Below are 60,948 nucleotides of genomic sequence, written 5' to 3'. Positions count from 1 at the left end.
ACCCTGCACTCTTAAAGACAGAGCTAGAGGAAAGTAACAGCTAGGGACACATTAAGGCTCACTAGGGTGAAAGCCTCCCTGGATGGTTCTGAGGATATTGCAACTAGGCAGAGAGATGCACCTGCTGTCAGGCCCTAGGTGCTGAAAAGTAGGACTTGTGTTTTCTTCAAGCCTCATATACAGATCTTACATAGCCAGAGATCCCTCTCCCTCCCCTTCCCCCAATTTAAAAAGGCTTTATTACAAAAAAATCCTACACACTAACTGAAGGGTACAGGTTTACAACCTGAAGCAGCTGGTAATTAACTGATATTATAATTACACCTTTAAATCATTTACTATAACAATGACATGATCATGAAACAGTTTGAGACATTTGAAAAGCATTGAGAAGAGTTATTTAATAAAAATACAGGTGGTCTCAATATAGGAAATTAAAAGGCCATTTCATTACAAACCCTATTGGAGGTTTATTATACTACCATTTTTAAAACATCATTTTTACCTTAAAAGGAAAAACAACTTTTGACACTAATTGGTATTTTATAAATTTTCCCCAGAAGAGGAAGTGAAGCGAGAGGTACACCTTGAATTGGGACAGAGTGTTTCAATTTACACAGAAGATCAAGCATTATTAATCTCCTCAACAGGCATGAATGAAACAAGATGAACATAATTGGACACCTTAAAACACTACAGGCCAAATATTAGTGTGTGAAGGCCAAGTATGGGAGCACAAGTTGAAGCCCCTTGGAATATTTTGCCCTTTAATTCAGTAAGAGAGTTACAGTAAATGTTAAACTATTTACAACCATGGACTTGGTTAAGTAGAAAAATACGAATCTTCTTGCTCTTCTTCATCAGACCGCTCTGCTGCTTCACCTGCGAACAGCTTCCCTATAACAGAGTCATTCACTGCACCTGCAACAAGGAAAGCATTGGGGGGAAAGTTGACTGGAGTAGAAGAGCGCTTATAGAAGTCAGATACAGCAAGTGCAGGCAGGAAGTGAATTGCTGCTGATTTTTGCTCCAACAGAACAACTTTAGGGAGCATGCTGCTGCACTCCTAGCTTGAAGGTAGCAATCACCTTCAACTCAGCATCTCAAAGGATCAGGCCTGAAATGAGGAAAAGCAGCAAGGATAACAAAGCTCACCTTGATCAAAGGCAAATGTGGTGGTTCTTCCAGTGGCTGGAGTGGTAAACACAGTTCGAGCCTGATTTAAATGACAGGGGGGAAAGTTAACACAACTTTGTCCATTTTTGCATCAACTATAATGAAGATACTAGTTCACTATTAGAATGCAATTATGTGTGGTGTAGGGCCCCATTCAGTAGCTGGCCTCAGACCATCCACCAGATGGGGGAACACCTACTTTGTGAATCCCACCAGGGCTTTGGCATGACCTAGGTACCAGGAAGCAGTCGATTTTGCACATGCCCACCGGAGGGAACTTAGGTGCCGTAACTGTGGGGTGAGGCAGCAGCTGAGCTTGGGTGGGGAAATTTTAGGCACTTAGGGGCAGAGTCACAAAGATGCCTCGGCATTGTGATCTGGAGCATTGCTAGGCCTAACTGGATAGGTGCCTAGGAAATCAGGGATTCACAAAGCCTGACTTTTGCACCCAGGCTCCTACATGCTGAATGGAGGAAGCCGCACCGGAGAACAGGATTTACAAAAATCATCCTGCTAGCTGGCTCCTTGCCCAAGCTAGGTCATGGGAAGTGCCAACATGAGGAGGGTATTAGGTGCCCATCGCCAAGAGAGGGGCAGGGTTTAAGTCCAGGCTACAGGGAGGCACTTCCCTCAACTTCAAACACTTTGATGGCATTAGGCACTTTTTAATTTTTAATAGTAAGAGGAGCTCCCTCAACTTTTATCCCAGTGGTTAGGGTACTCATCTGGGTAGTGGGACACCTCTGGTTCAAATTTCTCCCACTCCCTCCACAACAGGGAGCAGGGATTTGAACGGAGATTACCACCTCTCAGGTGAGTGCCCTAACCAGTGGGCGATGGGGGAATCCCGCAGGCGCGCCTGTTGAAGCTGTTCCATGGTGGATACCTGATGATTAAAAAAAATCATTAGACTGGGGGACTGGACCTTCCCGGGTGAGTGCTCTAACCCCCAGACTATCGCATCACTAATGCTCTCTCTCTCTCTCTGGCTACGTGATTCTTTATTTAAACCATAGTACAACAGCTTCAACAGGAGAGACAGAGGGAGCTCCACATCAGAATAGCTCATAGCTCAACAGTTAGAGCAAATGTGAGAGCTGGCAGATCCCAGCTCAAAACCTTCCTTCCCCTCAGCTGGAGGAATCTCCTACATCCCAGCTGAGAACTGTGACCACTGGTCTAAGAGTTTTGAAGGAGGCCTTCTGTTGTGTAAGCTTCCCTAGAGGGGTCTGATTCAGTAAGGGAGCTTATCAGACAGGGCCTTGGAGGCTAATTAGGTATTTATCTGCCTCTCTTTTCCTAGTTTTTGCATTGCTCTGAGCCTTAGGAAGCTGGATGCCTGACCTGGTGATGCAGTGCACATATTCAGAGGTGGATACAGACACTTGAACTTTTACTGCAAAAATTTAAGCACCAAACAAGTTTAGGTGCCTACAGGGTTTGGGGGCATCTGTGAATCCCCATGCAGCCTGATTCTGGTATTTAAGTGCCTAACTAGGCAGTTAGGTGCCCACGCTGCTTCTCGCAGCTCCCATTGGCCAGGAATGGCAAACCACAGCCACTGGGAGCTGCAAACGGTCAATGTAAACAAACTGTCTCGCAGCCTGCCCGCGGATTACCCTGACAGGCCACAGGTTGCCCACCACTGACCTACAGGGCTACGCAGCAGCTGATCACATGTTCTGAGGAGCTACATTTTGGACTTTGGCACCTAAAGTGCTAGTTAGGTTCCTAGATCCCTTTGTGGATCTAGCTCCTAGTGTTTCTGAATTTAGTCGTGACAGAGAATTGCCATTTTCTGGCTAGAAGTTGTTTTCTCTAACATATAGTAAAAGCTCCCCGCCTTCAAAACTGTAACAAATAGGTCTACAATTACAGCTTTGCAATTCTGGGATTTTTCTGATTCCATTCAGCAGGAGGAACAACGCACAGGGACTAGGGCTACATACTCCATGCTAGCATTACTAGTTTTCAGTTCAAATTACAAGAAAAAAATCATTACCGATTTCTTCTTGATGTTGCCCCAGGTACCCTTCTTGCCTTGTGTGTTCTTTTGCATTCTAAACACATACTTATCATAGTCATGCCTGTAAATACAAACAGGTCAGTCAGTATTACTGGTGTATCTACTCTGTAGATTCCAGTTGGTACCATTACAACCATTATAAATAAGTTACCCCTGTAGACAGAAAGGTAACCAAACCATTTTAAAGAAAAACTGATACCATATTTAGTCTTTTTTAAAAAGCCAGCACTATAGTTCTGTGCATGAATTGTATGATAAACTTTATAGTAACACAGTAGTCAGAATGCGCGACAGCTCTCTGAAGTGAGAGACCAGTGAAACAGTCAGCATCCTCCTTTAAAATATAGTGCTTATCCCTTCCATTCACAAGTTAGCACTAGCTAAGCTTAGCATCCCAGAAGCTGTTTCTTCCTCAGTCAACCCCGGAAGTGAAGCCTTTTGTATTGGCCACAGTAGTAGGAATTCTACTTCAGGACTTCTAGGAACTACTGAGGGTTCTCAACCAACTTTGGCCAGGTCTACACTACAAACTTTGCTGGTATAATAATATTGATTAGGGATGCAGTTCTTTAGGACATTTTTATACCAGCAAAAAGCTCTACTGTAGACTGTGTAGATGCGGTTATACTACCAAAAAAGTCTCTTTCATAGATCATAAGGCCAGAAGTGTGACCTTCTCAACTGGTCTCCGTGCATAACACAAGCCATAGAATTTCCCTGCAATAATTCCTGTTCGAACTAAAGCAGATCTTGATTTAAAAATTGCTAGTGATGGAGACTCCACCACAACCTTGAATAAGTTGTTCCAGTGGCTACTTATCCTCACTGTTTTAAAGTCTGAATTGGTTTAGCTTTAACTTCCAGACCATGGAACTTTTCCCAGTATAAGCTGTGTCTCCCCCTAGAGGGGTTTGCCAGTAGAGCTACCCCAGCTAACCTTTTCCTAGTATCCTCTGGGGTGGCGGGTACTGTGCTACCATCTAAGCCTTATCCACAGGTTGTCAGGATTACCATAGACTTGCAGATATGTGTAATGGAGAAAGAGGAAACATCAAATGGCTGATGGCAATTCAAACCCAATTTTTACCTTAAAAAGAAACACACACACACACACACACACACACACTAAACTCCACGCATGAATGAAGTGAAAGGTGCTCAGATACATTGGCAGTGGACCACTAACAAAAAACCCCAAGAAAGATACAACAAATCCTACACCACTGCATATTTCACGACTACCCTATGCTTCACGTTTTCCACACTTAAGATGCTTTTTTGCACTTTTTAATTTCCCGATTGGTATGAAGGAATCTAGTTTGGAACTAAAGCTAAAAATACTTGAAGTGATACAAGTGAAGTGCTGTGTTTGGCTCTTAAATCATCTTTAAATGCTAACATTCTGTTCCTCCTTTTCCTTTTTGCAAATTGCCGGAACACAACACTCATGGCTCCCCCTTCCAAACATTCAATTTGCAAGCAATTGAAAATGACAAGTTCACTTCTGAACCAAATTTCTTCAGATTTTTTGAAGAAATTCCACCGCCAGTAGAAAGACCCTGCTAAATATGAAGCTCAATCACTAATCATAAGAGTGAAAATGGGCAATCAATTCATCAATTTCTTAGATGTTTATTTTCAAATTCACATAGTTCAAATAGCATGAGCAATTTTGTTAAACATCTCTCTGTCCAACCAAAAATTCACAGGAATGCAGGATTTCCTATGCAGGAGCCTAGCCTGCATGCAAAACCAATATCCCAGCTCCAACAATTGCCCGTTACTGATGTTTCAGAGGAAGGCAAAAAAAAAAGCACACAAAACTGGAGAGAAATATAACGTAATGTACCTGAACAACTACAATTAAACACAACAGGAACTTTCTGTTGTGTCCTTACAGAATCTTTCAAATGCTGGGTTTTTATTTAAGATACAAACTTTTGGTATTCACCTCGAACACTTCTTGGACCTCAGCTCTGAAGCATGGAGACAGTTTTGCTAAGTCTTAATTAAATGTTCCAATTCGCATTTCCATAAAGCTGACACATTCTTAATTCCAGGGTGCCATCCAAGCCAGCTTCAAAATATTAAATTTCTTAAAAGTCTACTCTTTGGTTGTAAAGTTTAAACACCTGGCCAGCGACTGCAATTTATATGAAAAAGGTAGAGCCTGAACAGTGCAGTTCCCTAGGGAGCTGGTAGAATCTCCATTCTTAGAGGTTTTTAAGGCCCGGCTTGACAAAGCCCTGGCCGGGATGATTTAGTTGGTGTTGGTCCTGCCTTGAGCAGGGGTTGGACTAGATGACCTCCTGAGGTCCCTTCCACCCCTAATCTTCTATGATTCTGTGATAATGCCCATCAGAACCTGCTCCCCGCCTTTCAAGTAGAAAGACATAACTGAGAAACTCTTTGTGGCATTACACAATGAACAGCAGTTTGTAGCTCTTACCTGTTGATAGATCCCAGCATGCCAGGGCTAATATGATCACACTGAGGGGTTTTTACCAAGGGGAAGACAGCTGAGGAAGGTGTGATTGGATTGCTGTCCATAAGCTGGAAGACATCATCATCTTGGCTTTCCCGAAATGTTGGGAGCTACAAGAAAATCACACCATCGTCGTCATCAATGAACTAGCACTTTTAGAAACCTATTCATCTAGGACAGTGAATTAAAGATGCACCTTACTTATTCTGCTTTCCCCTCTGTAGTCTCTTGTTAAGGAGCACAGACGAAATAGCCTGCAGCCAAATGCTTTTTTATTTGGACAGCAAAAGCCACAGCACTTTTTTTTGTTTTAGCAGACACCAAGAATATTGGACTGGGTTTTGAGAGTGAGATGGGAAGAGATTTAAAAGTTGCCTTAAAATTTTATTTAGCAGCTTTCAAGATATTTCAATCCATATTAAGTTTTCCTTGGCACGAGATGGATTTGGTTTTCAAATAAGCCTCAATTCAGCCTCCTTTTATGCATGCACAGTTTTACATGTGCACTTTTTAAAAACTAATGGCTGCTGTCAGGTTTATGCTTGTAAAGTCTGTCTGTACACACGGGAAAAGGCTTGACAAGCATGCATGCAGGTGTATGTACCCACAAAGGGAATACCCACCTTTAAAAAAAATAATCAGACCACACAACTGTGGAATTTTTCCATCAACTACTAGTCACACAGAAACCTAGCCATCACTTTGATCTCACTTGCAGAATAAAAATTCTAACTGTAATTACAGGAGACAGAACCTCCAGACAGTTTTATTACCTGCCTCATTTTAGATTTATAAGAAACTTCCCTTCGTATTCAACCTGTCTTCAAACAAGCACTAAAACAACATCTTTCAAAATGGTCTCTGAGCCATAGCCAGGTCTGGAAGTGAATTGAAAGGGACATAACATGTCCTGAAAGGGAAAGTATTGCTGGATTTCATGTCACCTCCTCTTCAAATTTGCCCAAGAAAAAGTCAGATTAGAGTAGTAGCTGGGAAAACCATTATCATCAAGGTTCTTGAAGACAGCCCCTCAAATAAATCCTGGTGACAAGAGGAGGCTGGGGAAATAAACCTTGTAACATTGCTATCTGTAGCTTAAAGGAACCTATTCTAGCTATTTCTTAGACTCTTCTTTGGAAGTTCAAGTCTCTGCAGTACTTTTGATTGAAGGCCAGACGCTTGCAGCAGCCAGGCATGTCTAGAAGCACATCTAGGAAACCCAAATTGCCAACACTCAGCCATAAGTGGTCAAAGATATAAGCCCTTTCTCCCAGCACAAGTCACTGACCTATGATCCAAGAAATTGAACGGGCAGATTTTTAAAACAGAAGATTTGATTTAATATATTTTTTAAATTACAGATTTACCTTTACTCTTCTATTCTGTAGCGGTGTTGCAGTGAAAATATCATCGTGGTCATCCTTTGGCAAATGCTCCAGGAAGTCCCTCATCTGTTGTTTCCTTTTAAACGTTCCCACCTTAGCAGTTATCATTACCGGTTGTTTCTTATCTGAATCTGCCAACATATTACATTTGTTCAGAGGTACTGGCTACGTTATTTGGCCTTACAGATTATTAGTTATAGACAATACTGTTGTGATGCATAATCCACAGTCTTACGATCTTTGGAGTTTTCCTGCTCCCTGTACTTCTAGTTTCTATAGAATTTACACACGAAAAGAAAAAAGAAAAGTCTATCCCTTATCTCAATTGGATGTTGACTCTGCACCCTTATGGTAGCATTGTAAACATCAGTTTTTTAGCTATTTTACTGGGCAGTTAAGCAGAAATAGTCTTTGTGTTGGCATATCAGACATTAGGTTTCTGTTGTACAGAATCTGTGAGCTCAGGTGCCTTCGGCTTCATTGCGTCTCAGATCTTCTGTGCAATAGACTGAGCAGACCTGAGATAGATTCAGCAGCTTCTGGAATGCTCATTCCAGAACTAACTTTGTACAGTTCAATGAGGACTCCACCCTCTGCGGATCTGAAGCCACTTAGTTCTCACAGTTGATAAATTACAGTTTGAGTATTTAACATTAAAGCTTCAAAACAGACATGGGGACTAGCAAATGGGAGATGGTGTAATGGGTTGTGAAAGTATGTATGGAACACCACACTGCCACCCAGCAGATGGCCTGCCAGGAGACGTCTGCTAGGGAGGCAGATGTGGTTGCTTGTGCCCACAATGAGTGTGTCATAATGGCGTCAGGTGGCAGGGTGCTGGACTGCCTACAGCACTCTCAGATGCAGCCTGAGACCCATTTTGAAATTCATTGGGAGGAGAGGGTTTGGCCCCTGAAGCAGTCAGCAGTGGCTACGAACAGTCTGGGAGAGGCCTGAAAGAAGCGAGTTCTGAGCAGACAAAGCCAGTGCACGGCGGACATCAAGGGAGTGAAGAGTCCTGTTTGCAGGAGTGGAATGCGGCTAGGATGGAAAACTAGAAGGAGAACAGATCAGTTGAAGTGGAAGAATTCTGACACCACCTTTGGGAGGAACGTGAGATGCAGTCATAAGGAAACCTTGTCCCTATGAAATATAGGGTGCGTGTGTGGGGGTGGGTGGGTGTGCAGTCAGCTATCATGGCTGCAAGTTTAATGACTCTCCTGGCCAAAGTGATACCCATGAGGAAGGTTACCTTCTTGGAGATGAGAGGGAGCACGTTGCCAGAGGTTTTGAAGGGAGGTGGAGAGGCAAAGATTAAAGTCCCATAGATACATAGCTTTAAGTACCTGAGGGAAGCTGTTGAGAAGGCCTCTCGTGAAGTGAACAGTGGTGGGGTCAGTGTAAACAGAGTCTACGTCCACAGGGGGGGAAGAAAGGCATTAAGTGCCTCCAAAGGAACCCCGACAGAGCTGAGGGCAAAGCCCGACATTTTGAGCTCTAGGAGGTAATCCAGGAGAACAGGGATGGATATGGCTGGTATGTGGGCCAGAGGTGTACCAGTACCAAGCCAGCAGCGCCAGGTCATATGCCGGGGGGTGAGATGTGTGGGTACAGGAGTCCGAGCTTTTCCTGGAAGCAGGGGAGAATATCAGGTCCACCTCAGAGAAACTGTTGGAGCCTGACGAAGCCTCCGGGAGTGGTGGAGTCATTGGTACAGGGGGTCTGCAACACACAGTCTGGAAATGCTGCTTCTGGAGCAGGGACGGTTCATCCACCAGAGTGGGTGGTTCGATTGTAACAAGCAGCAGAGAATGCACGTCGGACAGTTTGAGATGCACCAATGGGAGAAAGGGTTCACAATGTCCTGGAGTACAGGGAATGTCCCTGTGAGCACCCGAGGCGGGCGGTGATGTCTGTGGTACCGAGTGGGCTGACAGGTGTGGAGATGCTGGCGGCATGGATGGTGCGCACCCTGGCGAGTGGTTCAGGCGGGCAGCCTTATCTTCACAACAAGGAAATTTAGGCTGCTGCAAATGTTGTGCACCTCTTCAATTCTCACTGGGCTAACAATATTACAGGATTTACAGACTGATATTAGATTCTATTCAGCAGGGGCTGTATTGGATTAAATCCAATGCATCACTATCAATTTACATACTACACATGCAATAATACCACTTCTGTGTAAGTCTACCTGCTTAGTGTGGACTGAATTTAAAAAAAAAACTGCTTGAAAAAAATCAGAAAAATGAAGAAATGGAACAAATGTGATTTGGGCAGAAAGGCCAGTACCTTTTTGTCCTTTTTTATCTAACACAGTCTTTGTAGCATGCTTTTTGGAACCTTTTGTCTGATGCTCTTCCATATATTTCTGCTGGCATTCTTCCGCAGATCGAGTACCCAAAGCCATTGCTACATCCAACCAAAAGCCATTCTTGTGTTTTGGAAAAGAAGCAACAGCCCTGTAAAGAGAGCAAAACATTTAATAATCTATAGCTAGAAGAAATGGGTTGAACTACATGTTCATTCAAAAGTCAAACCTCTGATCTACAAAAGTCATAAGACAGACTGAATCTAACATTTAAATTGTTAGATTTAAAAAAATAAATTCCAATTTTATAAAAGACAAACTCCTTTTCTTAGGAATGTAGAAATTGCTAGACCAGACCAATGGTCCTTCTAATCCAGAATCTCGCGTCCAAAAGCAGGCAGTGCCAGACAATCTGGAGGAAGGTGTAAAACCTTCATCACAGACAATCATGCCGTGACCTGCACATGGGCGGAGGTTCTTCCTAATCTCAGGCAGAGTAGTTTTTTACACCCTGAAACATGAATTTATTTCTGTTTTAAGTGTTTTTTTTTTTATCCTAAAATAACTGTAGTCATTCTTATTATTCACAGAAGTGTCAAATCCTGCTCAGGTTTCAGAGTGGTAGCCATGCTAGTCTGTATCAGCAAAAACAACGAGGAATCCTTGTGGCACCTTAGAAACTAACACAGTTATTTGGGCAGAAGCTTTCGTGGGCTAAAACCCACTTCATCAGATGCATGGAGTGGAAAATACTGTAGAGAGGTATAAATACATAGCATATGAAAAGATGGGAGTTGCCTTACCAAGTCAGGGATCAGTGCTAACGAGCCAATCCAATTAAGGTGGAAATGGGCTATTCTCAACAGTTGACAAGAAGGGAGGAAAAATCACTTTTGTAGTGCTAATGAGTTCCATGTAATCAAGGTAGCCCATTTCAAACAGTTGACAAGAAGGTGCGAGTATCAGCAGGGGGAAAATTAGTTTTTGTAGTGACCCATCCACTCCCGGTCTTTATTCAGGCCTAATTTGATGGTTCTTGGCCTCATCAATGCCTTGTGGCAATGAGTACCACAAGTTAATTTCCCTGTAAATTTTAAGTGTTAGTTTTTATTTTTTTAACATCCCCTTCCTATTGTATTTGGAGGGAGCAAATGGTAGTTCCCACTTACCTTTATCTCATTCATTAGTTTGTGTGCTTCTATTATGTCACCTCTTATTCACCTGCTCCTTCAACTAAACAGTCCTGAGCTCTCTAAATTTCCTCATGTGAAAAATCTTTCACACTTAGAAACATTAGCACATTCAACTGAAGAATTAAAAAATCTCATTTCTGTGGGGTTTTTATACAACATATATGGTTTACTTTTTGCATATCAACTTCCACAACAAAAGTAAGTGAATTTTTATTTTGTTTCTAGTCATTTTAAATTTCTAGCTTTCCGGCACTGGCACAATGCTGTAATATGTTTGAGCTGCAAACCCTGTAAAAAAACAGGAGACTCATGTTCAAGAAAAATTGGTTTAAATCAAAATTTAAAGGTTTTGCATAACTTATTTTACCAAAACCTACATTGTCTGTGTCTTTCATTTCAAATTTTTTTTTATTTTTTTATTTTTTTTAGGTGTACAGGATTGTATTGTCTGGAGAAATACTCAAAAGTTCACGATTTTTTTTTTTTTTAAGTCTGAAAAAGACAAAGTTCCAAATTTAAGAAACAGATAAGGACTGAAAATGAAACATGAAAAACTTGAACAGAATAGTCTAAGCACATATTAAAAGACACACTAGTGTAATTGGTACGTCTTACTCTACCTTGACTGAGAAGTAATCAAAGTGATGCTAAGCTAATCTAAATGCTCAAGTCTAATACATTGCTTAAAAGTCCAGGTAGATTGCTGTTTTTTGTTACCAAGCGTAACTGCTTGCCTGTGTAGTTTCTGTAGTTCTCTCTCAGACCAGTCTTCAGTTGCACCTGGAAAAGACTCCAAGAAATTCTGCACCTCTCTCTTGTCAGATTCCTTTGACTTCACCGCTGAAGACTTTGTACTGTTGGTAATCTTGCAATCAGATTTTTTGGCAGATGCTTTTGATTTCTTTTCTTTTATTTGAAATTCTCTATCCCAGTCTTCTGTCTCGGTTTCTGACTCAAACACATACGTTGGAGGATTAATACTCGCTTTTCTTGTGTTTAGTGTGCTGTCAATCAAAGGGGCACTGCTGGACCCACCAGCAGGAGCCTTCGCTTTAGGTTCCACTTCTGATTGTTTCTTCTGGTCAGACAGCTCTATCCTTAACTGTCTGTTGTGAGAGGAAGTGGCTGCAGAATTTTCTATTTTTCTTTGCTCCGAGGATTTTTTCTTTGTATCGCTCTGTGAACTCTTAGCATCGGAGGAAGATTTATAATTATGAATCTCTCTTTCCAAAGAGGGTTTTGTTTTCCTTTTGATAGACAGAGGGATATCTTCATTGGAGTCTTCCTCATCCTTGCTTGAGGATTCTTCCGTAGACAGTTTGTCTTGGCAAAACTGTTTCAGTGACCTTAGAGAATACTTGCAAGTCTTTAGCTCTCTCCTTGAGTTTGTTTTGCAATTTCTGGTCTCAATTCCATATTTTGAAATATTTTGCTCTGCATTTTTTTCTGCAGTCTGGCTATTATATGTTAGGTTATTTTGATACAACTTTTTATGCTTCAAGGGTGTCAGCACAACAGTCCTTTTATCAATATTATTAAGTTCAGCTTCAGTGTCACTTTCATCAGGATCTGAAATAAAACGTCTAGGGACTCTTTTGTCACTGGACCCAATTTCTTTTTTGAAATTTGCTCTCTTCTCATAGATTTTTCCTAAAAGAAAAAATATTATATACAGGTTTTCACATACACCAAAACACGTTTTACATGTGATGTAGCATTGCACACTGTTAAACAACTATACCTTACGCCCCGTACAGCAGCTACACTGAACCCCTTGTACAATTGTTAAAGCTGGATGCTCCGTTCCACTTCTACTGGCAGAATCCAGTGGAACAGGATTGAGGCAAGCAGCAACTCCCCAGTGTGCAAATCCCCTCACTCCACAGAAGCCTCTCCATCAGACTAACAGGAAATTAGGGTTCCAGAGGTCAGGAGGGTGTCCATCAGTTCATGCTGGGCTAGGAAGTAGCTGCCTTAAGAAGACAGCTTTTCTCCCAAACATACAGAAATAATATTGTAAGACCAGTGGGAATTAGTGCCGCTAAGCAGCGTTAACGCTGACTCTGTACTATCCTGTCCCAAACATGAGAAAGATATGGCACAGGCAAGCTGCAGTCACCTTGCATGGACATCCCTTCCAGGTGGTGGAAGAGTCAGTTGCCCAGCATTTGAAGGCTATGGTGTTACCTCATATTTAACATGAGCATTAATTGAAAATTCCACCAGGTGAATATGGCAAACTTTTCTGGGCTCTCTGGTCCATCTCGGGGGTTATGCCTCGGGAAGGTACAGTGTAGTCCTATGGGCCCAATTATGCAATCTTGCATATACTTCAATTTACTGAGACTCCACTGAGAAGGCTTATATTTTCAAAACACTGCTGGAAAGTCAGATGCTACCTAGTATATGTGTGAGGCAATATGGTCCAGCAGTCAGGACACTTGAATGAGGAAGCAGGAGACCTAGGCTCTTTCTGGTTCTGCCACTGACCTGCTGCAGGACCCTGGTCAAGATACTTAACTTTTCTGTCTTAAATATCATCCCCATTTTAAAGGGGGAAACTGATTTTCCTTTGTGAAATACTCAGATCTATGGATGAAAAGCACTAGATAAGAGTTAAATATATCAGTTATGTTGGAAGACGTTTTCATGCTAATAACTTACTGTGTATTGCACAGATCAAAGAGAAACATGGAATTTTTTCCCCCCAATCTACACCATAAACACATTTTCCCATCTTTATACTTTTCAGTTAGGTACAGTAAGAAATCTATAGAATAGCCTCACTGCACATTTCATGCTCATGGAAGTGAGCAGTAAAAATATATTTCAAGTTTAATTTAAACAACCCAATTATCAGAAAATAGATACAGTTCAATTATTAAGATTTTTATGGTTAAGAGGCTTGGGAAGAGGTGTTAATAAGTAAGGCTTGAGTGGTACCATGTATCAAAGAACATGGAAGTTCCTTTTTTTTCTTGGAAGAAAATGTAACTTCATGCTCAAACAAAAAATTGAAAAAGTACAAATTTCCAGCAGTCATAGTAAATGTAGAAAAAGTCACAGGTTCATTTTTTTTATTTTAAAGAAGACTGACAAGTGAGGAAGAGAGGCCTGGAGCGGGGTGTGTGCCTGAGATTGAGCCCACACCGCACTCACCCTGGGCAGCAGCGGCTCCTGTTCCCCACAGAGCTGGACCCAACTCCCTACTCCAGGTGGTGCAGCCTAGTGCACAGGTCGATAGCACCGCTCAGGTTTCATAGGGACACAGGAGTCACCACTCCCAGGCTTGAATATGGGGAGAACTCACTCTCTCCCCACCAGGCCTTCCCCTCTTCATGGGTGCTTTATTAAAATCACAGACAGAGAAATCATGGTGTCTGTGACTTTTCCACTGCTGTGACAAACTTGCAGCTCTAGTCATAAACAAGTGCAAGATTGTATGTCATCCTGATCCCTGAAAGCCCTTTCAAATCCATCTTGCTTACACAAGTCAACCTACTTGTAACAAGTAAAGCAAGGAGGATTTGAACCCCAAAAATCTCAGCCACCAAATAAGCTGACAGCCTGTTCTAGATCACAGAGGACACGTTGCACTCATTACACCTGTCTCTTCAAGTTCTTGTATCAGGACATGATATTTCAATTGAGAAGAATCCTTCTCCCTCAACTGCTTAGGGACACATTCTGCTCCCTGAAGTCAATGGGAGCCCTCAGGTCATTACAGAAGCAGAACTGGTCCATTAGGAAGTAGTTCCATTTAAAAATGCAAACACCCTTCTGCTCACAACAATGGGGGGGGGGGGGGGCAGGCCTGGCCAGGGACAGGGCTCCTCATACAAAACAAATCTGCTAGGTTTCAGTTAAGTGTACCCAATTAATAGAATCCATCCGAACTGATGAGTAAATTAAGACTATCAAAACCACAAAGAGAATCTTGAAGAGTTAATTCCAACATAAAGGAACTGAACAAACATGGAACATAAAGTCAATAGAAAATGCTACTGTTTTACTCAATCTAAATAATTCAGCTACATGAGTTTTATTTTGGATAAGACCCAGCCAAAATAAAATATTCCCTTCACGGAATAAAGAATTCTATAAGAGAGGCTCTAGTTGTTTCAAAAAGGACACTAACTTTTGTTTTTAACTTAGTTTTATGGGTTTACTGTATATTTCCCAAAAGACTTAAAAGTTGATGATCGAGTGTACTTTTTGCTATTCACGCAGGCTACTTACTTTCTGCACTTCACTCAATTTGAAAAGTGAAGCTAGACTGATGAACTTTTGTTTATTCTTTCCTTTTTCAGTTGTCACACACTGACAACTCCAAGTCTTATGTGTTCAGATTCACAGCATAGTGTAGCAGAAATTTTAATCAACCTGTTTCCATTTCAATTTATGACAGATAACAAATCTGTCTATTCATGAACTTTGTATCCCCTCTCTATTTTCACACCACCTATCTATCTTTTGGGCATAAAACTAGTGGACAGTGTTGCTTTAATTATTAAAAAAAATCAACTGGCAATCAAGATAGATGAAAAAAGTTCTTAGCATCTAGCATCAACACCATCGTAGTGGTTTTGTTATAGGCCCACATTTAATAGACTATCTTCCCCATTTACAATTACTTCGGGGGGGGGAAATGTACTTCGTAGCTTGCAAACACATGGCCATTCTTACCTTTAGATTGGCTTTTAGTTTTTCCTTCACTTGTCTCTGTTGTATCCTCTCCGTTGTTCTTTGGAGAGCTGGAAATGGTTTTCTTTTTGGCTTGTTTACTACTACTACATACCTTGAAAAATAAGAAAATAAATATGTCTGCCAGAGATTCTACACATCAGCTATAGTAAAACCAGTATGGAACAAGCAGCTGTAAATTCTTTGTGTTGCACTCTAAGATGGAGGGGTGGAGGTGTTAGTAATAAACTATATGGCACAGTATTTTGCCATACTGCATCAGTAGTATTTTGTAAATGTTGACGCTCATACAAATTCCACATGGGATATCACAGTGAGACCAAAATAGTAGATGAGGTTTCCTTTAATTTATAGGACCACTGTAACTAAGAAAGTGAGTCTCAAACTGAGGTCCATGGAGCCATTTATATCATGTTGGTAAAGCAGCAATGTATAGTCAAGCAATGGCACCCGCTAGCTATTACAGCAAAGTCCAGTCCTCTTAAGGTTTCCAGAGGCTTTTTAGATCAATTAAGCTTAAAAAAAACCCCAAAAACAAAAAACCATAACAGCAGCCCGATTTAAGCCCATGCACAACTCAGAAATAACAGCATCTTCCTTTCACTTAAATTCAACCATAATCAAATTTGCCCAGTGTGTTAGAATTAGCCCACAGTTCCAAACACAAAAGACTGATCCAAACTGCAAAGTGACCGGGGAAGATCAGACCAGAAAGAGCTACAGGAGAAGAGAGAACATTTGGTCCTAATGAAAGTGAAGTCCTCCACCCACTGAGGAAATTAAATTAAACAGCACAGATAAAAAATGTTGATACCTACTGCACTGGCATGAGTTTATTTTCATCTTCTCTCTTTAGTGCTGTCCTAATATTACATTTTTAATATAATCAATATAGTTGTGGAATGAGCATTTTGAGGTTGCAAAGGAATCTCTCTCAGGTGCTTATATGGCACCCATTACCATAGTATGAGAATGCCTCAGAATCTGATGTATTTGTGACTGGTTCCTTCCAGGGTGCCAGGTGGAACTGAGGTACCACTGAGCCCTGACGCACCAGCCTGGGCTCCCTCTCACACTGTGCTGCTGTGACAAGCTCCAAAGCCCTCCAGCCTGCACTTTCACCAGCATTCACACAGGTAGGTACACACCCAACTGCAGTTACATGCAGACTCTCTAACCACCAGCTTCCCAGCCTAGGATCCAGAGCAGTACCGTCCTGCCCTGCTCAGCTCAAATCTGGCCAGAGTATGGGTTTAATACCTGATCCGCCTCTCCCTCAATGTAAAGAGAGCAATGCACACTTGTGGTAATCAAGCAGAGATTTTCCCCCAAGCACTCCAGTGAAAGCTCACTGGTTTGGATTAAAACATAAAATAAATGTATTAACTACAAAAGATAGGTTTTAATTGATTATAAGTGATAGCAAACAGATCAAAGCAGATTACCTAGCAAATAAACAAAAACTGCAAAGTAAGCTTAATATACTAGATAGATTTGATATGAATAGCAGATTCTCACCCTAACTGATGGTACATGCAGACTTGTAGGTTCTTAAGGCACAAGCTACACTTGCTTTGCAGCTTGGACTCCCCGGATGCTTCATATACAGGCTAGAAATCCCTTTAGCTTGGGTCCAGCACTTCCCCCAGTTCAGTCTTTGTTCCTCAAGTGTTTCCAGGGGTCTTCTTGTGTGGGAAGTGAAGAACCCCAGATGATGTCACTCCCTGTCTTATATAACTCTAGCATATAGCATTGTCTCAAAGCTTTGGCTCCCAGACCAATTTGTGGAAAAATACTGATATCCCAAGATGGAGTCCAGAATCATGTGGCCTGGTCACATATCCTTGTAGAGTCATAGCAGCCATTACTTACATGCTGTCTGGAGAGTTCTCAGGAAGACTCATCCAGTGGGGAATAAGCTTCTCCTAAGGCCTGTTGGTCTTCCTAATGGCCCCTTACCCTGAATAGGCCCTTTACAACCAGCTATTTAGAATAGTGGGTGTTACCCAGGTATAACTACATTTGAAGTACAGATACAGAGTCAATATTTATAACTTCAGATACAAAAGTGATACACGCATGCAAATAGAATAATCATATTCAGCAATTCATAACTTTTCCCATGACACCTCACGACTTATCTTGTACAAAATGCATCGTAATTATGCCATAATCATATCATAATAGAACTATGAAGAATATGGGGTGCAGTGCCACAGTATTTATCCTCACAACACCCTTCTGAGATAGCACAGCCCTTTTATCCCCATTTTACTGATGGAGAACCAAGGCACAGAGGAACCCAGGGCCAGATGTTCAAAAGGGATTTCAGGTGCCTACAGAGGCAGATATCTGGCTCTTTAGGCACTTGAAAATCCAGCCCTAAATAACTTGCCCAGGTAATACAAGGAGTCTGTGGCAGATCAGGAAATTAAACCCACATCTCCCAAGTTCCAAGCTAGAATGCTCACCACTGAACCATCCTTATCCTCAAGAGTATTGGTTGATCATAGGATGACTATGAGCCGCCAATGTGATAAGGCCATGAAAAAAGCTAATGCGGTCTTGGGATGCATCAGGAGAGGTATTTCCAGTAGGGATAAGGAGGTTTTAGTACCATTATACAAGGCACTGGTGAGACCTCACCTGGAATACTGTGTGCAGTTCTGGTCTCCCATGTTTAAGAAGGATGAATTCAAACTGGAACAGGTACAGAGAAGGGCTACTAGGATGATCCGAGGAATGGAAAACTTGTCTTATGAAAGGAGACTCAAGGAGCTTGGCTTGTGTAGCCTAACTAAAAGAAGGTTGAGGGGAGATATGATTGCTCTCTATGAATATACCAGAGGGATAAATACCGGAGAGGGAGAGGAATTATTTAAGCTCAGTACCAATGTGGACACAAGAACAAATGGATATAAACTGACCACCAGGAAATTTAGACTAGAAATTAGATGAAGGTTTCTAACCATCAGAGGAGTGAAGTTTTGGAATAGCCTTCGAAGGGAAGCAGTGGGGGCAAAAGATCTATCTGGCTTTAAGATTAAACTCGATAAGTTTATGGAGGAGATGGTATGATGGGATAACATGGTTTTGGTAATTAAATATTCATGGTAAATAGGCCCAATGGCCTGTGATGGGATATTAGATGGGGTGGGATCTGAGTTACCCAGGAAAGAATTTTCTGTAGTATCTGGCTGATGAATCTTGCCCATATGCTCAGGGTTCAGCTGATCGCCATATTTGGGGTCGGGAAGGAATTTTCCTCCAGGGCAGATTGGAAGAGGCCCTGGAGGTTTTTTGCCTTCCTCTGTAGCATGGGGCACGGGTCACTTGCTGGAGGATTCTCTGCTCCTTGAAGTCTTTAAACTATGATTTGAGGACTTCAATAGCACAGATATAGGTGTGAGGTTTTTTGCAGGAGTGGTGGGTGAGATTCTGTGGCCTGCATTGTGCAGGAAGTCAGAATAATAACAGTCCCTTCTGACCTAAATATCTATGAAAAAAAAAGTGATCCTTACAAAGTAGTCCACACAGAAAAAAGTTCAAAAACTACTGAATTAAAAGGGTGTGGCATACAAAAGTCATCTTAACTTAGATACTTTTTAAACAAGTATAGAACAATAAGGTAATAACATGCAGAAAAGTCTTACAATACTCAAGTAGTTTTTTCCACCTTCTTCTATAGTAACATTTAGTTTACGATCAACAAACTCTCGTTGTCCACACCAGTAATGCAATGGCGGTTTAATGCGCCGACCACTACGGCTGTAACTTGCATCTGGATCTTTTTGCACAGAATTGCGTTTGGGTGTCATATCTACACACACACACAAAAAAAATCTTGTTAGCAGCAGGATAGTTTTGAGTTTTGTTTTTTTTTTAAAAACATCAGAATACTGTATTTTAAAAGTAATCTTTAGTAAGATCTTATGGACATAAACCAACGTTTGCGAGTTCAGAGCGGCCATCCTGGGTCAGACCAAAGGTCCACCTAGCCCAGTATCCTGTCGTCCAACAGTGGACGATGCCAGGTGCGCCAGAGGGAATGAACAGAAAAGGTACTCATCAAGTGATTCATACTGTCTCCCATTCCCTGCTTCTGGCAAACAGAGGCGAGGGACACCGTCCCTGCTCATCCTGGCTAATAACCATTGATGGACCTATCCTCCATGAATTTATCTAATTCTTTTTTTTAACCCTGTTATAGTCTTGGCCTTCACAACATCCTCTTGCAAAGAGTTCTACAGTTTGTCTGTGTGTTGTGTGAAAAAATACTTCCTTTTGTTTGTTTTAAACCTGCTCCCTATTAATTTCATTTGGTGACCCCTAGTTCTTGTGTTATGAGGAGTAAATAACACTTCCTTATGTACTTTCGCCACACGTGTCATGATTTTGTAGACCTCTATCATATCCCCCTGTAGTCATCTCTTTTCCAAGCTGAAAAGTCCCAGTCTTATTAGTCTCTCCTCACATAGAAACTGTTCCATACCCCTAAACTCATTTTTGTTGGCCTTTCTGAACCTTTTCCAATTCCAATATATCTTTTTTGAGATTGGACAACCACATCTGCACGCAGTATTCAAGATGTGAGTGTACCAGGGATTTATATAGAGGCAATATGATATTTTCTGTCTTCTTATCTATCCCTTTCTTAATGATTCACAACATTCTGTTAGTGCAGCAGCAGTCAAAAAAGCTAAGTGGATTTTTCAGAGAACTATCTACGACTCCAAGATCTTTCTTAAGTTGTTACAGCTAATTTAGACCCCATCATTTTATATGTATAGTTGAGATTATGTTTTCCAATGTGCATTTGCATTTATCAACATTGAATTTCATCTGCCATTTTGTTGCCCAGTCACCCAGTTTTGTATTGATTTTCATGAAAATGATGCTCACACAAAACAAAAGTGAATATCTAAATCAAGAAATTACCATTCTTACTTTTAAAAGCAGACAAGTCAAAGACCCACGTAACTTAGTGTGATTAAAGTATTATAGTAATTTTTGCCCCCCACAACAACCAAATTTATGCTCTGAAGTCTTTTGACTTTGTGACATAGTTCAGAGAGTAATGATACACAAAGATCATATAGGAAGGTGGTGATAAGTGGAATTAGCCAAAGAAAAGTTTAGACTCTGAATCTATTCCCAAGTATACAATCAATTGGAAGCACACTGGAAAGAGTACAAATGTGCAGATGATACAAAAATGAAGAAGTCTGGATAAAGAGATAATGAATAATTAAATCTCATGAAAGCCATTTTGGAGCATCGGATCACAAGGATATTCAGAACTGACAGAGGTGCAAAGAGCAATTAAGATATGGTGCCCCTAGAATTAGGAAAACTAGGCTTGTACTAAGAAAGAGAAGTGGATAAGAGGAAACAATGTATAGGGTTATAAAAACGTCAACATTTCAGAGAAAACCTGAATGTCATAACTGTTCATACGGTGTTGTTGTAGCCATGCCAGTCCCAGGTTATTAGGAGACACAAGGTGGGTGAGGTAATATCTTTTACTGGACCAACTAAAAGATATTACCCCACCCACCTCATGTGTCCATGCATTAAGGGAGATAAAGAGAAATAGTTTAAAGGAGAGAATTTGGAATGGCTGTGAGCAACAGGAATTGCAAATATACTCATTTTATAAAAGGGAGTAAAATAAAAACTTACAAGGAAATTACCCCCTCGCAACCTTTCATTCCATATATGTGAATGCATCACATAACCTCTTTGGACCAAATTCAAACTTAGCCTAAGTTATTCTACACAAACCAATGTTGATAGATCATTCCTCACAAACTGTGGGTTAAATTTATCCCTTCATGTTCCAATATTTTAATAGAACATTGAGCTTCACTGTGAGAAAGAAATGCCACTACAAATTGAAAAAAACCAACTTCATGCTGTGGCTATTCTAAAAATGAGAAATGTTAAGAAGCAGTCAGTTATTTAACCATTTAAATTACCATCAATTTTGAACAAAAAAAGGGGGGGGGGTGGAGGTGGGGTAGTACTCACATCTGTTATCATTCGCTACTTCATAAGTGGTGTTTTGTGTTCTAGATTGTTTTTTTAAGTCTCCTGTTACCTCCTCTTCTTCCAACATATCCACTTCCACAGAACTGATTTTTTCACTGCCAGCCTCATCAGTATCTTGTTCTTTCCTAATTTTTTGAAGTTTAAGAAACCAAAATCTGTCACTGCTTAATATTGCTTAGTTGTTATTAAAGAACTTCAGCTGAAATACTAGTGTACACCATTCAAACACAGAAAACTCACAAATGAAAAGCCTTGTACATGGTTCTTCCCCATCCCCACACCAGTGTATTAATGCAGCTGCACTGATTCAAACCCCTAATGTAAATAAACTACGCCAGAAGCCAAGCCAGTGCAAGTCCTCCAGTATTAGTGCAATTGGTATGCTGGTAGCACCACCATAGCTAAATCAGTGTAGCTGCACTAGTTTCTCTCTCACTTACACTCTTGTGTACACACACACACACACACACACAGAGTGGACAAAGCCTGCTAAACTTTATTTTCCAGTTAACACATTGGTTACTAAGAATTTGCTTAGAACTTAGTCTAAATACATATCTACTGAACCTCAGTTGTTTTACATATTTTTTAAAAACAAATATTCACTCTACACTATTAAGTTAGCACTGAACAAAATAAAGGCCTACCAAAAGTTACCTCTTTAGTTCCCCAAGAAAATTCTCAACATATTGTTTCCATTGTTTTGGAAATCCAAATGTAAACTTCTTGATGAATTTGTATGGAAATCCTGTTTGAAACAGAGGAGAGCGTTAATAATGGCTAAAATTTTAACAGCATACTCTACTTTCTACTGCATTTCCTCCCCTTTCACAGTAAGAAAGAATGATATTTGAATAGTGAATTTGGTTCACTGACAGCAGTAGATAAGTTGTAGTACATTACATGTGACAGTAGAACCTCAAAGATAAAAACACCAGAGTTATGGACTTACTGGTCAACCGGACACCCTGTGAAACCACAAGTCCTCAGTCAGGCAGCAGCACAGACCAAAACAGCCCCCACAAATACTGTACTGACTTGGGGTTTTATTCACTGGAGGGTTGGGTCTGCAGCCATGGGCGGGGGGGAGGTTCAGGGCGGACTTGGGGCTTCTGACCCTCAGGAGCACCAGGGCTCAGGGCTTAAACCCTGCAGTTCTGTACCGAGCTTCAGCCCTGAGGGGGGTGCTGTGGCTCTAGCTACAAAGGGAGCGCCGGTTTCGGCCTCAGCGCTCCCCCTGTAGCTAAAGCCCTGATCCCTGACACCCACCCCCGGAGCCTTGGCCCCCTCTCCCACCACCCTGCGGCTGTAGCCCTGAGTGCCCCCCACTGCCCAGAGCCCAAGTGCCCCCTCCCCCCATCCTGTGGCTGCATCTCTGAGCACCCCTTCACTGCCCAGGCACCCCCTCCCCACCCCCTGCGACTGCAGCCCCGAGGCCCCCCACCACCACCCAACCCAGAGCCCTAGCCGCCCTCCCTCCCATCCTGCAGCTGCAGCCCCAAGCCACCCCCCCACTCCAGAGCCCTTTCACCCCCATTTCAGAGTTACGGACAACTTCCATTCCCAAGGTATCTGTAACTATGAGGTTCTACTGTATATAGAAAAAAGAACAGTAGTCAATTCCGTGCCCCCCCCGGCCCCAAAGAAAAAGAAATAGACATGTAGTCAATTATGTCTGTGACTTTTAATTAATTCCCTGAAGGGCAAACTGCTAAGCTGAATACTGAAAATACTGCCGTAGGAATGGGGGAACGTCCATTTAATTTAAAGCTACTTTGCATGCAGCTGGCGGCACGCTGGATTTAGTGTTTGGAAATGGGTTGGAGGTTAGGGACGTAATCACTGCATCCATGACACAGGATAACCATTACACTTCTTCAGTTGTCCATGACGGTTCATGCAGTGGCTAGTAAATGCTGTCTTCCCTCAAGTCACCCTAACAGGCCACTGGCATACAGAAGACTTGTGATGGATGAAGTGAACAGAAGAATGACTAGAGCACTAGGGGCCGAGATCCCCACCTGAGTTCAATCAACTGGAATATAAAGACATTTAAAGACAATTGTTGGGGCTCTTTCATAGCATTTGCATAGCTATGTATAGTTGAACCATTTCTGATAGTGTGGCTAATCTGAGCTGTCTCCATTTGGACATGGAGTAGAGCTTCTCTCACTGCACTTCCAAAGAATGTCAGATTTTTAAGGCCAGAAGGGGCCATTAGATCTCCTAGTATGGCCTACTGTATATATCACAGGCCAAAGAATTTCACCCAGTTACCCCCTTATGGAGCCTGATAACTTCTGTCTGACTGAAGCTTATCTTCCAGAAAGCGATCCAGTCTTGATTTGAAAACATCCTTATGGTCAATTCCACTGATGCTGTAGAAGTTACCAGTGTCAATAAGAGAGTGGGTTTGATTTGGGGTTAGCTGGCTGAGGTTTTACGTGGACAAGGCAGAGATTACACCATTGGGTAGGAGTAGCATTAGATAAAGTGATGTATGCTCCACTAATTGAAAGTGCGTGGCCACTATTTGTGAATCAGGTTTACAATTCAGGGGGTTTATTAGGCCATGGCTGCTATTAGATTCTCAGAAAGAAACTGTAGATCAAGGAGTGCATTTTTCCTCATCTGTACTCAGTGAGGGAAACTTTTTTTTTTTTTAAATAAAGGATTTGGACCTTTTCATGCTTATCTGAGCCTTTGTCACCTCTGTAATATTCTCTGCTTGGGGCCTCAAGAACATTCTGAGAAGCTGAAGCTAGTACAGCAACTTGCTTATTAAGTGGAACTTTATTCTACTGAAACACATTGCAGCTGTGGGCTTCTGAGTGGAATTCAAAGTGCTGGCATAGACCTTTAAAGCCGTAAATGGCTTAGGTCCAGGTTACCTAACAGGCTACGTTTCTCCCCAAGCCATACTGCCATCTTGATATACGAAGAAGAAGGGGCTTTTGGCAAGACACTCTCAATGAGGTGTCTAACTTCAGAATTCACTCCTCACCGAAGCCTGCCACTGCCCACATTTCTTAGCCTCCTGCACATGCTGAAATTTCAAATGAGTTTCCTTACCTTCTTTTCTCATGGAAACAGAGTTTATATTTCCTTGTAACAAGTAGATACGGCCAGATATTGTTTTAACTTGATTCGATGCCATGCGTTCCACAATTGCATTACTATGCCAGTACAGTTCTTTCATATCTCTGAAGAGACAGATAAATAGAAATAAGTTGTTCATTTTCTTTAGGGAAAATTATTAACACTGGAGTTTCAAGTTCCAACGATGAGAATACCAAGATTCTGTATCAGACTGGTGTTTAAATATTTTCATTAATGATCTGGAAAAGGGAATGAACAGAGAAGCATCAAGATCTGCAGTAATACAAAATTATGGCCCAATCCAACTCCCACTGAAGTCAACAGAAGCCTTTCCATTGACTTGAATGGGTACTGTATTCAGGCCCTTATTTAGCACAGTCAAGATTCTGAAAGACTGAGGAACTCCAGAGGGATCTAACAAAGTTAAGTGAATTGGGAGTGCAATGGAAGAAATTTAATATTGATATCACGGAATATAAGAGCACAGTTAACTGGAGTAAAAAATAGATTAGGTGTTTACCAGGTATGGGTAATGAAGACATCCACAGTTATGTAAGACAGAATAAAAGATAAGGAACATAAACTGTCACACATAGAACCAGATCCTGGACAGGTTGTAGGTATTAAGGGCACAGGAGAGGGCTGCTGGTTATTGTTTTCATAGTCACACCTGAATCAAGATATTGATGCACAGTCGTGCTGGAAGGGCATATCAAGTCCAGTTCTGCTCAATATCTTTATCAGTGATTTAGATAATGGCATAGAGAGTACACTTATAAAGTTTGCAGACCATACCAAGCTGGGAGGGGTTGCAAGTGCTTTGGAGGATAGGATTAAAATTCAAAATGATCTGAAGAAACTGGAGAAATGGTCTGAAGTAAATAGGATGAAATTCAATAAGGACAAATGCAAAGTACTCCACTTAGGAAGGAACAATCACAGTTGTACATATACAAAATGGGAAATGACTGCCTAGGAAGGAGTACTGTGGAAAGGGATCTCGAGGTCACAGTGGATCACAAGCTAAATGAGTCAACAGTGTAACGCTGTTGCAAAAAACGCAAACATCATTCTGGGCTGTATTAGCAGGAGTATTGTAAGCAAGACGCAAGTAGTAATTCTTCTGCTCTACTCAACTGGCCTCAACTGGAGCATTGCAGTTCAGAGCCCTACATTTCAGAAAAGATGTGGACAAATTGGAGAAAGTCCAGAGAAGAGCAACAAAAACGACTAAAGGTCTGGAAAACATGACCTATGAGGGAAGGTTGGAAAAAAAATTGGGTTTGTTTAGGGTGGAGAAGAGAAGATAGAGGGGATATAACAGTTTTCAAGTACATAATAAGTTGTTACAAGAAGGAGGCAGAAAATTGTTCTCCTTAACCTCTAAGGATAGGACAAGAAGCAATGGGCTTAAATTGCAGCAAGGGAGGTTTAGGTTGGACATTAGGAAAAACTTCGTAACTGTCAGGGTAGTTAAGCACTGGAATAACTCGCCTAGGGAGGTTCTGGAATCTCCATCACTGTTTAATCTGCTCTTAAAAAAATCTCCAAACGCCTGTCAGGGATGGCCGAGATCAGAGGTGGGCAAACTACGGCCCGGGGGGGCGCTTCCGGCCCTCCACATGTTTTAATCCGGCCCTCAAGCTCCTGCCAGGGAGTAGCGTCAGGGGCTTGCCACACTCCGCGTGGCTTCCAGAAGCAGCAGCACGTCCCCCCTCCAGCTCCTATGCGTAGGGGTAGTCAGGAGGCTCTGCACACTGCCCCTGCAACTCCCATTGGCCAGGAACCGTGGCCAATGGGAGCTGCTGGGTGACGCCTGCGGACAGGGCTTCCGTGTAGGAGCTGGAGCGGGGACATGCCGCTGCTTCCGGGAGCTGCTTGAGGTAAGCGCTGCCTGGAGCCTGCACCCCGCTCCCGTGCCCCAACCCCCTGCCACAGCCCTGATTCTGCTCCAACCCACCAAACCCCTCAGTCCCAGCCCGAAGCACCCTCCTGCACTCCCAGCCCCTCATCCCAAACCCCACCCCAGAGCCAGCACCCCCAGCCAGAGCCCTCACCCCATCCCAACCCCCAATTTCATGAGCATTCATGGCCCACCATACAATTTCCAAACCCAGATGTGGCCCTCAGGCCAAAAAGTTTGCACACCCCTGGTCTAGATAATACTTAGTCCTGCCTTGAGTGCAGGGGACTGGACTTGACCTTTTGAGGGCCCTTCCAGTCCTACAATTCTATGATAGACTGGACAGCTAGTCCTTGAAATCTTTAAGTTACTTAGCTGAAGAGCTCCCTTCCCTCAACACAGCAGAACAGGAGAGTGTACTTGGTATTTGCTGAATGAAGCTCCAGGCTATCTTCTCACCAGCTGTGCACGTGGCTCTCTTAGACTTAACAGCACTAGGTCCATCCCCCAAACTCTCTCTGGTAAGTGGAGGGAGGCAGAAGTTGGTGGGGGCCATTGTCAGCAGCAGTGGTAGCCCTATGTAATGGTTAAACTGAGGCAGACTAGTCTTTGGTGCACATGATTCTTTCCAGATCCACTCAATAGTCCTAAGCGAAGATGCCAGGATGGTGCATATTTGTGAAGTTGAGATACAGAAATGAGAATAAAAAAACTATGTTTTATGCCACAGAAATGTGCAACTTTGATGAAGGAAAAAAAATCACTTACCTCCGTTTTCCTTCTACACACACAGCAGTATTGTTGTTGATAACCTTAATCTTCCACTCCCTTAGACAGATTTTTGACTAAGTTAAAGAAAAACAGCATTATAGGTACACTTAATATGCCAATTATACAGCCATTAAAATAAAAAGCAAACTAACTATCCTTTAACCAGTAACTTTTAAGAAAACAAAAGCTTTATAATGTTTGTTTTAAACAAAGAATTCTACATATGTTAACAGTAAATCAACAAACTGAATACTCAGGAGATGAAAAAGTGACCAAATGATACATAAACTCCACTGAATGCATCCGATGAAGTGAGCTGTAGCTCACGAAAGCTTATGCTCAAATAAATTTGTTAGTCTCTAAGGTGCCACAAGTACTCCTTTTCTTTTTACATTAATTTGCTATTTCCAGTGCGGGTGGAATTTGCTATTTCCAGGTAAAGTTGAAAACAGATGCCTCAAAATATTAAGCAACTGAAAAATATGCACATGTTTGACAGTAATTTAAAAATGAAAGTTAAAAAACCCAAATATTTAAAAAAGTTAGGGGAGTTAGATTCCAAAACTTCTAGACAATTAAAATCTGGAAACTCTTAAAGGTTCCAACACCAACTCTTCCCCCACACCTGTAATCCCTTATTGTTGGGAGAAATCCAATAGTTGACACATGGAAGAGTTAAAGTGATTCCAGTTGTATTTACTGATTATAGTCAAAACACACAGCACAGGGAGTATCAGTAAACTCTCAGTGCATGCCTCAGGTGCAGACAATGGACCTGACAGCCTACTAAAGACAGACCTTCAAGTGCCTTATCGCTTTTGGAAACTGGCCTTGTAATTTTATATTGAACATTATACACATATGCGTGCGCACCCAAGATCTGGAGAGTTTTATGAACTATATCATTCCATTATGAAAATTGTATTTATTAAAAATTCCTCTAACACTTAAATTAACTAACTACACACCTTTTCTTTATTATTTCTTTTCCTCCCTGCCTGATGTAATGGATTTAGGGGTTTTTGCCTTTTAAAATGTTAGACTTTGACCATAATCATAGAATCTGATGCACTAATGCAGAGCTCAGGGCTAAGAGTCCCAAACAGGACTTGATTCCTTTGGCTGCAAAAGCAGTAAAAAAAAAAAAAAGTGTAGTGGTGTCTGTCCCAGATCCCTTGTCTGTAATGTCTATCCCCCATCTCTCTCTTTCAAAGTTTTTGTCTCCATCCACTTAGAATGTTCTGTTTAATATTAATAGATATTAAAATAAAGAAAGCTGGGAATAAATACCAATGTTTGGTTGAGAGTTTTGTTAAAAAAAAGTGTAAAAAGTGTTATTTCTGTTTCTTTCTATCACCATTTTTAAGCTTAAACAAGTTTGATCAACCAAAACAGGATCACATGAGGCCCAGTCTCTGATCATATAGTTAGATTGACAGCCTGCAAGTTTTCCAAAGGACACATATGAAGCTTATGAATTCCACAGTATAGATACATATTTATACTTATATATTGCTATATATGACAAAAAACTAAACAAATACCACTAGCTGTAGCAAATCTGAAGGTATTTTTCAATACAAAGTCCTTCCACAAAGGAACAAACTTTCCCACCTGTTTATTTGCATTGCCATCATTTTTATCTATGTGAGATGTGCTTGAGGGGGCCTTACAATCTCCTTCTTTTGGTTTTTGTTTTCTTGGTATGTGGACCTTTGGAGAAGAAAACATAATACTACAGAAGCACTGTGTGGGTCTCTGAGGATCAGTTTCTGATTTCTTCTCTACTCCTTGAGCTGTTTTCCAGGTGCTCTCTTGTAATAGTCTTCCTTCTCGATGAGGACTGGCATATATTGTTTCTCCACTGCCATACCTTTCTGCTAACTGAACCCCAGTTTTAGAAGGGTCAGAGTTTGCGTTCACAGTATTAATCACGGTATTTTGAGACATTTCATCATCAGCATCAATTGGCTCCACAAGAAAAACATCATCCTGACTGTTGCTGGTATTGTTAACTGTACATTCTCCATTAAAGTTACTGACTTGTTTGGCAAAATCAGATTTGATTAACAGCTTGTTCACGATTGTTGAAGAAATGCTTTGCTTGATTTGGTTTGACAATGCAGGATCTGCCCAATTAAAAAAAACAAAAAACAAAAAAATAAATAAATAAATTCAGGCAAAGTAACTCATGTTATTCCAAAAAAAGTAAACCTGCATTCATAAAACCAGAAATCTGATTCTATTACAATGAATCGTGACAGGTTTCAGAGTAGCAGCCATGTTAGTCTGTATTTGCAAAAAGAAAAGGAGTACCTGTGGCACCTTAGAGACTAACAAATTATTTGAGCATAAGCTTTCGTGAGCTCACGAAAGCTTATGCTCAAAGAATTTGTTAGTCTCTAAGGTGCCACAGGTACTCCTTTTCTTTTTAATGAATCTTGAGTAGAAACTATAGCTTCCCCTCCACCCCCAATCAGCTGGCACAATGATTTCCACATACCCCAAGACCAGCAACTCAGCTGCATGAGCTCCAAGTAAGACTTCTGCTGCTAAAGTCCACTTCAACCTTCCTCACTTGCTGTCCTTACCAAACTGCTCCTAAGCTGTTAGTGATAAAGTGACGAACACAGAAGTCTTAAATTTGTATGCAGAAGTATAGAGAGGCTCCAAGAACTTTTGTCTGCCCACAAAGACCTGAAGAAGAGCTCTGTGTGGCTCAAAAACTTGTCTCTTACACCAACAGAAGTTGGTCCTATAAGAGATATTACCTCATCCGTTTGTCCACACAGAGGCAGAATCTGGAGAGACAACATAGATGGAAATTTACATAGTACTGTTAGTAGGGAGAAGTTTATATAGTAGGGAGAAGATAATACCAAGCTCCACAATTGGAATCAGATGTCATGAGCAGTCATTTTATAAAAGAGACAAGATAAATGATACACCCTACACCCCCACCCATCTCAAAATGAAGGATTGGTACAAATCTAGACAAACGTCCAGTGCAGGGGTTCTCAACCTTTTTCTTTTGATAAAGAAAATGATACACCCTCCCTCCCACACATGCCAAAAAAATTCCATGGCCTGCCTGTTTTTCTGCATAGCCAGTAGATTAAAAATCAGGGACAGCATTAGGGGATACCAAGCAGAGCAATTGCCTGGGGCCCCACAAAGTTAGTTTGCTTGTCTTCAGCTTCAACCCCGAGTGGTGAGGCAATGATGGGGAAGGGAAGAGGAGATACTGTACTCTAACTACAGCACACCCCCGCTATAATGCCCTTGATAATAACGAACCTTCGGCTATAATGAACCCAGTCCTTGGATCCCACCTCGAGTCCCATGGCTGCCCCCTCCTTCAGCCCCTGCAGCTATCACAGTCAACCACCTTCCCTCCCCGCCGCCGCGGGACTCTTTTGCTAAAATGAACAAATGGCTTTGATCCCACTGGGTTCGTTATGGCCAGGGTGTAGTGTATCTAAAATACCCACAAACAGAAACATAAGAAACCAGTCACTGTTTTAAGAACCACTACCAGCACTACCAAGAAAAGTACCTTTTTGCTGCTTCTGCACTTTCTGTTTCATGCGCAAGAAGAACTTTTGAGGAGATTCTGAAACCAGAGTGTCCACAGCGAGGGAATCCACATTTTTGTTTCGCACTATCTTGGTGCAATGCGGTGCTAAAAGAAAAACTCTCTCTTAAATTCAGGAAGCGAACAGTATAACAAAAATTGTTAGTATTCATTTAAAAATTACTAGACTAAATATACATTTCATAGAACATTAACTTCACCAGTGAAAAAAATACATAATTCTCTTATTTCTTGTATTTCAAACTTTAAAAAACAAACAAACAAAAAACAGGATTTATATTAGCCATTTGTTCCAAATGGGACACTGTTCCATTAAAAAGTTTATTTTTTTGAAAAAATAAAGGTCATGCCCCACTTCACAACAGACCTGATTTGGCTCACTCCTTATATTCCCTCTACTTGCCAATATCAGAGTTGTCTTTTGGAATAGGAAAGGGCAGTGCTTCTTATCTATGGCTAGGAACAGGCACAGTCTGATGAGATACAGTTTCTCTCTTTTCTTGTTTTTACCTCCCGTCTTTTTCCCCTTTTGTCTTAGATCTCTTCTCTACATGAGCAGTTCAGCTCTTAAAAATCTTTAAGACCTGAAATCCTGCCCCAATGATATCAATGGGAGCTTTGCTATTGACTTCAGTGGGATCAGGCATTCACCCCTAATAAGTAGTGCTATTACTACCCCACAATGGAACAGAAGATTCCAGCTAACAACCAAAACTGTTATTACTTTAGTATCAAAAAATTCCACACCTTTAAAAAAAACAAAACAAACAAAAAAACACATTAAGATATCTGCAAATGAACACTTAAGGGAGCCAGCCAGTTCCTCTTACTCCTTTGTCACTGTGTACAAACAGGAAACTTCTGTACAGGGAAATTCAGTCAGTTAAGTTTTCTATGCTTTTTCCTGCTGAGGCTAGAGCTCTCCCATCGGCTTAATTACTCCAGCCCCAGCAAGCAATGGTAGCAACATCCATGGGAGAAGCTCTCTCACCAACAGCACTTAGGTCGGTGTAGCTTACATCACTCAGAGGGGTGACTTATTCACACCCCTGCGTGATGCAACTTATGCCAAGTTAAGGTGTAGCCTGTACACAGCCTGAATACAGACATAAAAGGGCTCAAAACTACTAGAACATTGTATGACAACAGTGGTCTTATATTGTTCATAAGACATTAAGATACTACAGACCATGTCACTCCCCCTAAGAGGACAGGGACAGCACAGGGACAGTGTGGCAATGTGAAGTACCCTCCACAGCAGCCTACTTCCAGTTCTAAAACCCTACAAAAGCATAGCACACCTGAGGGAATAGAAATCCATGACTGTGTGTGTACTGGTTGCTCCCTGAAGCTTGAGCCATCCCTCCATTCAGACACACAATCACTGTATTACAGTGATACAGATCAGACAGATACCACCATCATCCTTGCGTTTTACTGGAGATGTAATATAACCAGGCATCTTGGAAATATAATGCAACAAACCTTTCCCTGGCTGGATCTGTCTATCAGGTACCTTGCCAGCTTTTTGCTGTTTTTCTTCATCACTGGATTTTTTATCCTGTGTTCCCTGATGGACAAGTTTTGTAGCAGGAATCAGGATCAAATCACTGTTGTAATTTGTCCCTAACAATGTTCCCGTGGATGGCATTTGATGCTGTTTTTCATGGGATGCCTTGGCTTTCATTCTTTGGAAGATTTTTGCTGGAGATTCATGAGTTAAAGGATCACAAGCTTTGCGTTTCAGTAAATTTTTGTCTTTTAGTGGCAAGATCTGTTGCTGCTGGCAAGATGCAACTTGTACTGCTACAGTGTCAGAATCTGGCCTTATTTCACTGAGGTCAAGAAATTCTTTAACATATGTGCCACCTGTTATTAATGTGGACTGAAAAATACCTTCCCTTTTCTTGGAAGTTCCTGCCCCTCTTGCATGGTTTTCCTTGAAGTCACGTAAAACTGAAGGGAGCACAGCTTCTTTTGTTGCAGAAGTAGTCAGACCAGCATCTTGAAATTTCACCAAATCTTTTAAAGGAGTAATAGTACCTGACGGTATGTTACTCAGTAAGATTGCCTGCAAAGGCATATCTCCTCGTCTGCTAGAAGAAATGTGAGATTTTGAAATCCTTGTATTTTTTAAAGATGTAGCAATCATCTTGCCAATGTTGACAACAACGTGTTGTGGTCCTACTGCAAAGTCATTAAAATGTGCATGTTTAGGTATAGTTTTTTAAATAACGGAAGGAGGAACAAGAATTCCATGGATTGTCGACTTTATTTCTCCAAATTTCAGCTAAAAAGAGAAACGTGGTTAAAAAAGTTGGTCTTTACGTTTTCACTGTTAGTGCCACATTTTAAAGTAAACTTCTGTTGCACATCAATCAAGTTGAAGTGCTGCATACAGACGGGCAGCCTGCTTGTTTCACAGCCAATTATTTAGTTTCAGAAAAGTGACACACAAACATGCCACACTTGAGCAACTGTATTTTCATGGATTGCTCGGTTTACTCGGTTAAGAATGTCTCAAGGAGCAGAATTCTAGACCCTTGACGTAAATAGGAGACTTCACAAGTGACTTCAAGGGGAACAGGATCAAGTCCCTTGGCTGTTTTCTAAAACTACAAGGCTCCAGCCTCTTTCAGGCGTCAGGAAAACGATGGGGAAAGATCAGCTTTGGGCTTAGGAGTTCCCCATCCCCAGAGCCCTGTTAGCCACAGTCCCTATCCGGGGCAGCTGTACCACGAGAGCTGGGGTTTCATGGGCGAGACAGAGCTCGTGTGCAGCGCCGAGCACAGGCCACGGGAGACACAACGCCCGGGAGGGAACAGCCGCTGCTGCTGACAGCTGGTGCCTCCCACCAGCTCCCTGAACAAGCGGTCACACACCTTGGCCCTCCCCCCTAGCCCGGGACCAGCGCGGGTCTCGCCCCGGGCGGGCCACGCCGAGCCCGACAGCCCCGCCCCATCGGGGCTCCCGGCCGCACCGCTCCCCTCAGGCGCCCGAGACGCGCCGAGCCCGGCCCGGGCCCACGAGAGGCTGGGTCCGCGCTCTGCCCCGTCACACCGCCACCGCCACCGCCACCCCTCCCCCAAGCGCGCGCGCGCGCGCCCGGCCGCCCCTCCGCGGCAGGGCCCGGCCCGCCACACTCACCCCGCCGCCTCGCTCTCGCCTCCCGCCGCCGCTTTTCTCTCCCCTGCGCGGCGCGCGCGCGGCCGTTACAAGTTTTGAGTCCCGCCGCCTCGCACGCTGATTGGCAGGGAGGGGAGTGACGTCGGCGGGACTGCGGCCGTGGTAGGAGCCGGCAGAGGCGCCCGCCGGCTCGCGGTTCGCTCGCAGTGACGTAAGCGCGGCGGGCGGGAACCGGGCGGGGTGGGGGGGAAGAGGCTCGCTGGGCTCTGTCGGTCTGCGGGCGCTGTTGCCTTCCCCGCCTCGTGCCGTAGCGGCGCGGGATCCCCACGCTGAGGGGCAGGGACCCTCCCCCGCTTTGTTATTTACGAACAAAGGGGAGCGCGGCCTGCTGCCCGGTGTTGGGGGCGGGCCCTGGCGGGTGGGGGGGCGTGAGGGGTTCCTCAGCAGGTCCCACCCCCGCAGAAGTGGGGCGGGGCTGGAAGATGCCGGGCCCCACGACGAGGCGGCGGGGCCGGCCCCCCGCCCCAGCCGGCCTCCTCTCTTGTTTTTCCCCCTCGGGGAGCGGAGGGGGCGGTTTGGCGCGAGCCCGCTCGCCGGCTGGGTGTGAGTGGCCCCCGGGGTGTGACATGGGCCCTGCGCCGCCCGTCGGCCCGTACGCCTGAAACCGGCCTGACGGGGTCACCCGCTCGCGCCGCGGCCAGGAGCGGGCTTCTGCTTTCGCTGCCTGCTGGGGGACTGAGAGAAAGCGCGCTGCCTCCCCTCGGGCGCTGTAGGCGACGGAGCAGCTTCGCTCGCGTGGGTCAGGTCGCTCACGCGCAGGTGTCTGCATGATCCAGGTGCTGTTTGTTATCAGGAGGGGCACCTCTGCTTTGTTCTTTGCATTTCCTAAGCCTCCTCAAAGAAATGTTCGTGCTTAGTGTGATTTGCGTTTTGTCGAGAAAGGCAAAGGTCTCCTTCAGTTTCAGAAATCCTTTCCCTGTGAGTGGCTTATTTATCTCACTGATACTTGGGCATACGATTTTATATCCATCAGGTGACGAGGTGGCCCTTTTCCTACCAGTGACTTCAGTAGGTTTGTAAAAAGAACAGGAGGACTTGTGGCACCTTAGAGACTAACACATTTATTTGAAAAAAGAAAAGGAGTACTTGTGGCACCTTAGAGACTAACCAGTTTATTTGAGCATGAGCTTTCGTGAGCTACAGCTCACTTCATCGGATGCATAGCATATTGTGGAAACTGCAGAAGACATTATATACACACAGAGACCATGAAACAAAACTTCCTCCCACCCCACTCTCCTGCTGGTAACAGCTTATCTAAAGTGATCATCAAGGAGGGCCATTTCCAGCACAAATCCAGGTTTTCTCACCCTCCCCCCCCGCCCCCCCAGACACACATACAAACTCACTCTCCTGCTGGTAATAGCCCATCCCTCTTTGAAACCTCTCTTTATAATGCGCATGATAATCAAGGTGGGTCATTTCCAGCACTAATCCAGGTGTTGTGGAAAAGCAGCATCACTTGCCCCATAACCTCAGCCGTGCAGAACACAATGCCATCCACAGCCTCAGAAACAACTCTGACATCATAATCAAAAAGGCTGACAAAGGAGGTGCTGTTGTCATCATGAATAGGTCGGAATATGAACAAGAGGCTGCTCGGCAGCTCTCCAACACCACTTTCTACAAGCCATTACCCTCTGATCCCACTGAGAGTTACCAAAAGCATCTACAGCATTTGCTCAAGAAACTTCCTGAAAAAGCACAAGATCAAATCCGCACAGACACACCCCTGGAACCCCGACCTGGGATATTCTATCTACTACCCAAGATCCATAAACCTGGAAATCCTGGGCGCCCCATCATCTCAGGCATTGGCACCCTGACAGCAGGATTGTCCGGCTATGTAGACTCACTCCTCAGGCCCTACGCTACCAGCACTCCCAGCTACCTTCGAGACACCACTGACTTCCTGAGGAAACTACAATCCATTGGTGATCTTCCTGATAACACCATCCTGGCCACTATGGATGTAGAAGCCCTCTACACCAACATTCCACACAAAGATGGACTACAAGCCATCAAGAACACTATCCCCGATAATGTCACGGCTAACCTGGTGGCTGAACTTTGTGACTTTGTCCTTACCCATAACTATTTTACATTTGGGGACAATGTATACCTTCAGATCAGCGGCACTGCTATGGGTACCCGCATGGCCCCACAGTATGCCAACATTTTTATGGCTGATTTAGAACAACGCTTCCTCAGCTCTCGTCCCCTAACGCCCCTACTTTACTTGCGCTATATTGATGACATCTTCATCATCTGGACCCATGGAAAAGAAGCCCTTGAGGAATTCCACCATGATTTCAACAATTTCCATCCCACCATCAACCTCAGCCTGGTCCAGTCCACACAAGAGATCCACTTCCTGGACACTACAGTGCTAATAAACGATGGTCACATCAACACCACCCTATACCGGAAACCTACTGACCGCTATTCCTACCTACATGCCTCCAGCTTTCACCCTGACCACACCACACGATCCATCGTCTACAGCCAAGCTCTGCGATACAACCGCATTTGCTCCAACCCCTCAGACAGAGACAAACACCTACAAGATCTCTATCAAGCATTCTTACAACTACAATACCCACCTGCGGAAGTGAAGAAACAGATTGATAGAGCCAGAAGAGTTCCCAGAAGTCACCTACTACAGGACAGGCCTAACAAAGAAAATAACAGAACGCCACTAGCAGTCACCTTCAGCCCCCAACTAAAACCCCTCCAACGCATTATTAAGGATCTACAACCTATCCTGAAGGATGACCCAACACTCTCACAAATCTTGGGAGAAAGGCCAGTCCTTGCCTACAGACAGCCCCCCAACCTGAAGCGAATACTCGCCAACAACCACATACCACACAACAGAACCACTAACCCAGGAACCTATCCTTGCAACAAAGCCCGTTGCCAACTGTGCCCACATATCTATTCAGGGGACACCATCACAGGGCCTAACAACATCAGCCACACTATCAGAGGCTCGTTCACCTGCACATCCACCAATGTGATATATGCCATCATGTGCCAGCAATGCCCCTCTGCCATGTACATTTGGTCAAACTGGACAGTCTCTACGTAAAAGAATAAGTGGACACAAATCAGATGTTAAGAATTATAACATTCATAAACCAGTCGGAGAACACTTCAGTCTCTCTGGTCACGCAATCACAGACATGAGGGTCGCTATCTTAAAGCAAAAAAACTTCAAATCCAGACTCCAGCGAGAAACTACTGAATTGGAATTCATTGGCAAATTGGATACTATTAATTTGGGCTTGAATAGAGACTGGGAGTGGCTAAGTCATTATGCAAGGTAGCCTATCTCCCCTTGTTTTTTTCCTACAAACCCCCCCAAGACGTTCTGGTTAAACTTGGATTATTGCTGTGCACATTGTAAGATGAGCTATTGCCAGCAGGAGAGTGAGTTTGTGTGTGTGGTTTTTGGAGGGGGGTGTGTGGGGGGGGGGGTGAGAGAACCTGGATTAGTGCTGGAAATGACCCACCTTGATTATCATGCACATTATAAAGAGAGGTTTCAAAGAGGGATGGGCTATTACCAGCAGGAGAGTGAGTTTGTATGTGTGGGGGGGGGAAGGGTGAGAAAACCTGGATTTGTGCTGGAAATGGCCCTCCTTGATGATCACTTTAGATAAGCTGTTGCCAGCAGGAGAGTGGGGTGGGAGGAAGTTTTGTTTCATGGTCTCTGTGTGTATATAATGTCTTCTGCAGTTTCCACGATATGCTATGCATCCGATGAAATGAGCTGTAGCTCACGAAAGCTCATGCTCAAATAAACTGGTTAGTCTCTAAGGTGCCACAAGTACTCCTTTTCTTTTTTCTTTTTACGAATACAGACTAACACGGCTGTTACTCTGAAACATTTATTTGAGCATAAGCTTTCGTGAGCTACAGCTCACTTCATCGGATGCATTCAGTGGAAAATCGTAGGTTTGTAGGTGTCGTTAGTGCCTGGGGTAATATGCCAGATAGTGAGTTCTACCACCATGTTACAAAAGGAAAGAGGAAAAAGACAAGTGAATGGTGACACTAACAAAACTTGTATCCAGACGTGCTGGCTCACTGAGATAAGAAAATAAAAAGGGAGTGAAATCAGGAGATAGCAAAGGCATCTAATAGACCAGACCTCATGGATTTAGATTGGCTCCACTAGTTGAGCTTTAAAATTCAGAGTTGCAGGCAAAAGGCCATGTAACTATTCAACAATGTAACTGATTGGATAATTACGGTAGTTATGCACAGTGCACATATATAAAATCTAAATCAAGGAAAAGGAAAATACACAATTACTGGGGATCAAAGTTCAAGCTTGGTCTCTTCAGGGAGGAAGCTGGTGACAGCTTGTTGAGTTTTTCAGGGAAAACATCCAGTTTGATGAAAAACCTCCTTCACAAGCTCAAGGCATCTGGGCAGGAGTGGCTGTCTGGACCCTATTCTTTGCTAAGACCATCCATTGTGGATTTCCTAACTATATCTGCTGCTTTCCCTCTCCTCCTCTAGTATGTAGAGAGAAACTCCAACCCCAGAAGAGAGAGGTATCTGCAGGGGAGCAACCTGCGTGAGTGATTAGAGGATATTGTGCGTAAGGGGGATGCGAGTCAACATGTTATATGTGCAAGTGGTGGAGGAGAGAGGATTAGTTGTGAAAAACTGAAAGAGACGTGCTCACCAGTCCAAGGCACTGTTTTCTTCAGCAAGCCAATAACTTTGCATTATGTTATGGGTTTCACCTACCTGTGCTGCTAACCCTGTGTCAATCACTTAAATTGGGATCATCTGGTAAGGTAATTGAAAAGAAACCCAACATTAGCTGGTAAAATTAAAAGAGAGAGAATTAGAGTCAGAGAGAGAACACCAGAGGAAGTTGGTAAAAAATCAAAACAGGAGCTGCAAGGGTAGGGGCACTTTTATATTTTGTGTCTGGTTGTTTAGATTGTAATTTTGGCCTAGGTATAATGATAACAGATCTTGGGGCTATAGCGGGGCAATAGAAATAAAGTGTATTGGCTGTGTTTAATGTACAAAGGTACATGTGTGGTGCTGTTGATGAGTGGCTCCATCCTATAGTAGTGGTTATTGCTATCTTATAGCATTCCAGCATTTTACATACTGTTTTGCCTCGGGAAATGTAAGACTTAATGTATCATTGCCCGTTTTATCCCTTCTGCGCTAGATTATCTGTAATATCAGTGAAGAATACCAGTTCCTTGTTCACTTGAAATAAGGTACAATGAGGAGGGCTTAGGCTAGGCTGCGGGAGCCTTTTAATATTAAGAGAAACTCGGTGCACCTCATTCAACCAGAATAAATTTATTCTTTGAAATTAAAAAAATAATAATCCATTTCTTGAAGATTTGCATTCTGATTCTTACAGAGATTTATAGCAACTATGAAGAACCTTGGAAATCAGTCATTAATTGTTACTCTCCCTTTTGGACTCTTTTCTTGGCAGTGGTGTAATTAGATTTGTCTTTTCTACATATCTATCTAGTTTACCACTTTATAGTTCATTGGCATTACCGCATTTCTTTGCTCCATTTTTATAAGAAGTGCATGCAGTTGCTTCAGAATCAGTACTAATTTTTATCATGCTCTGCAATACTCTTTTACTCTTTGAATTTCTGAGATCTCATTTCAGGTACATTTAGATCTCTGAATAAATCTGGTCCTTCTTTTGCCTTTGGGGAAGAAGTCAAATTTATAATTATTTAATAACCCATACTTTGGCTTTAAAACTCCAGAAATGCCATTAAATCCACTTAAATCTTTAATTTTCTCTTTGATTCGTGCTGCAAATTAATTAGACGTATTACATGTCTAATCTCTCGCCTGTTTTTTGTCTTCCCATTTCTTCCTTGGCAGGGTCTGTATTTTATGTGTTGCGGTTGAATGAATCTTGGCTGTGAATAAGGCTGTTGGCTGTAGTACTTTTGGCTTGTTTTCAGAAATTGGAAGGTCTGCCATGACTGAAGCAGAGGGCTACAGGAAGAGAAAAGATGATCTTGTGGTTCAGGCAGTTGAATGCTACCTGGAAGAACTCTGTTCTATCCTTGCCTCAGAGACAGAGTTTTTGTGATGCAAGGCACGTTACTGAAACCAAAACTTTCACAGTTCGCCACTAACTGTGTGTTCATCATTTTCTGAGCACCTGACTTGGGACCTGACTTCCAGACATGCTGAGCACCCACAACTTCAGCTATGGCTGCTTAGCTATAAGAGGACAATGCTGTCTGGAGGAATAAGCACAGGACTGGGTGATTGTGGGACTAGTTCTACTCCCGACTCTGCTGCTGATTCACTTTGCGGCCTTGAGTAAGTCACTTTGGCCCAGATTTTTAAAGGTATTTAAGTGTTGCTCTGTTCAGCATTGCAAGGCTTAAGTGTCATTTTCAAAAGTGACCTAGGTACTTAAACTCCTCGCTCACATTTTAAAATGAGACACACTTCTAAATCAGTTGAGCATTGCAACACAGAGCAGAGCAATGCCTAAATACCTTTAAATATCTGGGCCTGTGCCTTTGTTCACTTGTAAAATGGAGAGTTGCGAAGATAAAATCATTAATATTTTTAGGCTCAGATAGTACAGTGAGTGCACAGAAGACAACCTGAAATTAATAATTCTGGGTTTGGATGGTGTGCAATAAATAAGGCCTGTGAACACTTTCCATCATGCGTGGTGAATGATGCAGAGGTTCTGCGGAAAAAATAGTGTGCAATCATGTAATTAAAGACTATCTGTTATGTTCGTAACATACAAACAGCAAAGTTGGATAAAATGCTCTCTCTGGAAAGTGGCAATGTAACACACTACGTTATTTCTTAGACTCCAGAACCCTAACGCACAAGAATCAAAATCAGAGAGAGGCAAAGCAGGTTGCTCCCCAAGGCAGAGAAACACAACTTAACCCACTTTGCTCTAGGCTGACTCTTTACAGACTGACTGCTGAAAATCCAGATCACATGCTTCCGTACAGAGCCCCCAAGCCTGCAAGCAAGACCAGAAAACCCTTATACTTCAAGTGACAGCTTGAATTTTTAACACCGTATTCAATACCCTACTGTATCATGCACAGACAACCTTAATTCTGCCACTTTCTAACTTTCCTGTACCTGACCTTGCAACCTTAACATTCTTTTATTGTAAGACAGGTATGGTATTATTTACAGTATCTCTACAAAACACACTGTAGTTCATGCACACATTTATGTACTTCATGGTACATGTTAATATGTGGTATAAATGTAGGTGGCAGTCATGCTACCTCATTCAGTCAACTCCCTTCTCTTGTAGGCTTTGGGCCACAGGGCTTACATTTACATAATACTTTTCTTGGCTATGTAACTAATTGTTGGTTTTTTTTTTTTTTAAGAGAGTGGAATAATGCAGGAGAAAAGTATGCCAGCCAGTAATACAGGGATAATGGGAGCCACTCACTTGCTGCAGTTACCGCAAGAAATGCTGACTGAGATAATCAGGTACCTTCCTCCTGCAGAAAAATCCAAGGTCCGTGCCACATGCAGTCTCTTCAAGGACCTGGTTGATCAGCCTGTTGTGTGGCAAAAGAGTACCATTGTTCTCCGACGCATAAGCGCTTTCAACGCTGAGTTCTGGGACGTGCTTCGGAAAAGAAAGATCACTTCTGTAGAAGTGAAAGAAATTGGGCTTAAGCAATGGCAAAAGCTGCTGAGGTTCATGCCTGGTCTGCTAGATGTAACTGTGGATTCCCTCTGGAGCGAGGAAATCCTGCAAGGTTTACAGCTGCTCACAGATCTACAGAAACTTCACTTGAAAATGTGCTCTAGGTTATCTGAGAGAAGTGTAATCAGGGAACTTGTGCACTTTCAACACCTTACCCACTTGTTGTTGTGTGGCATAACCTTCTTAAGTGGCAGTGAATTGATCAGAATTGCTTGCTTACAAAACCTACATATGCTCTCATTGCATACTGTGCAAAAGGCTCTTCCTGAGAAAGCACTAGAGTATGTTTTATTCCATTTACCAAAACTCAGAGAACTGTCACTTTCTTATATCCTGAATAAGGAGCATTTTTTGTTATGCCTCAGTTTGCCAGATAGACATCCCATCCCTTATTCATCAGAAGGTGAGCATTGTTTCTATAGGCTATATTTGTATACGCTATATTCAGAATTATGGCACCAATCCTGCCAGCTCTGATGCATGTGTTTAACTTTGCTACCATGAGAAATCAATAGGACTACTCAAGGTAGAACGTTAAGTATGTGCATAAGAGCTGGCAGGATTGGGGCCTAAGTGTCCATTGTTGCTCAAAGGATTACATGCTGAGTATATTAGTGTGTTGGTAGTGAAGATTTATTCTTAACTGTATCCCCTTGCTTTAGTGGACTAGGTTCAGATTTTCATTGCATCACTGTTTTGATATGTTGTAAACATGTTTCCTAAAGCTTGTGGAGTATTTTAAACTGAATATATAAATAGCTTTTTCAAATTATGATTATGGCTAGGATTTTTAAAAGGGACTTTGATGTCCCTCTCCCCTGAATTTTGATAGCTTTTGGATGCTGAACTCCCTTGAGAATCCCAGGCTCTAAAAATAGGATATGGGGACCCATGATTAGGCTGTAGAATATAATCCTGGCCTAAAAGGAGGATATAGTTCTTGGCCAAGACTTTCAAAAGTGACTTGATTTTAAGTGCGTCTGTTCTCAGATGTCCAAATGGAGACACCTTTAATGGGTTCTGATTTTCAGAAAGAGCTGAGCACTTGCCCTCAAAATCAGGCACCATTAAAGTGACCCCCCAAAAAATTACCTCGCCCACCTTGTCTCTCCCAAATCACTAGTCATTTTTTAAAATCGTGACACACACATTTAAGTATTGTAGCATTTTTATAATATACTTCAGTTTTACACTAAAGCAGAGATTCAACCTCTTTGTTTTATATGAAAAACCCTGTGTATCTTCACTTTACAGCACATAATCGGAGAGCACAGAGAAAGTTCTTTGGGGATCATCAGCGGAATTTGTTCCTTAGTTTAGGAATCTTAAAATAATATTTAAATGGACCCTTTATGAAATTTCCATATCTGACCTTTTTTCAGACCCCTTCTACTAACCAACGATTGGTTAGTTTGTTGTTCTAGATAACTCATTGTCAGATACCTTCCTGTTTGAAGAAATTAGGTTGTAGTTAAGCCAAACTATTAACCAAAGTGTGGGTATGTAGGGGGATTTCCCCCCCGTCTTTCCTGTTATATTCACTATGTGCTACCATAAGTATGAACCTAATGTAAAGACTTGTACACAACCTTGTGCTTTAATATTGGAAAACAAATATCTCTGGGATGTCAAATAAGTATTTCCCCCCACCTTTTCAATCAATCCACTATGTTTAGAGTCGCCTGCTGTTCCAAAACTTCAGCTTCACACTCTGGCCTTGAGGCAAACTGGTTATAACCTTCTTTCAGAGCGTTTCCTGGATCAGCTCTCCACCATCCATACTCTGACTGTTTGTTACATCAAGGACTTTTTGTTACACTCAGTGGATGTCTTTGGACAGGTGCTGAAGAACCTACCAAACTTGACAGAATTAAATCTTCTATGTAAGTTGTTTTTAAGATTGCAGTGTTTTTTGGTTTTGTTCTGTGCAGGCTTAGGAAGGTTTGGGTAGTTTCATCTTCAGTTAAATGGTAACCAGCAAGACAGCAAAGAGCTTATTTTTATGGATGTTTCTGTTGGCTGATATATCTTAATATTGTCTCTGAAAAAATCAGTTCCCCAATTCAGAATCTGCTTGGCTTGACTGTGTTCATTCAAACCTGACTGAAAAATCAGTCTAGATATCTACTATTTAATGAAGCTGCTGCCTTATGGCTCTTAATGCCCTCCGGGTTCCCCTCCCAGTCCAGTTGTCAGATCCCCACTACTTCTTAGCTACGCTTGGGATTTGTCCCCATTTCAGCCATGGAGCCAGCCACTGATGCGGCTGCACCTGTGAAAACCCCTATGAAGTCCTCATCCTCTGTGTAAGGGCTGGCCTATACTGAAAATGTAGGGGTCTGAAAAATCAGTACCCTGAGAGATGTGGCTATGCCGACCTAACCCTGGTGTAGACTAGGAATTCTTCCATGGACCTAGCTACTGACTCTCGGGGAGGTGGCTTAACTACAGCGATGGAAGAATCCCTCCTGTCACTATAGTTGGTGTCTACACTGAAGTGTTACCGCTGCACAGTTGTGCTGCTGTAGCCACAGGCGCTGGCTTCCTCTTGGCCCCAGGAGTGCTCAAACCCCCGGCCCCACCTCCACCCGCCCCCTTCTCCCAAGCCCCCGCCTCTTCCCTGCCCCCGCTCTGCCCCAGGGCTGGAGCACCCACAGAGTCGGTGCCTATGGTTGTAGCATATTAAGTTTAGACAAGTCTGAAGTCACAGGACTGGAAGTTTTTATTTTTATTAGGGGAGAAAAAGATACTATGTTATTAAGCTAAGTACTTGAAAATGCAGGTTTTGAAAATGTAGTCTTCCTAGAGAGACTTTGGGGTTAAGGCACCAGATGGTACTCAGGAGATCGAAATTCAGCTCCTGGCTCTGCCATGATTTCCTCTGTGACCTTGGGAAAGTCACTTACTCTCCCCAGGCTTTACTTCCACCTCTGTGAAATGGGGATGGTGATACTTCCATTGTCTGTTTAGCTTGTAAGCTGTTTGGGCAGGGACAGTGTGTCACTAAGGCTACATCTACACTACAGCCGGGATCCACGATCTGAGATCGATCCACTGGCTGTCAATTTAGTGGGTCTAGTGAAGACCCGCCAGATCGACAGCAGATTGCTCTCCAGTCGACCCCTGTATTGTACCCCTGACGAGAAGAGTAAGGTAAGTCAATGGGAGAGTTTCTCCTGTCAACCCTCCTTCCTCCCCCCTCCCCCCCCACCGTGTAGACCCTGTGGTAACTCTACCTAAGGTATCAAGCATCAGAGGGGTAGCTGTGTTAGTCTGGATCTGTAAAAGCGGCAAAGAGTCCTGTGGCACTTTATAGACTAACAGACGTATTGGAGCATAAGCTTTCATGGGTGAATACCCACTTCGTTGGATGCATATAGTGGAAATTTCCAGAGGCAGGAATAAATATGCAAGCATAAATATGCAACATACCTAAGGTATGTTGACTCCAGCTACGTTATTCACGTAGCAGGAGTTGTGTAGCATAAGTCGACTTACTGCGGTAGTGTAGACATAGTCTATGTGTGTGTATTCCACCTAGCACGATGGAGCCCTGATTTCAGTTGGGCCTCTGAGTGCTAATGTGACACAAATATTGGTTTTATTTGTACCTTTCATGCTTTTTCACTATCTCATTCTTGCTGAATAGTGGATGAAAAACAAAGAACTTTGGTATCTGTTTTAAAAAAAAAAAAAAGTAAAGACAAAGTTTACTTTAAAAAAAACCCTGATACTTACTTTGAAAAATATTGTCAAGAAAAGAGTCATAAATGTCTTTCCATTTTGTCCTCTCTGTCTGCTTTTAAAGGGATCTCCAGTTTGGATATGTTTGTTGATAACATTCCTTCCAGCCTTGTTAAACTAAGTGTGATTGGAACCAAGCTCTCAAACTCTGCTCTCAGCTGTTTGTCTGACAAATCCTGGAAGCTAAGAGAAATGGATCTAACCCTCTCATATGGATTTGATGAAAAGACTCTGAAACAATTTCCCCACCTCTTTCCACTGCTGACTAGACTGCGCCTTAGGTATGACTGAACAATGTGCTACAGATACTGAAGAATGAAAGAAACTTACTACATTAGGACTTGTCGATGTTACAAGCTGCACTGGTCTAACTAAAAGTGTGAGGTTTTTTAACCAATTTTTAGATAAACTGGTACAAGTCTGTGGGTAGACATGGCCATAGTTAACACCCCTTTAAAGCTAAATAAAGAGGCAGCACTAAGCGATTAAGAAAGGGGTGGGTGTTCTTTATTTACCCTGTTTTGTGTCTCCTGAGAGTTATTTATCCAGTAAATGGAAGTGAAATAACTAAATCCGTTGTAATTCACACCTCTGGCTAGTTCAGTTCTGTTTGTGAATAAATGCCCTATTTTGAAATAATTCAGTAAAAAAGAAATCAAGTTATTCAGAAATAAGAGTGTCAATACACAGGCTTGAACTGCAATAATTACAGATGTGAAATGTAGCCTCATTCAGTATTTTGGTTCCATTTACCATGTGAACAAGCCCTTGCTTCCAGACCATCAGATTCAGCCCAGTGTATTCAGAGGAGAGGAAGGGAAGGGCAAGGGAGATATCTCCCTTACCATGCCAGTAAAGCTAATAGGCAGTTGGGTAGTCAGTAGCAGGAGCAAGTGTTTCTGCTCTCACAAGTGCTGAAGAATTGTGGGCATGGGATACTTGCCCTCATTTCCTTAATCTCTGAATATACAGGGAGACATGAGCAGGAGGTGAGTTGATGATGTTGACCCCCACATGAGATGGCGAGTGATCTCATTAGTTGACTTCCAAAGAGCATAGGAGGGTGCCAGACTTGAAGACATTGTGAGGGTTGTATGATGCCAGCACTTGGAACTGTGCGATGACTCTGGGTAGCCAATAACTGAAGAACCTGGCAGGGAAGTGAGGAGCTGGAGTAAGGGCAGAGCCATAGTCTCTGGCTGGAGGATAGTACATCTGGTCCTTCAATGTTCTTTCCCCCAGGGAAGTCTTTCTAACTCACTAGTCTCCAGATAGTGACGTCCAGGCGTGGTAAGCTGCCATTTTCACTCCTCCAGCCGGGGCAGGCAGAGAGATTTTCCTCTCTCCTAAGGTTAGGGGGGCCTGATAGCTCATCCAGCAACTGGGGAGGATCTGATCTTTGAATAGCTGTGAGTTGGCCAAAAAGCCCTGATCATGGTCTGGAGAAGACATATAATTCCCTTTGCCCATTCATACTGCATAGGGCAGCCCTCTGGGATAAAAAGTTCTTTACAATTAGTTATGTTATTAATCCTTTGTCCCTGGCGATGCTCACTGCTGGCATGCTTGTGCATGGACAGGGATGTGGAAGAGACCTGTTAGACCACCCAGACCACCTCTAATCTCTCTGATTCTGTGAACACACATCGCTGCCATCAATAGTGGGAGATTCTGGGTCTTTAAGTCCCCAATATAGAAAGTGTTCTTTTGCTCTGTATTTCAGATATCTCTCTGTTTCTAACTCCCTCTGAAGCCCTAAGTGCAATCTGTTTTTCATTCCCAGTGGTTTTGTTTTGACTGACAATATCTTGTTGAGCTTGGCTAAAATGGAGAGTTTGCGAGAACTTGATGTTACTGGTAGCACAAATCTGACAAAAGAAGCGATCCAGAATTTTCGCATCACAACGGACTGCAGGGTACATCTCCTCGTAGAGTGGCATTCAGTGTCTTCTAAATGTGACTGCTTATGGAGCACGTAATGCACTGCCTTTCTTATAACCCCCACACTGTTTACAGACCTTTGATTGCTAGATGTACTGCTATCAGGAAACCAAGAATGTTTCTGTAAAGTTCTGCTGAAATTCCATGTGAGGAAGAGATGTAGTGGAAACAAACCTCCAACATTCTCCATAACTGAATAGCTCTTCACTACAGCCAATGGCTCATGAATATGAAAAACAGAAATATCATCTTTGAGCCTGTAACTCTGCCAAGACAGAACTGTAAACAAATACTGGCTTTCTATATTAAAATTTCTGAGTAAGTCTTCAATGGCCATTGATAAAACTCTGCACTTCTGTTAATATGATGCTTGACTACATGCAAATGATATTTTTCTTTTACTCTGTCACTTCTGCCTGGTAAATTTTACTGACATTCTTAGCCAGCAGCTCAGGCATGGGAGAAGGGACAGAGGAAATAAGAGAAGCTGGGGCTCAGGGATACTGGAAAATAAGGGAAATACAAGAGGGGAGGGACTTGTCAGCATGTAAGTCTCAGTAAAGTGTCAGCAAGGAGGTGCCTGGGTGGATAAAGGTGAGTTACCGAAAAGGTCAGGATTCCAGCAAATTGCACCAGTCACAGAATGGAACCACAGGCCCCTTCTAGTTAACTTTCGCCATCATGAAAATGTATTTTTTCTATTCTTTTAGGTGTCTTAGCCAGTTTTTAATCCATAGTGGCTCTTTACCTCCCAACCAATGATTACTTAGATTTTTGTAATGGCCTTTTATGGAGCTTTTGTCAAGAGCTTTTTGAAAGCCCAATAAACATTCAACCTGTTCTCCTTTATCCATAATTTATTACCTATTTTATTGGCCCATTCTAAGAGATTCATGAAACATGGTTTTCCTTTGCAGAAACCATGCTGGTTATTCCCTGTGATACTCAAGGTCATCCAAGTGGCTTATGTTTCTAGTTTAACCATTTTACCTAATGCCTGAGTGAGGCTTATTGGTCTGTACTTCCCAGGATCACCTTTAGCACCTTCTTTAAATACAGATCAAAAATTTGTTACCTTCCACCAGGTATGAATCGCACTTGTCTGAATTGGTGTGGAAAAGAGTTTGGTTTCTACTAGTACTTAAACAATTTTAAAAACTTGTGTAGCTACACTCAGTGGTGAACAACATTTTCTAGTGTAGGTCAGGCCCATATGAAGCTAGACCAATAAATGGGGTAGTTCATACCTAGTATTTCAGGCTCTCTGCCTAAAAAAGGCTCGGTGCAGCATTGGGTTCATGTTTGGAAGGTTTGTTTCAACAACTGTAAGGGCTATAAACTCAGTTTTTTAATTAAAGCTTAAATTTTGCAGGCTCCCATGAAGCTCATAGCATTCTCCAGATCTGTATTGCACATTGCTAGGTTCTACTACATTTCACTGTAACTGCTCCAGAAAAAGAGAGTGGCAGTATGGTCTGGTGAATAGGACACAGGAGTAGGTGTCAGAGCAGCTGCATTCTATTCCTGGCTTTGCTGAGTCACTTTGCCTCTGGGGCCAGGTCTACACCTCGTTTTGCTGGCATAGCTGATAGGAGTGTGGAAGAAATCACCTCTAATCATAGAAGATTAGGGTTGGAAGAGACCATCTAGTTCAACCCCCTGGTCAAAGCAGGAGCAACCCCAATTAAATTATTGCAGCCAGGACTTTGTCAAGCCAGGCCTTAGAGGCTTTTAAGGAAGGAGATTCCACCACCTCCCTAGGTAACCCATTCCAGTGCTTCACCACCCTCCTAGTGAAATAGTGTTTCCTAATATCCAACCTAGGCCTTCCCCACTGCGACTTGAGGCCATTGCTCCTTGTTCTGTCATCTGCCACCATTGAGATCAACTTAGCTCTATCCTCTTTGGAACCCCCCTTCAGGTAGTTGAAAGCAGCTATCAAATCCCCCCACACTCTTCTCTTCTGCAAACTAAATAACCCCAGTTCCCTCAGCCTCTCCTCATAAGTCATATGCCCCAGCCCCCTAATCATTTTCATTGCTCTCTGCTGGACTCTCTCCAATTTGTCCACATCCTTTCTGTAGTGGGGGGCCCAAACCTGGATGTAATACTCCAGATGTGGCCTCACCAGAGCCGAATAGAGGGGAATAATCACTTCCCTCGATCTGCTGGCAGTGCTCCTACTAATGCAGCCCAATGTGCCATTAGCCTTGTTGGCAACAAGGGCACACTTCTGACTCATATCCAACTTCTCATCCACTATAATCCCCAGGTCCTTTTCTGCTGAAATACTGCTTAGCCAGTCGGTCCCCAGCAGTGCTTGGGATTCTTCTGTCCCCAGTGCAGGACTCTGCACTTGTCCTTGTTGAACCTCATCAGATTTCTTTTGGCCCAAGCCTCCAATTTGTCTAGGTCACTCTGAACCCTATCCCTACCCTTCAGCATATTTACCTCTTCCCCCATCTTAGTGTCATCCACAAACTTGCTGACGGTGCAGTCCATCCCATCATCCAGATGATTAATGAAGATGTTGAACAAAACCGGTCCCAGGACCAAGCCTTGGGGCACTCTGCTAGATACCGGCTGCCAACTAGACATCGAGCTGTTGATCACTACCCATTGAGCCCGATGAGCTAGCCAGCTTTCTATCCACCTTATAGTCCATTCATCCAATCCATACTACTTTAACTTGCTGGCAAGAATACTGTGGGGGACTGTATCAAAAGCTTTACTAAAGTCAAGGTATATCACATCCACCACTTTCCCCACATCCACAGAGCTAGTTATCTCATCATAGAAGGCAATCAGGTAGGTCAGGAATGACTTGCCCTTGGTGAATCCATGTTGACTGTTCCTGATCACCTTCCTGTTCTCCAAGTGCTTCAAAATGGATTCCTTGAGGACCTGCTCCATGACTTTTCCAGGGACTGAGGTGAGGCTGACGGGTCTGTAATTCCCCAGATTCTCCTCCTTCCCTTTTTTAAAGATGGGCACTATATTTGCCTTTTCCAATTGTCCGGGTCCTCCCCCGATCACCACAAGTTTTCAAAGATAATGGCCAGTGGCTCTGCAATCACATCAGCCAACTCCCTCAGCATCCTTGGACACATTGCATCCAGCCCCATGGACTTGTGCATGTCCAGCTTTTCTAAATAGTCCTTAACCGATGTAGCTATGCTGGCAACACCCCTCTCCCACTGTGAAGACATAATTTATGTCGTTTGGGGAGGTGGTTTAACTATAGCAACAAAATAACTCATTTTGCTCATATAACCTCTGTCTCCACTAGAAGGCTTTACCTTTATAGATAGCCAGCAAAGCCTTTGTGTAGTGTACACTAGCCATGTATTTGTATTTTGCCAGCACAACCTCTTTATGACTCCAGGCCTCTACCAGAATAGAAATAAATAGTAATAGTGATAAAAAGACCTGTACAGTTAAGTGAAACTCTCTGCTCAATGTGCCGTGCCACTCAAAAATGGAAAGCCAGTATTGGAACATGACTTTCAAGGTGAAACAAAGGTAGTGACTCAAGATATACAGGCATTTGAACTCTCTGGTGGCCAGCCCTTCTCCACTACACTTTTATGTAAAATGAGTAATATATTGAAGCTATTCCTTGCTGATGGTGCAGCTGATGGACTCTTCAGCATTTGAAAAGGGCAGATTAATCATGCTGAGGCTTGCAGTTAAGAGGCTGTGTCACTAGCTTGTAATTTCCTGTAATCAATGTACTTTCTCTTCTGTGATTCTGAACAAACAGATGCAGAGATAATTGCAAGGAGTGCCCTGTCCTGTGCCTTTTAAGTAAGGCTCAGGAAAGTATAATAGAGACTCTGCCCTAAGATGCTACTTGCTCCTTCAGCTGGAGGCCAAAGCAGTTGTTTGGGAAGTGGCAATCCCTGATGTTGCTTCCTGCAGTGATTTCTCCATAGCTAGTCTACTGTGTGCAATTTATTGGGGAGGGGGTTCTATTTGGGAAAAGGAAAAGAGACTAGTCCAGTTCAAGAACACAAAGAAGATGTAGTATATAGCCCATCTAGATCTCTCCCTCCGCCTTTCTGGCTACAGGCATCTTTCCCCTAAAGCCTTGTCTAGATGGGAATCTTTTAATAAAAAAATTCCTGCTATTGTTAACACTGGTTCAGCTGGACTGGTGGGAGCCCTAGTGCAGGCAGCTCTCTGGCTCAGGCAACCATCTTCATTCATCTATCAAGTGAACGTTTTCAGAGCAAGTCTAACTGACAATGTGCTGAAAGCAGGTGCTAGAGCACTGCCTTTGCTGTAGATCCCACCGTCGCTAACACTGCTGCAGCTGAACTGGTGTTGGCAACATAGGGTATGGATAAGGATGAAATGCTTGTGTAATTGCTTTTGAGTATGTTCGCAGTTGCAGCTCCTATTGCACTAGTAGTTTTACAAGCTCCTAGGGGTTTCTGTGCTTGCACACATCTACCTTTTATGGATCTCTCCACTGCATTTTAAGTTAGCATGTGATCAGTGCTTTCCTGTGGCTGGTCCTGGGGTGTAGAACGAGTTCACCCTTGATTTGATAGTATGGCCAAACCCAAACGTTCAAATATCACGAGTCAGGTCCAAAAAATCATTAGTTTAAAAATTGAGATTTTAAAAAAAATAATACATTTTGTGTCTTTTCAGTTTTAGCGTTAACATTTTTTGGCTTTTCTTGATAACCAACAGAGCTAGAAATTTACCTTTAAAATAAAAAAAATGGAGCTAGTTATGGAATCACATGACTCCAGGAGCTTGGGTTTTAAAACAAATCCAGAGGAGAGCAATTAAAATAATTAAAGGTCTAGAAAACATGACCCATGAGGAAAGATTGAAAAAATTGGGTTTGTTCAGTCTGGAGAAGAGATGACTGAGGGAGGATATAACAACAGCCTTCAAGTACATAAAAGGTTGTTATAAAGAGGAGGAGGACAAATTGTTTTCCTTAACCACTGAGGACAGGACAAGAAGCAAAGGACTTAAATTGCAGCAAGGGAGATTTAAATTAGACATGAGGAAAAACTTCCTAACTGTCAGTGTAGTCAAAGACTGGAACAAATTAACTAGGCAGGTTGTGGAATCTCTGTCATTGGAGGTTTTTAAGAACAGGTTAGATAAACACCTGTCAGGGATGGTCTCGATAATATTTAGTCCTGCCTTGATGCAGGGGACTGGACTAGATGACCTATCAAGGTCCTGTTCAGTTCTACATTTCTATAATTCTAAACACGAAATATCACAAGACTTGCAATGAGTATCATGAGAGTTGGCAACATTTCATTCCACATCTACCATACTTAAGAAACTCAACAGGCAGTAGCTGTTCATGGTGTGACCATTTTTGTCCCCTCTCCTTTCCGTCTTATCGCATGTTCCTGGTTTTGAACGTCTTGATTATTTTTTGTATGTGCTGAAGCAGACTGTTTTTTAAAATTATTATTTTATTGTGTTCTAATGTTATATGGTGCCCAGAGCAGTCTAGGACCTTATGGGAAAAAATATTCTTCTTATTCTGTAATTTTCTTCAACAAAAGTTATGCTCATTTTGATCACATGATATGGTAAATGCATCAGCATGATCACGGTGTGGTCCTTTTCTCTTTCATATCTACCAGTGCTGTACCTGGTTGGTAATTCCTATATCATGGAAGCGTAGGACTGGAAGGGGCCTCAATAAGTCATCTAGTCCAGTCCCCTGCACCCAAGGCAGGACTAAGTAATAACTAGACCATTCCTGATAGGTTTTGCTTAACCTGTTCTTAAACAGTGATGAAGATTTCACAACCTCCCTGGGCAGTTTGTTCCAGTGCTTAACAACCCCACAGGAAGTTTTTCCTAATGTCCACTCTAAACAGCCCTTGCTGCAACTTAAGCACATTGCTTCTTGTCCTATCCTCAGAGGTTAAAGAGAACAATTTTTCACTCTCCTCCTTGTCACAACTGTTTATGTACTTGAAAACTGTTATCATGTGCCTCCTCAGTCTTCTCCAGACTAAACAAACCAAGTTTTTTCAATCTTTCCTCATAGGTCATATTTTTTAGACCTTTAATCATTTTTGTTGCTCTGCTCTGGACTTTCTCCAGTTTGCCAACATCTTTCCTGAAATGTGGTGCCCAAAACTGGACACAGTACTCCAGCTGACGCCTTATCAGATGTGGAGTAGAGTGGTGGAAGAATTAATTTTCATGTCTTGCTTACAACACTCCTGCTGACACATACCAGAATGATGTTTGCTTTTTTTGCCACTGTGTTACACTGTTGATTCATATTTAGCTTGTGATCCACTATGACACCCAGATCCCCTTCCGCAGTACTCCTTCCTAGGCAGTCATTTCCGATTTTGTATGTGTGCAACTGATTGTTCCTTCCCAAGTGGAGTACTTTGCATTTGTCCTTACTGAATTTCATCCTATTTTCCTCAAACCATTTCTCCAGTTTGTCCAGATCATTTTGAATTTTACTCCTCCAAAGCACTTGAAACCCCTCCCAGCTTGGTATCATTTACAAGCTTTATAAGTGTACTTTCTATGCCATTATTTAAATCACTTATGAAGATATTGAACAGAACCAGACCCAGGACCAATCCCTATGGGATCCCACTCGATATGCCTTTCCAGCTTGACTGTGAACCACTGATAACTACTCTCTGGGAATGGTTTTCTGACCAGTTATGCACCCACCTTAGGTGCTGGAACTAGAGGTGTAGCAGGATCTCCTGGTTTGAAGTGGTTTCCATCATATACAGGATTTACAGTTTTGTTCAATGGCTTTCAGCACCCACACTATACCAATTGTTCCAGCACGTATGGCACCCACCTTATAGTAGCTCCATCTAGGTTGTATTTCACTAGTGTATTTATGAGCAGATCATGTGAGACAGTATCAAAAGCCTTACTAAAGTCAAGATATACCATATCTACTGCTTTCCCCCATCCACAAGTCTCATTACCATGAAAAAGAAAGCTATTGGGTTGGTTTGACACAATTTGTTCTTGACAAATCCATGTTGACTGTTACTTATCACCTCTTTAGCTTCTAGGGTTTTTCAGATGATTGATTGATTATTTGCTCCATTATCTTTCTGGGTACTGAAGTTAAGCTGAGTGGTCTGTAAATCCCTGGGTAGTCCTTATTCCCCATGTTATAGATTGGCACTATATTTGCTATCATCCAGTTCTCTGGAGTCTCTTCCATCTTCCATGATTTTTCAAATTATAATCACTAATGGCTCAGATGTCTCCTCAGTCAACAGCTTGAGTGTTCTAGGATGTATTTCATCTGGCCCTGCCGACTTGAAGGCATCTAACTTGTCATCTTGCCATCTTGTAAGTTGCCAGAAGCTTTGCATCTTAAGGATGGAAAATGACAAAACAGCAGGAATATGAATGGCATCTAGCATATGATCTCCCATGTCAACTGCCTCCAAATCTTTGTAACTAAGGGTAATATTTCACTCTTCTTTAGCTTCCATACATAGTTTATATCTTTTCTATTTAACTCCCACTGAGTTTTACATCATCATGCTTCAGGTACATATATCATGGTGTAATTCCCTGCCTATATATATTGTCTTTCTATTTTTTTATGTAAATAATTTCTTGTATTTACACACTGACCCTGTGGCAATCTTCCATATTGATGCATTCCTTTCCCTTATTTTTATTTGCTATATCCTGAACATTTGGTCAAAATAGTTCTTATTTCTCTGCTTTATCTGTTTCGTTACTTAACTTCTTGCGAGCCCAGTAGCTGCACGAGTCCAATAAAGCACCATCTATGTGGCTTCACTGTCTACCAGAAAGGTGCCTAATAATAATCAGTGCCCTCTTATAGCAATACAACCTATCTGATCACAAAATCTTTTCTACCATATCCCTCTGTCTGCCTACTCACCAGTGTAAGCCACTGGTTTCTTATTCCTGCCATCTCTGAAAATTACCCCTTTCCCCTTATGCCTGCCTCTTTTTACCAACTCACTGGTTTTAACGTTCCCTGTAGCTTTGTCTGTCTTTAGACCCAATATACTAGAGTTCCTTCTATTCAGAGAGAAGTCACATCACTGTAAAAGGCCCTGTTACTTTAGATAATACGTACAAATGGTCATTTCCGTGTCCACATCCCTATTCATTACCATGCTTACTTTGTGAGAGAACTGTCCTTTAAGTCCTGTTCTTCATCTTACTGTTGTTTTGTCATTTCCATTATTGAGATGCAAAGCTTTTGACAACTTCTGCCAATTTCTATAAGTTTCCCTTATGTCATTGCACTCTGACTGTAGTGCACTCTTCTAAAGGGAGTGATGTATTGTTTACAATGATTCCACAGATGGGGAATGCAGGATCAGCCACTGAAATTAGGTTTTAACCTATGACACCTGCAAATTGTAAAAAACCAATTTTACATGTACAATAACACAGCTGCTAAAATTATTAACTGAATCACACTTAACAACTGGCGTGTCTCCAAAATCTGTCTATACATTCAGTTAAACAGAACATGCTATCTGTAATAGCACCATCTCGTAACTTTCAGTAAAATTAAAGAACTGGGGAGGGTAGCAAATGGGAGGAGAATTTTTGTGCCTCTTTACCCCTTGTATTAGCATGGGTGGGGGTAAAAAAAGTAAAGGATGTTTAGTTTTGACTATATTTTTAAAGCAGAGTGCCAAGCTGACTCCCAGTCTTATCTTAAAGAAAACTTGAATATCCCTGATTAAAGTCAGACATCGTACAGGTGGTACTATGAAACTTGGGGCTTGAGCTGGAACCCGCTGAAGTATACAGGAGTCTACTGAAAAAGATCTGGCAGTTATAGGTTTCAGAGTAGCAGCCATGTTAGTCTGTATTCGCAAAAAGAAAAGGAGTACTTGTGGCACCTTAGAGACTAACAAATTTATTTGAGCATAAGCTTTCTTGAGCTACAGCTCACTTCATCAGATGCATTCAGTGGAAAATACAATGGTGAGATTTATATACACAGAGAACATGAAACAATGGGTGTTACCATACAGACTGTAACGAGAGTGATCACTTAAGGTGAGCTATTACCAGCAGGAGAGTGGGGGGGGGGGGGGACCTTTTGCAGTTACAGTGGATCACAGATTGAATATGAGTCAACAATGTGATACAGCTCTGAAAAAAGGTAATATCATTCTGAGATGTATGAATGGGAGTGTCCTACGTAAGACACGGTAGGTAATAGTCCTGCTCTACACGGCACTAGTGAGACTTCAGTTGGAGTACTGTGTCCAATTCTGCGTGCCACAGTTTGGGAAAGATGTGGCTAAGTTGGAGAGAGTCCAGAGAAGAGCAACAAAAATGATAGAAGGTTTAGAAAAGCTGAGCTATGAGGAAAGGTTAAAAAAACTGGTAATGTTTAGTTTTGAGACAAGACGACTGAGGGTGGGACCTGATAATGTCTTCAAATATGTCAAGGGTTGTTATAAGGACGATAGGGATCCATTGTTCTCCATGTCCACTGAAGGTAGGACAAGCAGTAATGGGCTTAATTTGCAGGAAGGGAGATTTAGGTTTGATATTAGCAAAAGCTTTCTAACTGGAAGGGTAATTAAATTCTGGGATGGCTTACCAAGGAAGGTTATGGAGGTTTTTAAGAACAGGTCAGGCAAACACCTGTCAGGGAGGGTATAGGTTTACTTGGTTCTGCCTCAGTGCAGGGAGCTAGACTTGATGACTTCTCAAGGTCCCTTACAGTCTTATTTTTCTGTGGAAGATCTATAAAGGGTATGAACTCTCCTACTTCAGGATATCAGCAACCAAAGTGAGGTTAGGAAGACACTTCTCCCTGGTGAATGTCAATGCATGATTGTTCATTCCTCTGAAGCACTTGGTTCTGGCCTGTTCAAAAGCCCACAAAAGTCAAAAGAAATGGCCTTTGACTGCAATGAGATTTGACATTCATAGATTTCAAGGCCAAAAAGGACCACTGTGATCATCTAGTCTGACCTCTTGCATAGCACAGACCATAGAACTCCCCCAAAATGATTCCTAGAGCAGATCTTTAAAAAAAAATCCAATCCTGATTTTAAAATTGCTAGTGATGGAGACTCCACTGCGACCTTTGGTAAATTGTTCCAGAGGTTAATTTATCCCATTGGTCAAAATTATGCCTTATTTCCAGTCTGAATTTGTCTAGCTTCAGCTTCCAGCCATTATGTTATAACTTTCTCTACTAGATAGAAGAGCCCATTATTAAATATTTGTTCCCCATATAGCTAATTATAGTCTGTAGTCAAGTCATCCCTTAACCTTCTCTTTGTTAGACTCAAGGAGTTCAATCTGTTTAGTTTATCACTATAAGGTATGTTTTCCAGTCCTTTAATCATTCTTGTAGCTCTTCTTTGAATCCGCCTCAATTTATCAGCATCCTTTTTGAACTGTGGACACCAGAATTGGACACAGTATTCCAGAAGCAGTCGCATCCAAATACAGAGGTAAAATAACATCTCTACTCCCACTGAAGAATCCCCTATTTATGCATCCAAAGTTTGCATTAGCCCTTTTGGTCACAGCTTCGCACTGGGAGATCATGTTCCCTGATTATCCACCATGACCTCCAAATCTTTTTCAGTGACACTGCTTCCCAGGATAGAATTGCCCCCATCACAGAAGTGTGGGCTGCATTCTTTGTTCTTAGATGTATACATTTACATTTGCCATATTAAAATGCATATTGTTTGTTTGCACACAACTTACCAAGTGATCAGATCACTGAATCAGTGACTTGTCCTTTTCATTATTCACTACTTCCCCCAATTTTTGAGTCACCTGCAAACTTTATCAGTGATAATTTAATGTCTTCTTCCAGGTCATGGATAAAAATGTTAAATAACGTAGGGCCAATGACCAATCCCAGGATCCCATTAGAAACACACCAATTCAATGATGAGTCCCCATTTACAATTATATTTTGAGATCTATCAGTTTAATGTGTTCCATGTAAATTTTGTACCCTTCTCATTTTTTAATCAAAATGTCAGTGGTGCCAAGTCAATTGCCTTACAGAAATCTCAGTTTATTAGATCAGCAGTATTACCTGGAGCAATTAAGTTTTTAATCTCATAAAAAACATCAAGTTAGTTTGAAAGAATCTCTTTTCCATAAACCCATGTTGATGGCATTAGTTACATCACCCTCCTCTAATTCTTTATTAATCAAGTCCCATAGCTGCTGCTCTATTATCTTGCCTGGGATCAGTGTCAGATTGATAGGCCCATAATTACTCAGCTCATCCAGTTTACTCTTTCTTAAATTTGAATCAGACCTGAGAACAAGGTAGTGGGTTGGATGGGCCAGTGGTCTGAAGCAGTGTGGCAATTCCTGTCTTCCTAGAGAAAAAGAAAGTCCTGCCATACACCTACTCTTAAACAAAATTCCCAAATCCTTGTAATCTCTCTTATGGATTAATCTCCCCCTGTGGACCATGATCCCATCTTATTTTATATTTTGAAAACACACTAAAGATCTGATCATGTTTATTATCATCATATCCAGCTATGGTATTAAGCTGCCAATATGTTAATATGTACAGGCATATTTTAAAAAGCTTTAAAGAATCATCTTTTATACAGCACATTATTTGCCGTAAGTACCAAAAGATAAATATAGAGTAAGGACCAGCTACATTTAATTTGTTTTACAAAGTTAAGTTTGGAAAAATGTGCAGTAAAAATCCATCATTTTCATTGGCCTGTCCATAACTTTTAGCAAATGCCAATTATTTAAAAAAATCTTTTAAATATTTTGTTGTTTAGGGTTTAGCTACATTCTAACAAAATCCTATTTTGCATGCTAAACACTCCTCAGTCTTAGGTGTAGTGACATACATGGCTTAGTTACAAGGATCAGACAGCAATTTCAAAGTATTACCTTTCAAGCCTCGCTGGGCCATGTTAAGTCTCTTACAAGTTATTTTTTTAAATCAGATACTGTAGTTTTCAAATGATACCCCATTTGGTATGGGGTTTTTGCCTAATAAAAAGGAAAGATATTCTGAGACACCTGCAAGTAGCAAAGGCCCTGCAGAAAACAATTCCACACATGATATCTTTGAAGAAAGAAGAAAAACACTGGATTTTGAAAAATCCAATTTTGTTTGCACTGAAAAGAACTCGTGGAAAAACAGTAGAGTAGGTCAAGCTTCCACTAGATGGCAAGCATTCCCCTTCTTATTTGTATTCTCAGCAACCTAAAGCTCAAAGGCTGCTAAGATTTCACCTTCCATATAAAGCTATGGGTGGCTGCACTTCTGTTGAAAATACAGTATAGCTATATTTCTTAATAATAATAATACTTTTATAGAGACTGTCTCATCTATAGATCTCAAAGCATACGGATGAGTAAGAGTTCAGATAAAATAAGAACTGACCTAAACCTTAATAAAAACTGAACTTTTTTTGAGGTTTGAAAAGTTGTGGTTATATCCTCCCCATTTTATTGCTTTGCTGCCTCTGCATATCCTGGTATACATTGTAAGAACCTCACCCAGTAACTTCTGTATCAAGCCCATAACTTCTAAGCTGAGATATGCTATTGCTCTACCAGAATGATAGAATCATAGAATCATAGAATATCAGGGTTGGAAGGGACCTCAGGAGGTCATCTAGTCCAACCCCTTGCTCAAAGCAGGACCAATCCCCAACTAAATCATCCCAGCCAGGGCTTTGTCAAGCCTGACCTTAAAAATGTCTAAGGAAGGAGATTCCACCACCTCCCTAGGTAAAACATTCCAGTGTTTCATCACCCTCCTAGTGAAAAAGTTTTTCCTAATATCCAACCTAAACCTCCCCCACTGCAACTTGAGACCATTACTCCTTGTTCTGTCATCAGTACCACTGAGAACAGTCTAGATCCATCCTCTTTGGAACCCCCTTTCAGGTAGTTGAAAGCAGCTATCAAATCCCCCCTCATTCTTCTCTTCTGCAGACTGAACAATCCCAGTTCCCTCAGCCTCTCCTCATAAGTCATGTGTTCTAGTCCCCTAATCATTTTTGTTGCCCTCCGCTGGACATTTTCCAGTTTTTCCACATCCTTCTTGTAGTGTGGAGTCCAAAACTGGACACAGTAATCCAGATGAGGCCTCACCAATGTGTCGAATAGAGGGGAACGATCACGTCCCTCGATCTGCTGGCAATGCCCCTACTTATACATCCCAAAATGCCATTGGCCTTCTTGGCAACAAGGGCACACTGTTGACTCATATCCAGCTTCTCATCCACTGTAACCCCTAGGTCCTTTTCTGCAGAACTGCTGCCGAGCCATTCGGTCCCTAGTCTGTAGCGGTGCTTGGGATTCTTCCGTCCCCAGTGCAGGACTCTGCACTTGTCCTTGTTGAATCTCATCAGATTTCTTTTGGCCCAATCCTCTAATTTGTCTAGGGCCCTCTGTATCCTATCCCTACCCTCCAGCATATCTACCTCTCCTCCCAGTTTAGTGTCATCTGCAAACTTGCTGAGGGTGCAATCCACACCATCCTCCAGATCATTTATGAAGATATTGAACAAAACCGGCCCGAGGACTGACCCTTGGGGCACTCCACTTGATACCGGCTGCCAACTAGACATGGAGCCATTGATCACTACCCATTGAGCCCGACAATCTAGCCAACTTTCTATCCA

The 60,948-nt window shown here is 42.3% G+C and overlaps 2 protein-coding genes across 2 annotated transcripts; one reads left to right on the top strand and one right to left on the bottom strand.

Moving 5' to 3' along the window:
- Positions 1-527: 527 nt before the first annotated feature.
- On the bottom strand, positions 528-33,871 carry MIS18BP1 (MIS18 binding protein 1). The gene is made up of 17 exons (XM_074956578.1): positions 33,847-33,871; positions 32,185-32,989; positions 30,661-30,786; positions 28,719-29,233; positions 27,102-27,178; positions 24,404-24,534; positions 21,989-22,079; positions 21,311-21,456; positions 18,934-19,100; positions 15,263-15,374; positions 11,311-12,226; positions 9,365-9,534; positions 7,055-7,203; positions 5,652-5,797; positions 3,179-3,263; positions 1,156-1,216; positions 528-921 (listed from the first exon to the last, which is right to left on the bottom strand). The coding sequence occupies exons 2-17, from the start codon at positions 32,849-32,851 to the stop codon at positions 824-826; spliced, it is 3,657 nt and encodes a 1,218-aa protein (XP_074812679.1). The 5' UTR covers positions 32,852-32,989; positions 33,847-33,871; the 3' UTR covers positions 528-823.
- A 1,995-nt stretch (positions 33,872-35,866) lies between these two features.
- Positions 35,867-47,357, top strand: LOC141989785 (uncharacterized). The gene is made up of 5 exons (XM_074956700.1): positions 35,867-37,210; positions 41,286-42,089; positions 43,252-43,497; positions 45,423-45,639; positions 47,142-47,357. The coding sequence occupies exons 1-5, from the start codon at positions 37,204-37,206 to the stop codon at positions 47,335-47,337; spliced, it is 1,470 nt and encodes a 489-aa protein (XP_074812801.1). The 5' UTR covers positions 35,867-37,203; the 3' UTR covers positions 47,338-47,357.
- The last annotated feature ends 13,591 nt before the right edge of the window (positions 47,358-60,948 follow it).

This window comes from Natator depressus, chromosome 6 (assembly GCF_965152275.1).
Source record: "Natator depressus isolate rNatDep1 chromosome 6, rNatDep2.hap1, whole genome shotgun sequence".
Taxonomy (NCBI): domain Eukaryota; kingdom Metazoa; phylum Chordata; order Testudines; family Cheloniidae; genus Natator; species Natator depressus.
The sequence above is the reverse complement of the archived record's forward strand: the minus strand, read 5'-3'. Positions and strand labels throughout refer to the sequence as shown.

Bases quoted from the DNA above. Each gene is read 5' to 3' on its own strand.
- MIS18BP1 (XM_074956578.1), bottom strand. From the start codon at position 32,851: ATGATTGCTACATCTTTAAAAAATACAAGGATTTCAAAATCTCACATT. The intron at 7,204-9,364 runs GTACTGGCCTTT...ATATGTTGGCAG, and splicing joins AGATAAAAAAGGACAAAAAG to ATTCAGATAAGAAACAACCG. The intron at 5,798-7,054 runs GTAAATCTGTAA...ATTTTCTTGTAG, and splicing joins TACAGAATAGAAGAGTAAAG to CTCCCAACATTTCGGGAAAG.
- LOC141989785 (XM_074956700.1), top strand. The intron at 43,498-45,422 runs GTAAGTTGTTTT...CTGCTTTTAAAG, and splicing joins GACAGAATTAAATCTTCTAT to GGATCTCCAGTTTGGATATG. The intron at 45,640-47,141 runs GTATGACTGAAC...TTTCATTCCCAG, and splicing joins CTGACTAGACTGCGCCTTAG to TGGTTTTGTTTTGACTGACA.